Source organism: Gasterosteus aculeatus, chromosome 2 (genome assembly GCF_964276395.1).
Source record: "Gasterosteus aculeatus chromosome 2, fGasAcu3.hap1.1, whole genome shotgun sequence".
Taxonomy (NCBI): domain Eukaryota; kingdom Metazoa; phylum Chordata; class Actinopteri; order Perciformes; family Gasterosteidae; genus Gasterosteus; species Gasterosteus aculeatus.
The window spans coordinates 1915049-1986150 of NC_135689.1; the positions used below are offsets into that span (position 1 = coordinate 1915049).

Sequence of the window (71102 nt, forward strand, 5' to 3'; positions counted from 1 at the left end):
CTTCTTCTTCTTCTTCTTCTTCTTTTTCTTCTTCTGTTGCAGACAGCTGGGAGCGAGTCACGGTTTGACAATATTGAACAGCTGTTTTGCGCCTGTAGACCCGACACAATGGCCCGGCTTTGTTTTGCCCCAGAACAATGTCTGCGTTAGCTGGAGCTCCAGAGTCGGCCTCCACGCACTCTAGTTTGGCTTTTTGCTTGTTGACATTTTGTTTTTGTTTGTTTGTTTTTTCAACCAGAAGTGACACGAGAGGTCGGCGCGAACGCCGAATAAGGCTTTTTTTCTTTTACTAAATAGCTCGGTATTGATACTACAGTGTAAGAATGACTGTCGGGGCTTTCACAAAATATCTACATGAAAAACAATAGCCGTAATGTGGAGATAACGACACATAATATAATATGCATTACAGTTTATGTAAGCCGGACCTGTCAATCAGTGTGTAGCCCCGCCTTAAAGCATTATGATGTGTTTGACTGCTGAATAGACCATCATGCTTAATAGAGAGAGTGAGTCCATGAACTCGTGTTCACAATGTTTACTGAGGGAATAAATCGACAGAGAAGTAGTCATTTCCTCATAGACGTCTATGGGAGCAGAGGAGTCGCCCCCTGCTGGTCACTGCAGAGAAGTAGAGTCATTTCCTCATAGACGTCTATGGGAGCAGAGGAGTCGCCCCCTGCTGGTCACTACAGAGAAGTAGAGTCATTTCCTCATAGACGTCTATGGGAGCAGAGGAGTCGCCCCCTGCTGGTCACTGCAGAGAATGCAGCTTTAACACACTTCCCTGTTCAGGCCAGGAAGTTGCCGTCTGCGACACTCAAGCAATCAGAGCAAAGTGAAACACGCTGAGCCCTTTTACTGTGTTTGCATACTTCACCCCTGGACTCCACTGCTCTACGTAACGGTTACATTTGCACCTGTGCTTCCTTGGCTTGTGTGTGTGTGTGTGTGTGTGTTTGTGCGTACGTGCCCATTGGCATTGTAGCCCTGTGCAGATCTTCCTGCTTGAAAGAGGCATCTGATAACGGTAACCAAGACAAGTTGGTCTTATTCCCATAGCAACAAGAACAACGTCTTTCTCAAGAGCAGAATTCATTAATTACGCCTTTCTTTTGCGAGACCTTTATTTTCTAAGACAGGAATTAAAACGCACGCTGAAGAGAGCTGCATCACCTCCCCAGCTGCTGCCCGGACAGCCAATAGAGAAATCCTCTGCCGCCCGGAGAATATTAATGCACTCGTGTCCACGCGCACACAAACTGCCGACGGTTGCGTGCACTTGTTTGTGTGCGTGGGTTGCGTCGCTGCGAGCCCTCACCTCTCGTCTCTCAATCACGCCTCTTATTTTCCTTCTACGCCGTGACGCCGGAGGAAAAAGACTCGAGTGCCGGCGGATTGCACGCGTCTGTGTCTGCGCTCCGGTGAGCAGCGAAGAAGCAGACAATCGAGGGGAAAGTTGATGCCGCGTGGAGTGAAACCGAGGGTGGGGGGGGGGGTCGTGGCCTGGATTGCGTATTTTCATACACTTTAACGTCCCTGACAGAGAGAGAGAGGGAGAGATCCCCTTTCTAAGTTCGTTTATTCAATGGAAAATCCCTCCCACCGTTTTTTGATAATCCTTAAAGGCACGCCGAGTTCTCTGATCCGCCAAAAATGAGCTGCAGCGGCTTTGCGTGCATCCTGTCGCTGCTCGTCAGTGGGAGGGAAAGAGTCGGGGGACTCGACCATCGTTCACTAAATGAGCATCATTGAGAAAAGATTTGAAACTAGAGATCGAGACCGTAAACTCATGTTTCCTGGGGGAATAAATCAAGAGTCATTTTCTAATAGACTTCTATGGGACCAGAGGAGTCGCCCCCTGCTGGTCACTACGGAGAACACAACACAGGGTGATCAGGTCATGCGTCAGAGGACCGCCCGACCGCCACGACTACTTCAACGAGCTTCCCCCGTCGACGTTTTCCACATTTGATATGACTGACGCGCCGCCTCTCGTTCCGCTGCTATTCGGCGCCGCCGTAATCGACGCGGCCGCGTGGAGGTATTCGCCACAGCGCGGTGCGCGGGGCGGCCTCCCGACCCGCAGCGCCGCCATTCACCATTCTGCTTGGTCAGAGGAAGAAGTCCTCTGCCCCTGCAATCCTCTCCTCTCTTCCTCAGCATCCTCTCCTGCCCTCCCCTCCTCTTCCTCCGCATGCACACTCGTCCTCACCCACCCCCGCCCCCCCCCCCCCCCCCCCGCCTCCCCTCGCTCAAGCAGGAAATAGAGCGCAGGGCGGATAGCGCAGAGGTTCTGATTGTAGCAGAAAAGAGAGAAGTGACAAGAGTTTGCAGGCAGAAGCGTCGGGGAGGGGGGGAGGCAGAGAGAGAAAGCGAGACATGAGGTGAGGAAAGAGGGAGGGAGCAGAGAGAGAGAGGGAGGGAGGGAGCTGAGGCAGTCGGTCTGCTGAGTGCTGTGTCAGACGTTCACACAGAAAACCGCCGCTTATAGCTGATCTATTGCGCTCAGCAGAAGGCCTTTGCCCACACTGCACCTCTCCATCACCATCACTGTAAATGGTTGTTTCTCTGTGTGTGTGTGTGTGTGTGTGTGTGTGTGTGTGACTGCTCGACATAAGTCGATTTTAGAGTTTTTTGAATGGGTATTTTACAGGTGTTGGACGTGTTTTTGTAGCTCCCGAAAACGTCAAGACAGACTTCTAGAAAGTGTTAATGCCAAGTTAGAACATGTTAATATTATACGATATAAAGCATCAAATGGTCTTCTCTCTCTCTCTCTCCACATAGCAGGTCCGATGTGTGATCAGGCAGCAGAGGGGAAGAGGAAAGGTCGCCCTAAAGCAGAAGTGCAGGAACTGAGAAGCATCCCTGTGAGTATCTCTCTTTGAACTGAGCGGATGTCTTGAAGTGGCCCTTCGTTTTTCTATTTCCTGGCAGCTCCCCAGGAATATACACGATATATATATATATATTTCTATACTGTATATATGGTACAGTTATAGCGATAATCCGTAGATGCATTGAAGTCTCTCCTCCTCACCCCGAGCAGGCCCATATGATAGTACAATGGAAGGAGGAGTTTAAGCGCCGCTCCAGAGTTAAGTGTCCGCGTTCGGGCTGCTGGTTAGAGTTCCCCAGCATCTATGGCGTCAAGTACCACTATCAACGCTGCCAGGGGGTGAGTCACCAACCTTCTGTTCTTTTCCTGTATGTGCGGCTGTTTCCGTCCTTGTGCTTCAGAGTAGTCTTGATCACTGAAGAACAAGCATCGTATTGCCAGTGAGGTTAGTTTAGATCAGGGTTTAAACCTCCAGATAATTGGAAAAAACAGCTGACTACATTCCCATGCACCAAATAAAAAGGCTCAGTTTTTCGGCTGGTCGATGTCACACAGCACGTCAAAATATGGAAAAGGAGGTGCAGGAGCTGCTTGTCCCATTTTGTTGTTTGTGCGCGTCAGAATGTTTTTTACCCTGCTGGGCGGCTCGTTGGACCGTAACATAGCAATGTAAGCGTGTTTGTACTTCCTACTAGAACTGTGGGCTTTGTCTTCTGAGCATGCATCACTTCTGCAGCTTTGCAAACTATTGGCTAGTTAGTTTCTGTTCAACGCAACAGCGCCGGTCGTAAACAGGAAGGAGGCCGTGTGTTGCAAAGAGCCATAAAAGCCTTTATCAATACTCCACGTGCTGCACAAATATCCAAAGAATGCTCCTGAAACCTAATATTGGCTTGTCCACCTTAAACCAGGCGATTCCATTCAATAATGAGGCCTAATTCAGAATATCCAAACAAAATAATGTTGATGAGATCCACATCAAATACATATAACAGTGGATTATGAGTGTGCAGGTAGACGTACACACACAGCTGTTTAAGCGCCTCCCAGTAGCAGCGTCCCCTGTGGTTTTGTGCTTTACGTAAGTGAGTGAGCTCACTTTAAATCGCCTCTCCTCTCGTCTCCGTTTGTGTCAGGCCACCGTAGCCGAGAAGCTGAGTCATGGCTGTCCCTACTGCGAGGCGGTGTTTGCCACGAAGGTGCGCCTGCAGAAGCACAAGCTGTGGAACCACCCAGAGAGGCCGAACGTGGAGCCCAAAGACGCGCAGCCCAAGCTCCAAAAGGCCCACATCAAGTCCAACGCCAAGAAAAGGTGACTGAGACTTACAGCTCACATTCCCCGCCCACGTAATGGTGCCGGTGACGTGGTAATGCTCAAATGCCCAAATCTGTCCCTCTCCCGGTGCGTGGTTTCAGGCCCATGGAGAACGGACCCCCCTCTCCCTTGTTCTTCAAAGTGAAAAAGATCCACGAGGGGTCGGCGCCCTCCCTCAATGGAGAGCTGGCCCACCAGAAGAGCGAGAGGAAACTGCACAGCCACGGCCCGCCTCCGCAGCAGATTCACCAGTCCCAGCCGGTCCAGCCTCAGTCCCACCAGTCCCAGCAGCCCCACCATCTCCATCAGCCTCACCAGCCCCACCAGTCCCACCAGCCCCACCATCCCCATCAGCCCCACCATCCCCACCAGCCTCGCCAGCCCCACCAGTCCCAGCAGCCCCACCAGTCCCAAAGCACGTCGTCCGACGGCGAGGGCACCGACAGCGATGGGGACAGCCTCCCCGCCTCCTTCCCCGACGAGGACCCGGAGCGAATGAGGCACAGTAAGATGGCGGCGTGTCTTTGGGTTTTGGACTCGTGGGTTGTCATGGTTTTTGCTGGTGTTTCTTTGCGGGTGTTTTGACCGTTCCTCGTCTCTCGAGCCAGGACGGAAGCAGAAAACGCCGAAGAAGTTCACCGGAGAGCAGCCTTCCATATCTGGGACGTTTGGATTGAAAGGTAGACGTAAAGACATTTCTGTTGTAATGTAATCGTGTGACTTTTGATTAAATGTATGTTGTGTGTGATCTACTGGAATATGGTCTGATGGCATATTTCATACCATTGCGCGGAGCATTTATGGAAGCAAATTAATTCTCTGAGCAGATTAGTCAAAGCTAGCTAGCACGTTTTGTTGACTTGTCTATTACAATACAAGTTATATTAACTTATTAGCCGGCCCTGTGTCGCCAGGAGGAGAGCAGACCTCCCAGCACGGCTAGCCAGTTAGCTAGCCAGCTAGCTAGCTTGTCCATCTCTGGAGCTGGCTAATTAGCTAGCTGTTGTCCAGACCCTGCCGGAGAAGTAATCTCCAATCGGCCTTTGGATAGGCTCACTTTCTTTTACCAGTGTAACACAAAAACATGGTGGAACTAGCGAGCTAGCGAGCTAACTAGCCAACAATTACTAAAATTAACAAACGAAGCACATTGCTATCTCCAGTGGAAAACGCACAAAAGCATAGTGGAATTAGCAAGCTAGCTAAGTAGCATGGTAACTCCCTCCATATCATTGACAGCATTAAGTTGTCCCAATTGGTCTCATTTAGCTGCTGGCCATTTAACTTGCTACCACGCTGTCACGCGTTATAATAAAAAAGGCCGTTGGAGACCTGACTGTAATCTAATCCTAACCATTAGCATTAGCTTCATATCTCCATATGGAGACGTGTGAGGATTTAGAAACACATTGTGTAATCCTGTCTGACTGATCACGAGTGTTTCCCGCTTCTGCCGATCAATACTGCCGGTCTTTGAGCGCAGCTCCCCGAGCACCTCACTTTCTCCCCCTCGTCTCATTCACACGCTGAACCCGTCTGATGAGTCATGAAGCGCGGCTGTAAGCCACTTATCGTCACTTATCAAACAATCCATCCACAGATTGCGGGACCCCGCCGCTCTCTCTTGCTCTCTTTCAGTCCATCTGTCACTACAATTTCCTTCTTTTGTGTGCGTCTTGTGGGACCCTGTCCTCCCTCCGCTTGTGTCACTCACTTTACTTCGTGCAGCGCCACCATCACTACAGCGCGTCTGTGTGTTGCAGGTATGACCAAGGTGGAGGAGAAGCTGAAGGCGGGCCGCGTGAAGCGATCAGAAGGGAGCGGGTTCAGTGAGGACCCTCAGAGAAGACCTGCTGCAAGTCAGACCTCCAAGAAAGATCCAGCTGCAACCAGCTCTGGTAAACACCTGGACCTTTTTTCCTTTTTTATGAATAAATCAATTCGGAAAAGGGGTGCATTTTCTCAATCTCTCATTTAGTATGAGGGACGTCAGAAAATAGGTAAACCTCCCAATAATTCAATTGCCAAATAATAAAATGTTTGGCAAATGTTTAAAACACTTACATTTTATCATCAATATTGTTGTTAAATGGCGATCGGCTAATGGATTAATGGACTAATCATTACAGCACTATAATATTTGACCAATATTTAACTAAGCCCAGACTTTCCGTGGAAAATGGAAGAAGTTTGTGCTGCGACCAACAGTGATATGTAATTACGAAAGTCATAAATAGTGTTGTCTGATTTCATGGTTGAAATGCCAAACAGAAATGGCAATTAATGACGAGAAAAATAAATACATTTTCATAATATAAAAATGTTAAACCAAATGATAAACCACTATGTGTAAAAATAAGCCGGTTCCAGACTACCTAGAGCCTCTTTTCAGGCGTATTAACAGCACATTATCACGTGTGACTTTAAAAGAATTAAACTGTCAAATAAACATGAATACTAAGCGCGCATTTGGAAATACTACGCCCCTAAGGGGCACCTTACTTTGCACCTTGTTTCAGGTGCCGACACCCACTGGCAGCGAGCCATCCACGAGCGGGGCGAGGTGGTGTGTCCCACCTGCTCCATCGTCACCAGGAAAACAGTCCAGGGCCTGAAGAAGCACATGGAGATCTGCCAGAAGGTCAGTGGGGGCCGTCGTGCATCACACACATAAATGAAGCTCTGTGAACCCACGGCTGTACTTCCCCACATTGGATCGTAAACCAGGAGCCTTTACATTGATTGGACCGGCTGCAAAAACAACGCCTGGTTGCGGTGGGAGGCGAGGTAATAAACGAGGGAATTGGGGGCGACCGTTATATCGGCCCGGGAAGGTCTCGTTGGGCCCCCAGAGAGAACGCCGTTTCCTACGCTTCCTACCGCAGCGTTAATGGCTCCATGTCCCGTTGACCCGCGGGACTCTATTAAAGCGACAATCACCGCTGAGGTCACTCGCCTCCGGAGCACCTCCGTCCCCCGATCAATACTGAGGCGAGGAGGGTCATCTACAAAAAGGTGTTACATCGGTGTTAAATTGGCTTTTCTGCTTCCCACAAGTTGCCTGATGTGGCCTTTGTACTTCGTTCCCACATAAAAGCACTAATGTCAAACTCCAGCGGTTTACAGCAGCGGCGCGCTGCATCGCCGTCTCCAATGAGGAGCCCCGTTCGCAGTAGCGGCTCAATAATTGAAATGTCACGTGAGCCCGTCTTTGGCCTTTAACCCCTGCAGCTCCAGGATGCCCTGAAGTGCCAGCAGTGCCACAAACAGTTCAGGTCCAAGGCCGGCCTCAACTACCACAGCATGGCCGAACACACCGCCAAGGTACGTCAACTCTCCACACGTGTCGTCCCCTCAAAAGAACACGCGGACCTCCGAGTGAACAAACACTTCACTGCTAACGCGATAAAGGTTAACGCAGCGGGGACGTGACCGAGGACGCTCTCTTTCAAGGTGCCAGAACGCGCCATGCCGACGCGTTCCAATTATTTTTGGCTCGCGCAAAAGCGGAACCAACCAACCGGCCGGCCTGTGCCCCCCCGTAAAGTGTCCCTCGGAGGACGCCATTGACTGTTTCACCACTGTCACACTGACCCACTGAACAGAGGCAGTTAGTTATTAATAGACACCGAAGCCCTGCACCCATTCAGACTCGCACTCCGCGGTGTCGGCTTTCTCTGTGTTTGGTGACCGGCGCGCCGCGTGCACAAGGACACGCCTCTTCCACCCGCGAGAGCCGCATCCCGTTTCACGCGTTATCGTCGGCTGTTTGTTTGTCTTTGTCCTCGCGCCGCTCACTCTCCGCCTCGGCTGCGGTCGACCCCGTGACGGCAGCGAGCGCCGCGGTGGCGGTTTCGTGGCCGTGACCGTCTGATCAATAATTCATTGGTGGTGTTTTTGTGTGAGCGCACTACAGTTTGTGGTATTTATAGCGGTGAGGTTTAATGTAGTGCGTGTGTGTCTTGTGTGTGTCAGAGATGCTCATTGGTTCCGCTATTTTTCAATCCAATATATTTTATTTCGTCTAGCCCAAAATCGCAAATTACAAATTTGAGGGCTTTACAGTCTGTACACATGCGACATCCTCCGTCCCACATCAGCACAGAAAAACACCCCAAAAAATGAAAAAAAAAAACCTTCCATGGGGAGAAAAGGGAAGAAACCTTATAGAGAACGCCAGAGGAGGGATCCCTCCCCCGGGTGCACGGCAGGACCACCATCAGATGATCAGAGCACATAATTAAAACCTGTGATTGTGCTGCAGACTCGAGGAGCTGCTGATTGAAGAAAAATGTTCTTCATGTGCAGGTTTGACTCGTGTCATTCTACTTTTCCTTTTTATTATGAAATACTGTGTGTGTGTGTGTGTGTGTGTGTGTGCGCACGGTCGCGTGGCCCCCCGGGGGGATACCGGAGGGTCAGAGGTCGCCCACGGAGTTTGACCTCGGTGTGGTCGCGACAGCCCCCCTCTTCCCTCCCGTCCCGGAGCTCTCATGCGACTGGTTTGTTTTCCTCAGCCCTCGGGAAGCGAAGGCCAGACGGGCGACAAGCACGAGGAGCGGGAGCGGCTGCGGCGGGTCCTCAAGCAGATGGGACGGATCAAGTGTCCCAGCGAGGTCTGTGGTCCCCGCTTTGTCTGCCCGAGTCGGTTCGCACACTCTGACTCTACTGAGACCAGTCTCATCCATCATCGGTTCTTATGGATTATTCTGTGGGGGAAGAGGAATTAATTAAGAAAATAATCACATTTTCTTTATTATTCTTGTGTCTCACTCTGGAGCTTCTGAAGAACCGCTAAACAAATAATGTATTAATCCTGTTCTCGCCATAATACTGTTTTTTATTTATTTCTAATGAGGTTTCGGGGAGGTGAGGGACACATTCTCACGTCATCTGTCAGTTTTATTTTTTTTAATTTTGTATTTCTTTTCTTTCTTCTCTCAACGCCTCATTATGACAAGTTGCTCCTAGGGGAGAAGGGGGGGGGGAGAAGCGAGAGACTGGAGACTAAAATGTCTTCCTGCTTCCACTTTTAACAGCATCACTTTGACCGATTCCTGTAATTCTGTTCCGCCACACTGACCCAGTTTCCTGCTTCCGGTCTGTTCTTCATTCATGTCTCGTTTCTGTCACTGACGTCACTCGATCACACACACACACACACACACACTCGTATGCAGGGTTGCTCGGCCCACTTTTCCAGCCTGATGGGCTACCAGTACCACCAGAACCGCTGTGGCTCTGACGACGAGAAGCCTGTGTTTCTGTGCCAGCACTGTGGGAAAACCTACCACTCCAAAGCCGGCAGAGACTACCACGTACGCACCGAGCACCCCCCGGCCATCGCAGCCACCGCCGCCGCCACGACCCCCACCCCCGCCAACAACAGGGACCTCCTCGCCGACACCAACAACAACACGGGCAAAGACGGGGTGAGGTCGCTGTCATTGCGGGAGGCGACGCTCCACTGACGTAAACTCTGACGTCACTGTGCTGAATTGTCACTGCTTGAAAGTAATTGTCTCAGCCTCAACTGGTTCCTCAGCCCTTTCCACTCAGAGGTGTGCTGCTCCCCCCCAGGTGGCCTCTGGGGAGTCTCCGCCTCCAGGGAGGAAGGAGCAGAGCCAGCCTGAGAAGAAGGACTGGACCCCGGTGGGCCCGCCCAAGGAGAAGGAACGAGAGGCCGGGGACAAGGAGCGGGACAAGGAGAGGGACAAGGAGAGGGAGCGGGTCAAGGAGAGGGAGTGGGTCATGGAGAGGGCGCCGCAGGCCGCCAGCCAGGGCGACGACTTTGAGCGCACGCCGAGCGGCAGGGTGAGGCGCCGGTCGGCTCAGGTGGCCGTGTTCCACCTGCAGGAGATCGCGGAGGACGAGCTGGCCAAGGACTGGGGCACCAAGCGCCGCATCAAGGACGACCTGGTGCCGGACAGCAAGAGGGTGAGGACAGAGACGCCTGCAGATCTGACCTGGCTTCCAGATGATGATATGCGTCCCGTGTGAATGTCTCCTTTGTCAATCATAAGGCACAATTTTGGATGCTAATTGCTGCCAATTCTGGTTACATCTCTGCGTTTCTAAACCTGTCCTGTGATAATCCTCCTCACCTCTGCATGTATACATGGTTTCTTCTCTGTGTAGTTAAACTACACCCGTCCGGGCCTCCCCAACTTCAGCCAAGAGCTCCTAGAGACCTGGAAGAACCAGGTGAAGGAGAAGGGCTTCATCTGCTGCACCAACGAAGTGAGAACGTGGGCTTAAGAGTACAGATTCAGAGGCGCGTCCCGTTGTTGAGTTCACAGGAATGTGTCTTTGCTCTCTGTTTATCTCGTTTTGTCTCAGAACTGTGAAGCCGTGTACTCCAGCGTGTCGGGACTGAAAGCCCACCTCGCCAACTGCAGCCAGGTACAAACCCCCGAGCGACGCCAAATAAGAACACACACAAACACACAAACCTTTAGCCCACGTTCCGCTGTTGGTCGGCAGACGTAAAGATGAAACGTGGTTGTGAAATGGAAATAAAATTTTCTATATATCTAATTATTATTAGTTATTTAGAGGAGGCAGTCTTTGCTCAGCTGAAACAGCTTCTGTAGACGTCGTTCTGAACTGAATCCTTAGTGTGTGTCTGTGTGTGTGTGTGTGTGTGTGTGTGTGTTTGTGTTGCAGGGTGGTGGAGAACTGGGAAAGTACACTTGTCTGATCTGTCAGAAGGACTTTAGCTCGGAGAGCGGTGTGAAGTACCACATCAGCAAGACACACTCACAGGTGGGTTCAACTTCACAAACCGCTGTATTATTTATAGTTACTTATTATATTATTATTATTATTATAGTTAGGTTTTCACTCACGGGCAGCATTTCCTTGTTTGCTGTTAACATTCAGTCAAACCCGACTGAGAAGCGGTCGTCCACGGATGTTACGCCTGTGTGTGTTTTGCAAAGTGCTTAAGTCGTGGGGACAAATATATGTGAAACACACAATCATTTGTTTAGTTGATTAATACACAACATAAGAGCCTGGTGCCCCACATGTTTAACATCTGTAACCATTAACTTCTTATGGGTCTTCAAGGGCTTCATATAAACTGTGTTGACGGACCCTCTGCTATGTCCCGCCCCCTGGATTCAAACTGGCCAATCACAGCTTAGCCTCAGCCGGCTCCGCCAAAGTAAAACCCTGTGGCGCTAACATTAGCGGTTAGCACTTCATTAACCTGTCGCTGCTATGCTACGCTAGCGTTTGAAAGTCGCTAGACAGCTTGCAGGAGCAGCAGTGAGCAACGATACTTTACAACATCCTCTCGTCGCGTTCTGCTGTCAAAACGAGCGTCCGTCTTCGGGTACAAAGGAGGTGGATCACTAACATGCGATAAGATGAGATTCTGGTGTCTCCTCAGAACTGGTTCCGCACGGCCGCCAGCCAAGCGGCCGCCGGCGCCAAGGCCAAGGCGCCGGAGAACAACGGCGTCAAGGGCGAGCCGAGGAACGGCGCCACCGGCAAGAAGAGGGGCCGCAAGCCCAAAGAGCGCCCCCCCGTGGCCGCAACCGAAGCCTCGCCCGGCACTCCGGGCTCGACCCCCCCGCATTCCCCCGCGCGGAGCCCCGCCCCGACAGACGCCGGCGGGCGGAGCAGACCCTAGAGGCGTGGGGGGGGGCGTGGCATGCCGTGGCGTGGGGCCCCTCGAAGGAGCTCGCTGGACTCTTGAGGGGACAGGAAGTGGGACGTTCAGCGCGGACCTTTTTCGGTGTCGGCGCGTCTACCGCTGCGAGCGGCGCTCTCGGGACGGTAGCGTTTTATTCCTTCATTCCGCCTTTGTCTCCTTTGAAAACATTTTCTGTTTGAGTAAATCAACGGCGCGAGCGTTTTCTAAAGCGTGGCGGTGTAGAGAGCGGGTTAAAAGGATATTCTATTAGCATGGCGATGTAGTTAACGATAGTGTTCTCACTCTTTCTTTCCTCCCTCCCACAGATATACTGTACTGTGTACATAAACAATATCTATATCTATATATCTATATACTCAAAGCAATGATGCGTCGGATCATGGGCAGCGTGTAGTGCAATGAGCATCCTTTCTCCGTGGTCTTCATTCGTCTTGGTTTCTCATTTTGAGTTTTAGTTTTTCATGTTTTGAAGTGAGCAAATGTCACATAAGCTAAAATGTTCTTAATCACTTATTTCATCCTCCAGCTACGACGTGTAGTTTCCTTCCTGCACCGCGTGAGGATGGAAGATATCTGTTGCTCTTACACTTAAGTTAATAAGCAGAACCTTACCCCCCCCCCCACCCCCGACCCCCCGGACCCCCCGACCACCCCGAGAAGTGATTGTTGTCCAGCGGTGAGGGATCAGTCCACACGTAATGAGGCATTCTTTCGTTCATTCAGAACCCTTGAAGAGGGGCAGGACGTTTGGCGCGGAGCTCGTTGCAGCACAATCAAAGGAGGCTGCGGCTTCGGCTTCAATCAGAGAACTTGTTTTTATAGGGAGGCCGAGGGAAATACTCTTTTATCAAAGCAGAGGAGAAGAAAATAATCTCAAGTGAAGATTCTCTCATGTTGATGTATATGAATTAACTCAAAGTTGTCGCCTTGCACTTTAACCCGTAACCCCTCCCGCTCCCCTCCTGTATTTTTGCACTGTGGGAGAAATATTTTACTGTAGAGATTAAAAAAAAAAAAAACTAAATTTGTCCTGACACGGATAACGCTTGAGTCTGTGGATGGAATCTGTAATCCAACGTGACTCGACACACAAAGCCATAACGGGTCTCACAGTTAGTTCAGCTTAGATTCTAAGGAGGATGATAGCGATCCAATATTATTTAAGACATTTACAAATCTAAAACGTGTGCAATCACAGAATATTTTGACTTTAACATGTTTAAAGTAGATACTTGAAACCACAGTTATACTAATATTTGATTTATATTTGGAGTCTGCATCCATGAAAACAATGACTTGAATAAAAACAGATCATAAATCTATTTTATATTCTCCCCACATGGGAATCTGACAGCTTTTGGACAAAGTTGTGATGTGGGGATAATAAAGGGTAATAAATGAATAAATGATAATAGATAAAGGGTGCTTTATTCGCCACTCTACCTTAATCCATCCCGACGTTTCCTCCTCACCGGCAAGTCGTCTGAGCTTTTTGTCAACGTCATCATTCGACAAAGACGAATAATAATCTCGCACTGATGTCAGCAGAACATTTTCAAGAAAATTTAAAAGATAATAACAATAATGTGTCCCAGGTGGTGTCGTCCCTACGCCGTGACCCTTTTTTTATATCGCAGATGCGGAGATGGGAGCTGAATTTCTCCGTCGTTAATCAGCTGGCGGAGCTTCGTTCAGGTGGGGATGATTATGCACGCGTTCCGTCTCTTCTATCCAGGTTCAAACCGACGGACAAGACGAGTTAGACAAGCACTGATCGGTCCTCGGACCCCGTTTTCTTTCTTTTTGTTCGATATGAAGTCTGTCCAGACCTTGTGTGTGTGTGTGTCTGTGTGCGTGTGTGCGTGCGGGTGAAACAGTTAGCACCTTTGTAAAAGGCCGGATTGTGAGGGACGGTCACACAGTTTTCCTGTGGAGCGTCGGCACAGAATCGGCCCATCGGCTGCTTGTTGCGCGCTTGGTCGACGACGCCACGTGAGCGCGTTCACCTGGCGAGCGTCGGTGTTGCAATACGACAGCTAGGCACTGCTTTTCGACAGTGGGTATTTTATATATTTTATCACGCGCCCTTTACTATCCGTCTTCCTACCATGTGGAGAACACGCTTGCACCCCGCGGTGCGTGTTAGAGAGTACAGCAATACACCGTGTTTAGCTGGATATCTTGTTGGCTTGCTGATATTTTGATATTGACGTGTTTTTCTCAAAATTGTATGGCTTTTCCTTTGCCCCCCGCCCGCCCCGCCCCCATTTGTTTGCTTTGAAAGATTACACATTATGAAATTTAAACAAAAAATAGGTTGATTAAAACCTGGGCTTGTTTCCGCTGTACGAGATGACAAACACATGGAGAGGGTCCTTTATTATTATCTACTCGATATGGGACAACAAGGCATATGTGCGTGTGTTTGTGTGTGTGTTTAGTGCACTTACTATACCATGAGCTAGGCTTGACATAGGAGTGTTGTTGGAGCTTTCTAGTTACCCTGACTGTGTGTGCTGTGACTTTTGTACCCGGGGAAAGCAGCAGGCTCAAGCGTCTTCCCTTTTGTCAGCAATGTTATTTCCAAAAAAAAAACAAGGTCGAACCTTAGAAATTTCCCCCGAGACCGGCTGAGAATTTAAAAGGTGACGTTTAGCTCATTACCGGTTATTATATTTAGGTACCAGGTGAAATGAGACTAATGGTGTGTTTCCATATCTGAAATGAAGCTGTGTAGAACATAACGTAAGAGGCATCAGTGCCTCCGTTGAGTCTGAGATGTTACATTTTTCCCCAAAACTTGTTGTATTACCTGTGCATTAGTATCCCTCAGCTAATTAATAAAGGTTTGTTGACTAAAACTGTGTCAACCTCATTTCAGTCAACCGCTCGAGACAAATGTTTCGCTCCAATTTGAATAGTGCCATGAATTACACACACGTTTGTCTATTCAAACCATCATTTTGCATTTCGTCGGATCACAAGAGTGTCTTTGTCTCGATATGAAGAAGGGAGGGACTGTATGAAGGACGTATTTCTTTGTGCCAGCTTTAGGGACCACGTCTTTCTCTGTGACTCACTCCCACTCAACAAACAGAATGGAGCCATCATCAGAGACTGAACGATTAAAAACACATTGCATGTATAATTTGACTTGCACTGTTCCACAAAGGAGTCTCTCTCTGGTGTTGAGTGTGTATCATCCTAAAGTATGTAAAGTGAGAAGCACTATATGCATCATACATAATATCCTTATTAGTAATATTTATATTTATATATATTTTTTTATAGATTTAGACCAACGTATAAACTTGACAGATAGTAATTGAATATACATTTATTTGTATATATCATTGTCAGCATTAAATACCTCAGGTCTTAAATATAATAGTGTATATATATAGCCCGAGTGCATTCTGGGACTTGCAGTTTGTCCGAGTTGAGTGTGTATCATCCTTAAGTATGTAAAGTGAGAAGCACTATATGCATCATACATAATATTATCCTTATTAGTAATATTTATATTTATATATTTTTTTATAGATTTAGACCAACGTATAAACTTGACAGATAGTAATTGAATATAAATTTATTTGTATATATCATTGTCAGCATTAAATACCTCAGGTCTTAAATATAATTGTGTATATATATAGCCCGAGTGCATTCTGTGACTTGTAGTTCGTCCGAGTTGAAGGGGAGGGGGCCTTGCCGGTTATGCCTACAAGTCCCATGATGCCTCACGCCTGAACGCTGGCTCTACTCTGAACACCTGATTGTCAACAGAGTGGAAATGTCGGCGGTTCGCAGGGAAGAAGCGCTCCCACAGATGGAGACCGAAGGGAGAACTTCCCCTGTGTCGACCAGGTAAACCGGTTAACGTTGAGTTTCTCTTCACCGGAAATCACGGACCTCATACAACGGTTATTTATTTCTTTGGGGGGCTTTTCTAAACATCAACGGGGGGTTTAGCCGAGCATCTTCACGGACACGCGAGCTGTCACCGGTGAACCCTCACGGTTACGCGTCGTGGCGTTAACGAGGTTAACGTGTCGCCGTTACGGCAGCCGGGACAGTTAATAACGGCGTGACGACGCGAACCGTTAAATACAGCTGTCACGTTAACGTGGCGGAATCAATCCGCCGTTCCAACCCTCTCACGTTGGTCCCATGTTCCACACGAGGTCCCCCCCCCACCCCGACGGACGGACGGACCTCCGTCGTCATCCTCCTCAAACCAGAACGAGAAATAAACGAAAACAGGCACATGCGAGGTCTCCTAAAGCAGCATGCTAACTAGTTAGCAAGTGGGACGCCCACACATACGTGTCGAATAACACGGCCGAATAAAGCAGGAACACCGCTATCGTGGAGCAGGTCGCTTTATTCAAATGTTCAGGTCAAAACAATGTGTCGCAATTGTGCCCTGGTCACAATACACGCGGCGTCACCGTGTGTAGTGACCCAGTTATTCGGCGTGCAGGAACCGGCCCCGATGAGCCACGAGAGGGTGTCGCTGCACCGCTTCATCCGCACAGGGTCACTTCCGGTTTCCGGTGGACTCCTCCCCCCCCCCCCGCCCCGCCCCCGCAGGGGTTAAAGTGGTTCTCGTTACATTTAACAAGCCACAGCGTTCATGTGGCCGCAGAGACTCTTCAGGGTGGAGCCCGGATGCATCAGTTAAGGAAGTGATATTGAAAAGTGATGAATATTATTTAATGCAGGTCACAAGTAGCAGAAAACCCTCACAAATCAACCCCCCCTCCCCCAGAAACATGTATTTCATTCGGCTGCATGGAAATAGTCTGTTATTTCGTAGACGAGGTGTGTGTAGAATCTGCTTACGTAACTCTGTCCCCGTTTCTTAAATAGATGAGCATGTGGGATTTGGACGCGTTGGGCGGTCCGCCTCGGTGGAACGCTTTACTGAGCAGCTCCACTCCGCCTGGAGGCCGCTGAATGTTTGGCATAGCAACCGCGTCAGGCCTCTCGTTACCACGGGGCTTCCTTCGCCCGCGCAGCTGTCTTCGGACCGCAGCTTTAAAGCGACAGCGAACAAAAGCACTGCCCCCCCCCCCCCCCCACCACCACCACCACCATTACCCCATCGGTGGTTTTGTTAACGAGGAAGTAAAACCCAAATGATGTCCGGTCTCGAAATATGAAACGGTTGGTTTGACTTCCCTTAAGCGGCGTGGGGCGGAGGAGCCCCGCGGGGCCTCTGGGCTTCTGTCCGTCTCCTCTGATCTCTTGACAATAATGATTTGTTTGTCTGCTGCGAGTTGTTGCCCGGCAGGAGTGCACACCTGTGTGTGTGTGTGTGTGTGTGTTTGTGTCCCGGGTGGCTCCTCCGTCAGCTGATCGTAGTGGCAGTGTTGGGTTTCATCATGCTGTTTATTCCTCCACCCTGAAGTCGAGGGGTGGGGGCGGCATGTGTGTGCTTGCGTGTGCTTGCTGTCGTGTTGACGTCTCCGGGCTCTGTTGAACAGAGACATTGCGTGTCCCCGAGCCTCACCCGTCCCTCCCCTTTCTGTCACCTTCACTTCTTCTTCTTGTTCTTTAACAACCCGAGGAGGAGGAGGAGGATGGGGAGGAGTTTGATTCCAGCCCCCCCCCTCCTCCCCCGGTTTGTTTATCTGTGCGCCGGTCGTCTCTCTCTCAGCTTATTGCGACACTTACTGTCACAAACGGATGACCCCAGCTGGGCATGTGTGTGTTTATATTTGAGTGTGTGTGTGTGTGTCAGGAGGGGGGGGAGGGCTCTACCCCGCGAGGCTATTAATACCACCTAATGAACATAATCTGGAGGGTAGGTGATCCTCTTTCATTCGTCTGCCCCAAGGCCGAGGGGAGGAGTGCAGCGCGGGAGGAAGAGGAGGGAAAAGGCTGCTCTGCTGTTACTGCGCCGCCTCCCCGCTGCTCCACTCAATGCAAGAAACAGAAAGCTAAACAGATGTCCAACGTTTCGTTTCTCCTCTAATCTGCCCCCCCCCAGCCCCCCCCCCCCCTTTTTTATTTTGCCCACACCTCTAGTTGTGTGTTGTGCCGGAGGACACGGTTGTTAACTTTTAAGTGTGTGTGTGTGTGTGTGTGTGTGTGCACACTGACAGTAGCAGTAATTTTGGATTAAAACAATAACGGAGTAAAAAACCGAGCGTTTTCCTCCAGTCATGAACTCTCCACCGTCTTACTCAGGAGCTAGAATATCTGGCTGTTGGACTCTAAGATCTGATGGAAGGTAAGTGCATTTTATTTATTTATTAATTGTATTTGTTTTCCAGGTTTAGCGGAGGATTCTTTTTGCTCAAGTCTCCAGGGGTTGTGTCGTTGTTGGAAAGTGGATGAGCATCCGGTTGTTGTAATGGAGCCGCTGCTGCGGTTGTCTCGTGGTTTTGGGGGAAAATGCTGACGATTAAAGTTCATGTCGCGTCGTCGCTTCTGTGGCTCAAATTAATGAATCGACTCAACGAGCGATGAAAGGAGTAAAGAGTCGGTTCTGTTGTAGGTGTGTGAGGAGTTTTGTCAGATACAAGCTGTAGGATACAGTTGGACCAACACATTTAATCATTTAATTTGTAGCCGTTCCCAAACACGTCTTCAGCTGCAGCAACATTCCTACTTTTATTAAATCGTTTTTGTCGTAACTCGAACTGAAGGTTGAAGTCGTTGTCATGCTGAGTGGATTCAGGGTTGTTTTTAAAGAATGACGCTTGTTGCCTTTAATCCACAAGAGCCTCGGCCAAGTGTGTGTTTATGGCGGGAACCAGAGCCGATGTGCAGTTTAACCCCTGACCCCCTCGGCCTCTTTTACGGCGGACTTCGACCTCCACAGGTGCGTCTTATTGCAGATTGCGTCTGTGCTGATAAAACGCCACGGGTGGAATTTAACCTGCGTGCGCGCTTAAATTCCACCCGTGGAACAACATGCGCAAAATGTTCTTTCGGCCCAACATTGTTGAAAGCGAGCAGCGAATGTTAGCGAGAGCTACGCGTTAGCAGACTGTGTTTAAACTGCTCCCTCGCCGTGTTTAAGCTCCGCCCCCAACAAACCGCAGCGGATCGGAGGAGAGGAACGAGCGCCAAAGACCTTGCAGAGGTTCCCGCGGGTCCTTAAAATGTCTTAAATTAAAATTTGGGTAATTAAGGTCTTAAATTGTCTTAAATTTCACGTCAGTTATTATACTGTCGCCTAATTTGAAAAAAAAGTTTTGATTTCCATTGTAGGAGACAATAAATTTCGTTTTCCAAAGAAATTGTGACATTTTTGGGTCTGAAATTGTATTTGTTGAGGTCTTAAAAAGCATTACATTTTACTTTTGAAATGGTGATTTGAGCTGATTTAAAGTCTCTACTGACTGTGTGTGTGTGTGTGTGTGTGTGTGTGTGTGTGTGTGTGTGTGTGCGTGTGGGGAGGGGGGGCTAAGAAGGTCCCTGTGACCCCTAGACATCCTTTACTTTTCACACAGTGGCGTTCAGGGGGGGTGAGCGAGCACCGTCCCCCCCGGTGTGGCCTCATGCGATGACCCGGCTCGTCCCGACTCCACCCAAGCTAATCGTACTCTCCCTCTCCGTCCCGCCTGTTTGCTTCATATCCGAGGGGTCTTGTGAGGTCTGTGGACGCCGAGAGGCTACTGAATAACAGAGGAACGGACCAAAGGGCGCCTCGGGCAGCACAGCGCGCCGTGGTTACGCCATCCTTCCTTTTACGATCCTCACTCGGGGAGCTGCGGATTACTGCAGTAAGCGTTCGGTCTTATCGCTCAAAGAAACGGTATTTGTTTTGGTTATCGATCATCTATGATATCGGTGGGCAGACGTTCCGTCCCTGAAGGCTTTTTCTCCAGACTATAATACCTTGGGCAGCACTTCATGCAGGGCGGAGCAGGTTGCTTCTCTCACAAACACGCCGGACCGGTCTGCACTAATCCTAATTCCACCCGATTAACTAGATCAATGCCAGCGCTCCTCCTTCTCTTTCTCCTTGACGTTTCCAAGAAAACCCAAAATGAAGCTCAAACAAACAGTTTGTGTCCGGACCTCTGTGTTGAAATCCTGCGTGTCTTTGTTTTCGGTGGGGAGTGTGCGGGCGTTGTTACGCGTTGGGTAGAATTTCTGGTCGAGCGCCGTGGTTTTGCTTTGAATATTCATTCGAATTCTCCGTGCACCTGCTTTGAATGACTCGTCATTTGTTTACCTGTCAAAACTCGTTGTCACAAAGGTCCCAGTGCGACACCCTCAGTGCACAACGTTACACAACGGAGGCAGGTAACGCAAAGTGCCCTTTGGTACCTGCGGCGGTTTTACTGTACACGATGAACAGAGCCTGCGTAACTAAACATTAATCCACCGCACGACTTTACTGTCACGGTTAAAGCCCCCGTCTCCCACACACACAGCTGACTTGTCCTCGTCTACCCAGACTAATGCCCCAAAACCAACAGTGTTGCGTTGCGTTTCAGCGGAGGCGGCGACGGGTCGCTGGACCGGCTCCTCCCCGCGGTCAGCACCGGCCTCTCCCCCAGGAAGAGGACCACCAGCCAGTGCAAGTCGGAGCCCCCTCTGCTGCGCACCTCCAAGCGCACCATCTACACGGCGGGCCGGCCGCCCTGGTACAACGAGCACGGAGCGCAGTCCAAGGAGGCGTTCGTCATCGGTAGGACCGCGCGCCCAGTTTCCTCCGGAGACACTGTTTCAACCTGCTCCCCCCCCCCCCTACAAGCCAACGATAGCCTCGAGTGCCGTTAACAGGCCGCCACGGCGAGCGGCGGTGTTTGTGATCCTCATCCTGCCAACGGGCGGCGTCACTGACGGTGTCTCCCCCACAGGGCTGTGCGGCGGCAGCGCTTCGGGGAAGACGACGGTAGCGAGGAAGATCATCGAGGCGCTGGACGTGCCGTGGGTCGTGTTGCTCTCCATGGACTCGTTCTACAAGGTGTGTGTGTGTGCGTGTGTGTGTGTGTGTGTGTGTGTGGGGGGGAAGCGTTAATCGCATTACAGTGTTACACACATGAGCAGGTAATAGTAATGTATTTAATTCATAACGCGCTCTTCATCAGTAGATCTCTCACACAGCCAGCAAAAGTTACCACTCAGCGTGGTTACATGGATTCAAATAACTGGCTCAGTCGGACTGAAATCCAATGATCCGTTTCATGTAAACACCTTTTGTCCGACTACGATGCGACTAACACGCCTGGATAACTCCATCCGATCCGGTTGGTAGTTCGACTATCGCGGCCTGTGACGGTGAATCGGATGAGGAACTGGACTTTGCGTCTTTGCGCGTGCTCGAGATCCCGATGGCGTCTTCTCTCCGTTATCAAATCAGCCGATAGCGTCATTCGCATTCGCTGTGCTCCTGTTAGCATCACGCACAGACAGTAGAGGGACGTAGCTTCACCTCGCTCTCCGCTCGCCATCTTTCTCCTAATGTTGATGTTGTTGTTGTTGGTAGTGGTGAAGCGGAAATGGCTGCATCACAACTAGTTGTAATGAAAACAGCGCCACCTATCGTACCGGATATGACGATATGCTTTCTGCCAATGATTCAATTCATTCACTGCCGTGTATATTGGGATAATAGCACCTCCCCCCGAAAGAGAGCATAGTCCCACTAAGCAAAGATTACAATTATACCATCATGTAAACACTCTGAGTGACACCTGTAGTGTCTTCACATGTCCGTCATGTGACTAAACGTCTCTTAAAAGGAGTTTGTTCTCTCTGAGCTCTTCACCAAACTTCACGGCTTCATTTCTCTCTTTCACTCGGTCTCATTTATACTACATTTATTAAGAAAAACATGGTGAAAATGGGTTTCTGATTTGAGGCGGAGTACAAAGAGACGCAAACCTCCCTCAATAAAACGCGTCAGTGAGACAAGCGTGTACTTAAATAAATAAATAAATAACCCCGGCACAATCTGAAGTTCAGATATTCGAAACTCCGGTTTCGGTTTCCTCTTGTTGCCGTTCCACTGGTTCCTCCGGAGATCAGGCGTGTTTTAATGCTCTGCTACACACACACACACACACACACCACCTGGTACAGACGTCACACGGGCGCATGATGTTCTCCTAAATTTAGGTGCCCTCACCACGACATGTTTTTTTTTGCCCCCACGCCTGTGTTCACAATTTGCGAGCATGTGTGCGTGTTTTTAATTACAATGCATTTGTGCAAAAATGTTTAGTCGCCTTTTTATTTAACTCTTGATACACAAACTTTAATGTGAGAGAAACCCGGGAGGCGGATGAAGGGAAATCCCTGTTGTCGCGTCTGAACACGTGCGTTGTCGCTGTGACGTAACGCCGGCCGCGCCGCCCTCCCAGGTCCTGACCCCGGATCAGCAGACGCTGGCCGCCAGCAACGACTACAACTTCGACCACCCCGACGCCTTCGACTTCGACCTGCTGACGCACACCGTGCGCAAACTCAAGCAGGGCAAGAGCGTGAAGATCCCCGTGTACGACTTCACCACCCACGGCCGCCAGAAGGAGTGGGTGAGGACGCACACGCACGCACACACACACACACACACACACACACACACACACACGGCGCTGCAACCGTTCTCCCTCCCACCAGAGGTTCGGTGTCACGTTGCAGATCCGCTCCTCCGCTGACATTTCTTCTTCTTGCTCTTCCCACGGGTCAGACTTCCTCTTAGCGGCGGTCTAACTGCTGATTGATCATAGCGGTCACATGATCGGTGTGTGTGTGTGTGTGTGTGTGTGTGTGTGTGTGTGTGTGCATCACAGAAAACCGTGTACGGAGCCAGCGTCATCATCTTCGAGGGAATCATGGCCTTTGCAGACAAGAAGCTCCTGCAGGTTCGTCTTCAGGTCCGACCGCTCCGCATGTGTCCATGATGACCGTCAAAGATCTCCACCGTGATTGGATGTTCCCCCGACAGCTGCTGGACATGAAGATCTTCGTGGACACGGACTCCGACATCCGGCTGGTGCGTCGGCTGAGGCGTGACATCACGGACCGGGGGCGGGACATCGAGGGCGTCATCAAGCAGTACAACAAGTTTGTGAAGCCGGCCTTCGAGCAGTACATCGAGCCCACCATGCGCCTGGCCGACATCGTGGTGCCACGGGGTGCGTGCACACACACACACACACACACACACACACACACACACAGAGGCCACAGATTCCAAGTTAACGTTGTTTTCCTGTTTGTCGTCAGGTGGATGCAACATGGTGGCCATTGATCTGATCGTGCAGCACGTGCACAGTCAGCTGGAGGAGGTACTGCAGACCCACGAGCGCGCACACACACACACACACACACACACACACACACACACACAGGGAATGTTTACAAGAACTTGCAGTGGAGTGTTATGGTTCCTTTATCCTTACTTGGGTTTATTGTCTGCATGGTTAAAGCATTTTTAGAACGTTGTTAGAAGCTCCACTCCGCCCTCTAGTGGAGAGAAGACGCACTGCACACAATGAACTTGAACAATGAATAATTGGCCTTAATTGCACGGCCTTAATAATAACCCCACCAGTACAGGTAACACCGATTGTTTCCTCAGAGGCCCACACACACACACACACACACTTAAGCTTGGTTTATACTCCGTAGCAGTTTAAACAGGATTCTTATAACGAGGCATTTGAGTAAATATAGGTTTTCTTTTTCTTTATATTGCTTTAAATGTTAGTTACGGTTCCTCCTCATCAGTGAGGGGGCTTATCGCAAAAGTATAAACAAAGCTACAAACACACACGCCACTGATGGACTGCTTTCTCACCCTCTCCCCCTCCCCACTCCCCCCCTACACCCTCAAATCCCTCCACGGCTCCAGCGCGAGCTCAGCGTCAGGTAGAGTGGCCTTTATGCTGTCTGTCGTTCTCTCCTCTCGCAATCTGTCCAGCAACCCCCCCCCCCCCCACCTCCGCCCCGCACACCCCTTGCTGCTGCAGCTTCTTACAGGGGGACAGAGGGAGGGAGGGGGGGGGGGGGGGGGGTGACGCCAACCTCTACCTCCCACTGATCTGCTGGCTGCCGCGGCACATCACCAGGCGGCACTGTTGCAATGCGGCTAATTGGGGCGATCGGCCAGTCAAAGGTCCAAAAGCGACTTTGTCCACACCAGCGTGGAGCAGAAAAGGAAAGAAACAACGAAGACGTAAACGCGTTGAAGTGGTGCGGGGCAGCCGGCACTTTGTTCCACAGACGTTCCTGAAGGAGGGAGAACGTTGCTTCTTATTGAACGTTGGCCACAGAGAGACAGGAAGTGAGCTCAGTGCCTTTAGACACAGGATGTGCTGAGGCCTGCGAGCTGAAATGCCGTCCTCCACCCGGCGACAGCTGCAGCGCCCACGCGGCGCTCTGTAGATCCTCCTTCACTCTGCCCCCCCCCCTCCCCAATCACACACTCGCAGTCGTGGTTCTACTGTAGAGTTGTCGAGCTGTCGCTCTCTCCCCCCCCCCCCCGTGTGTGTGATCATCCTTTCATCCACCTGATGTTGTTTTTCTCCTCCTCTTATCTGTTGTTTGTCTTTTTCTGCGTCCTCTCTGTCGTGGTTGAAAAATACGAACCACCCCCCTCAACCCCCCCCCCCCCCCTATAGAGGAAACTTCGCTGGGATATGTGAGCCGATTTGCTATGATTTCTCTTGTTTTTGCATCTGGCTAACGTTGACTTGGTGGTGTCAACGCGACCGCTAACCGAGGCTAAGCTAACTCAAAGCTAACGTTGGCGTGTGGAGTTGTTACAAGCAGTACAGACCTATCATAGAAAATAACCGCCATGCACATTGCTGCGCATTTATGTAACGCAGTTGCATTTGATTTAATTCTATAATCCACATATAGATAATGTGATCTGTTTAAATGTATTTTCCATCATGGGGTTCTTGCTGCTGTAGTTTTTCCTCCTAAATACTCCACACTGGCACTGCAGCACACAGCTGGGATCGACCTCCTTTAACCTCTACTGAAGGCTTATTCGTGGTGGATTCATTTTCGTGCACCTACTTACACGTCTGTGCGTGTGTGTATGTGTGTGTCTGCACGCTTTTGGGTAAAACCTGCACATATGGGCTGGTGATGTTCATTCTACCCGTACTGGAAGTAGAGCAAAGCACAGTAATGTCTTTCATACTGTCAATTCACTTTTACTGCAAAAGTGGTTAAATTGACAGAAATTGTGACACAAAAATAACGCTCATAAAGTAGAAGATGACGCACTTGAGCAGATTTTAGTTTCATTATTAAAAGATAATTTTATAATGAAACAAACTTCTCTTGTCCCAAAACTTATTTTTTACAAGACGACAGTGTTCTAATTTACCTAACAGAGCCTGAAGGCATCACATTGTAACCCAATGGAGCCTCCGGATGTTTAGCCGTTAGCTCAGGCGGCGCTAACGTGACTAGCTACAAGGACCAACAACAAAACTGTGATTAATACACGGTAAAGAATGTATTTATTTATTTTGGGTGACTTCAATCAGGGTTTGCTGCAATGGTGTGTGTGTGCATGTGTGTGTGTGCAGCGTGTGTGTGTGTGTGTGTGTGCGTGTGTGTGTGTGTGTGTGTGTGTGCATGCGTGTGTGTGTGTGTGCGCGTGACTCGCTGTGCTTTGTTCTGCCTCTTAACGGATCTCATCGGACTCATGAACCCTTTTCGTGTGTTGTATTCACGCGCCTGCCCCTCTGCCCTCTTTCCGCAAACCGCCCCCGCTCTGCTATTCGTTGCCGTGGTTACAGGGCAGCCCTGGCTTCTGCACACCAGGCCCAGCCCCTCCCCCAGACCCTCAGCGTTCTGGAGAGCACCCCCCAGGTCCGGGGCATGCACACCATCATCAGGTACGATTTTTCCAGGCAAAAGAAGATCGCGCCGAACGACTGCGACCTCAGTCATTTAACGTGTTAACCCCCCCCCTCTGCCCCCCTCCTTCACCCCACCACATGTAGAAACAAGGAAACGAGCCGCGACGAGTTCATCTTCTACTCCAAGAGGTTGATGCGCCTCCTGATCGAGCGGGCGCTCTCCTTCCTCCCCTCCCAGGTGACCCCCCCCCCCTCCTGCTCAGTAACCCTTTGTTTTAAGAGTCAGAAGGTAGTCAGACCCACCGCGGTGGAAAGTTTCTATTCCTGAAGCGTCAGACACACACACGGGACTGAAGGTGGGATTGACTGCAGCGTCATTAGCCTCATGGTTGTGGTTTTTAATATCATCTCAGGTCCACGCCGTGCAGACCCCCCAGGGGGAGGATTATGAAGGCAGGACTTTCCACGGGAAGAGGGTGAGCGAACTCCATTTGCTCCCCGCCGGCTTCCTCCCTGCAAACAGATGCAATTAACCTCCGCTCAGTAATTTTGTTGATGATGATAATGTTGTTGTTGTTTTTGTTTTTCCTTCTCTTCAGATCACAGGCGTGTCCATCCTGCGAGCCGGCGAGACCATGGAGCCGGCTCTGAGGGCCGTGTGCAAAGACGTCCGCATCGGCAAGATCCTCATCCAGACCAACCAGGACACGGGAGAGCCGGAGGTTAGTTTACCACACGCAGTCCTTCGGGTCACTTCACACGCCTGAGACGTAGCTACGCAATGCTAGCGGTCATGTACGTAGCATGCTGCCGTTGAACCGCTTGCTGTCTCTGAACGTTTCCAGCTTCACTACCTGCGTCTCCCCAAAGACATCGGCGAAGACCACGTGATCCTGATGGACTGCACCGTGTCCACGGGAGCCGCCGCCATGATGGCCGTGCGAGTGCTGCTGGTGGGTGTGTTTGTCCACGAGCAGACCAAGGCCCGTAGCGGTTCCCTGCTCATGTGCGTGTCTTGTTTCGTCATATCCAGGACCATGACGTTCAGGAGGACAAGATCCTGCTGGTGTCCCTGCTGATGGCGGAGATGGGGGTGCACTCGGTGGCCTACGCGTTCCCACAGGTCAAAATCATCACCACAGCTGTGGACAAGAAGGTCAACGACCTGTTCCACATCATACCCGGCATCGGTGAGTAATCCGGGAGCTACTCGTTAGCAGCTAATACATACGATGTTGCTAACGAGAAGACGAGTAGATGCCTGTTTAAAATGAAATGGGTTGCAGCCATTGGGTCAGGTGGTCCAACCGCAGGTGAAGAGGTTGCAACCATGAGGAGGAAGAGGAAGAACCAATGGAAATGCTAGGATTTTTTTTCCAAACTAGAGTAAATGACGAAACGTGACATATATATTTTTTGAGCATGACTTTTTGCATATCAGATGTAGAGAAGCTGCAGTTTGTGTCCTCAGTGGGCGGCGTCCCCGCCGAGTCTCCTCCCCCAGCGGCACATCGGGACTCTCATTGTTTAACTTGGTCTTGACTGACGCCCGTCTACTTTTGGCTCCCGTAGGAAACTTCGGGGATCGATACTTCGGGACCGACGCGCCGCCCGACTGGAGCGACGAGGAGATGGACGAGCCCAGTTACTGATGGAAGCGGCGCCATCGGCCTCAGGGCTCCGCCCCCCTCGGAGGAGGACACCAGGACGCGCTGCGCTCCGAGAAACGAGGAGTCCGCCGGAAACAAAGACACCGCTAACGCAAAGTTCACTATTTAATCTCAAGGAAAGAACAGCCTGGAGAAAGTTTTATGAAGTATGAAATGGTTTTATATGTACAGTATGTTGTTAAGTCCAATTTCACGTTATCGTTTGAAGTGAGGCCATCTGACATTTGACCTCGTGTTGCTCGGAGAAGACGAAGCCGACACGAATGAATGTGAGTCTGAGCGCAGCAGAAGACGTCAAGCTTTAAAGTTTTTTTTGTTTTTTTCTTTTTCTTTTCTTTTTTTCACCACATACACCTTCTTCACAAACTTCACTAAAGTAAAAATCAGAACGTGAACTTGCGTTGCTCAACTTCCATCGCCACGAGCGCTTTCTGAAGGGCCGCTCGATCGGAAAACGTGTGGGTGTATCCGTCTTTGTTTCGCTCTCTGGTTTAGCCTCTTCCTTTTGGTGGATGCTGACCTAACCGGTTCAAACCGGTGCTGAAAACCGTCTCTTCATTATGCAGCTCAAAGTATGCACTTACATTCATGCAGCCTGCGCTTCATTTACATGTATTCTTCACTGTGGACGGACCAGACAGCCAAACGGGTCCTCTGCATTCACTCATAACGTTCATTTGCCTCCTTCTTCATGCATCAGATGGTGTTTATTTTTGAACGTCTACGTGTCAGAAAGTGCCCTTCTGGTTCCTGGTATTCATAAACGGTATCGCTACTGAAACGACTGAGATCTGTCAAAGTTATTTATTATCTACTTTTTTTTTAATCGCATGTTGCCAGTTTGGTCGCACTCGAGTTATCTGAGCTGCTGCGATGAAACATCAGAGCTGTTGAATATTCCTTTAGATATTGTTATGCAGTTTCATAAAATAAGTTAAAAATAAAACGCAACACACACACAGTGTGTGTGTGTATACATACCTACACATGTATAGAGTAAGTTATTTTTTATATGTTGGACGGAGTGTAAAATATCGAACATTTGGAGAACCAAATCCAGTTGTGTTGATGCTGTTTTGTGTTTATCGCTGCTGCTGTATATTGAAATATATATATATACATATATATATATTGTGAAATAAAAGCGCATTCAAGCTTTTAAAAGTCTCACATGGTGTTATTTTATTCAACGGATGTCAAATCTTTACTGGCTGTTATTAAAACGTTAAGCGTTACCTGTGATCGTTGTTCCTTTGTAACAGGAAGACGTCATCAACGTGTTCTTATAAAGTGAACAGGAAGGATACCGTGGTTGTCCTCTTCTCATGAAAAAAAAAAAAAACTTTTTCCATCACTTTCCATAATTACCTCGCTGACAGCTGTCAAGTCAGCCGCGGTAAAGTTTGATCGACCCGCATTCGATGAGGCCGACTGACAATTACAAACTAGCAGCTAATCAGGCCGACGTTGACCCACGAGAGGCGTCTTTCTTTAGAGGGACGGTCAAAAGACGTGCAAGGGCTAAGAATACCACGTACCACAGCGCCTTCATAGAAAATCTAAACCTGTTAAATTGACTTAAAGTCAGACAGCGTTACCTGCTCGTGCATGACAACATTTACACTAAATAGAATTCACATTTTACTGCAGATGCCTTTTTGTTTCATCTTCTTATTGTCAAAATGCACAGAAACTGGTCCTTTGAATGGAGGTGTGAGTGGAAAGTTTACCACCAGCAGTGACAAACAGGAAGGTAGTGTGTGTGCGTGCGCGTGTGTGTGTGTGTGTCTGTCGCAGCAGGAGTGGCCTTGTTTCTTTCCTTCTGTAACTTCTCTGCAGGTCACCCAGCCGTCGTCTCTTCTTGCGTCTCGACTTCGCGGTGATGAAGATCTTTTTCCCCCTCGTCTGCATCGACGGCACCGAGGAGTCTGCCGTGTGGGTAAGAAGTACACGTGTGTGTGTGGGAGGTGTTAACAGCTCCTAAGAGAGAAATGCGACTACAACAAAGAGGAAAGTGTGTATTTATCTGTTTGGTTTGTGTGTCTGTCTGTGGTAGATGAAGAGGTGGAGAGAGACAGACGGCTGATGGATGAATGATCCACACGGTGAAGGATCTCTGGATCACCACATGCTTTTGGATCGGCCTGGTGAAGGTTTCAGCGTCTCCATCCGTGTACTTTATCCGGAGAGGACGGCCCCTCGGAGACGGGATTCACACGATGCCGTGTGAGCGGGTTTACCTTCAGAAAATGAGCTTGGAGGTTAATTTAGTTTAAATGAAACGGGATTATTCATTTTTGTATCTTGTATCTTCCTACAAACAGACACCTAGAGGCAAACCTTTTTTTTAAATGGAGGAAATTAAATTGTATAGCAAACAAAAATCCATTTTGTTACTTTTCTAAAAGGATCAATTTGGTTTCGCGCCCAAATCCCAATCGTCCATTGAAAATATTTGATATTATCGATGCTACATCATTTTAGACAGAAGTAATATTTCTTTAACTCATTCAAACACATTAGGGTTTTTTAAAATGTCACCTTTGTGCATCTGAACATTTGATTGAAAGCGTTTAACGGAGTGTTCTTTGTCTCGTCAGAGGAGGTCCGTCATCCACGAGCAGCCACAAGGTGATTCACCTGCTTTTGAGCGCTTGTTTTTCGAGGACTGTCCGACCTGAGAATTGTGATCTCGGGCTCAATCTCAGGTTCGTCAGCCCACGGAAAGCCGACTCGCCTCAGCAGACGGGAAAAAGTTCATTTGGAAGATGTTTTTTTGGTATTATAAAAATCAAGGTTTATATTGTTCACTCAACAGACAATTATCACAATTGATCTATTTGGACTTGGCCAACTTCAGCAAGAGCAAGATGGATGGAAGATAACTGATTGCACGAAGCAAGATTTTAATAGCAATACTAGGACAAAGATAAGTAGTGATGGTAATACGAGGACAAAGCTAAATAGTGATACGAGCATAAGGATAGGTAGTAATTGCCAAACTGCTTGTTCCTTCTCACTGAGAGCAAAACACTGGACCAGATCAGGTCTCTTTGCTGTCCTGCTCCAGAATGGTGGAACGAGCTCTCTGAAGACATCGGGGCCGCATAGAACCTTCATTGTAGCACCGAAATTGTACTTAATGGCAAGTTGTAAATCGGCTTATTTAATGAAATTGCACTTTCTTGTTTCTTGCTCTTTTGAGTTTGTATCTTTATGTGATGGTAGGACTAGCTTAAAGCTAATCGTGATGGTAATAATAGCTTAAAGCTAAATAGTGATGGTAATACTAGCTTAAAGCTAATCGTGATGGTAATAATAGCTTAAAGCTAAATAGTGATGGTAATACTAGCTTAAAGCTAAATAGTGATGGTAGGACTAGCTTAAAGCTAAATAGTGATGGTAGGACTAGCTTAAAGCTAAATAGTGATGGTAGGACTATCTTAAAAGCTAAATAGTGACAGTAATACTAGCTTAAAGCTAAATCGTGATGGTAATAATAGCTTAAAGCTAAATAGTGATGGTAGGACTAGCTTAAAGCTAAATAGTGATGGTAGGACTAGCTTAAAGCTAAATAGTGATGGTAGGACTAGCTTAAAGCTAAATAGTGATGGTAGGACTAGCTTAAAGCTAAATAGTGACAGTAATACTAGCTTAAAGCTAAATCGTGATGGCAATAATAGCTTAAAGCTAAATAGTGACAGTAATACTAGCTTAAAGCTAAATCGTGATGGTAATAATAGCTTAAAGCTAAATAGTGATGGTAGGACTAGCTTAAAGCTAAATAGTGATGGTAATACTAGCTTAAAGCTAGATAGTAATTGTAATACTAGCATAAAGCTAAATAGTGATATAAATACTATCTTATAGCGGGATAGTAAATATATTACTATCACAAAGATAGATAATAACACTATTTAGTGTTAGGGTTATCAGCTTTAGTTTAAGCTAAATATGCATAATGTAGTACTAGTACTAGCAGTAGTAAAACAGAGGGGTAATGCACAAGGAGTATTTTGGGATGGGTAAATGTTCCTAGTTTAAAACCAGAGAGAAACTTATTTATTTACGGTTATTTTTGCCGGCTTCAGCCGCAAACTAAGGGGTTTGAATACAGAAGGTGACACAAACACACGCGTGGCTTATTCGGCCCTAAGTAGCTGCGGCCTTGTTTTTATCGCACTTCATCAACTGCTGAACGGTTGAATTTCCCCCGACTTTACTGCCTAAGTATAAATGTCCAGCTCCTTTGTAATGACTGAATCAAGGTGAATACTGCACATCAGCACAATGGAGCAACGGAAACACACTCTTATTAACTCAAGTGGCAATAAAAGCCAGTGAATGTTTGTACCCAGTTTGCTGCGATGAGCTGTTCCTCACGGCCAGTAGAGGGAGCGGTGTTCACACCGAACACACGAGTCCACCCATCATTCATCACTTATGATCATCAAGCTCAATGTGGACATATATACATGAAGTATACTCATACTGGTTTACTGTATCGGACAATTTAACACAAAAGGTGCAATGCTGTGTTGTACTCATTTTTATGGGAAACGTTTACTTGGTATTTTGATGTTCATACGCTGTAGCTTTATATTTTATTTGGTTTATTTTTATTTATTATTTTATTAATCACTTAATTGTTGACTATTCTGTGAGCAACAGGAATCATATACGTACACAGAATGAACTGTCATTTAACAACAATATTTAAGATCAATGTAATTCAAATTGACTGAATCATCTTGGATTAAACCGAATCTCAAGATAGAATCTAAAACATATAAAACACATTTAAAAAGTAAAATAATGAATTCATTTAGATTTAGCTTTTAAGTGGCCAAATACAATTAGGTTTTTTACTTTAGTTCTATTTAAAAGGTAATCAAATAATCTGAAGATAAAATGTCGGATGCATCTCAAACTTTGAAAAAACCTTTTTTGGACAAAGACAATTTTTAGATTTTCCATTCATCAAAAGAAATCCAGAGAAAATAACAAAGTGGCATTCAACCCCAGGAAGGAGGAAACCAACCCTGATGTTAACCCTAGAAATATATATGAATATTTACATCTGTTATGTTTACACACATGCAAAATAATACAGATTTGTCACATTAAGACACTAGTGAGATCTAACGCCACTGGAGTTTCTCCAGAATCCAGCATTATTATCTATTCCGATCATCAGACACATTTTAGTCAAAATCTGTTTGTTTTTTAAATGATCATTTTTGACGTTCCGCAATTTCTCTATCCATGAATCGCTACGTGATTCTGTTGAAAGACAATAAATGAAAGTAGAGAACGATCACCTGGTCCCGTAGCTGTTTTAAATTCCCTTCCACTATCACCAACTATCCAACAACGTGTTGTTATTTTTGTTTCCATAGCAACCACTAAATCGCCGTATCTTTACGCTGGTTTTCAGGGTAATTTTGTTACAATCACACATATTGTCGCACGCTTCCTGTTGTCTGTGAAAAAAGAGGAAAATGACCAGAGGAGTGTGCGACCCCCGGTGACCTTTCTTTCACCGGGGTCAAGGGCCAGATTGGGATCCAGCTCTCTGTGGAGGGATTAAAACACTGTCGCCGCGGCAACCAGAATGGCCGGGGTCCCGTGGGCGAACTGACTCTTAGATGATATCACACACAGTATTTTATCTGATGGGTGAGTGGCAACAGGTTTTTTTTTACTCTGTTTGTCTCAAATCATATTTTAAATGTTTAATTCAGCAGTCGAGGTCAGATTACGTCCTGGAAGAAAAAGGAAAGGTGCTTAAGATAAAATACATGAATCTGTATTAATGTCTCAATGACTGGTTCATTTGAGCTTAAATTTTTACGTAAAGGTGAATTTTGCCATTTCTGCATCACTTCATATCATCTTGAATATATAAACCACACATTTAGAAGAGTTACTTATGAATCATTTCATTCAGGAGGAGATTTATTTTTCCCCTCAACAATCTAGCTGCTGGGAAAAAAATAGAAAAATTATAGCAGTAAAGCGGAAAAAATAATAGAAGTAAGACTAGTAATAATAATCACACCCATGGCGAATGTAATTAAATGGTAATGGTAGAAGTAGCGATAGTAGTAATAGAAATGTGATTGATAATGATGATAGCAGCCGCGGGGGGTCGAGCGAGGCCGGGGCAGGTGGCTCGCTCTCCATCCAGGTGTAACCAAGGTCCATGGAAACCCGCCAGGAAACAAAGCGCAGGACACACAAAGAGGCCAAGTGGAGCTTTGTTCATACTCGCTTAAATATCCACAGAAAAGCCAGAGGGCCCACAAATATAGCGTGAAGAATCAAAAAGACAATGAGTGTGGCCCAGAGATATGCAAAAACACCATAAAACACCCTCCATAATGACCAAGAGGGATTGTAATTATCGATTAGCTCATATCTTATATTCATGCGCAACTTATTATTTGTCTTTGTACAATAACTCAAATGAAAGATGTGAATGCTTTATAAAGACCCAATGGTTGAATATCTTGTCAACAGTTTGATTTAGCTCCAAATATCCATTGAATACGACCATTAAGACCTCCTGTGTATAAAGTGTTAAAAAAGAGAATGGGCCTTTTTTGTACAATGTCTAGACAAAGAAATAGTGCTTTGAGCATTTAGCTATTCGGGGGAGTCACATGATCGTGTGAAAGTCATAAATCCATTAATCTGCAGTGGAGGACAGAGAGGAGCTCAGGGACCCTAAAGCAGCATGACTAAGGGCTGGTTTGAGCCCAGCCTGAGCCAGCCTGAGCCAGCCCTCCCCATGCACGTCTTCAGCCTCCTCTCGTATGCGAATTAGGGTAACATATATACACACAACGTATTTTGCATCGATTTTAGACAGGATGTCCCTGATTTTTCTAATTTTATGTGAGTGAATAACCTTTTCTCTTTGTGGGTGTTAGAGGTCACATCCACAGGCTTCGTGTGGTTAAGGAGTTTATGAATACAACAATTCCTAAAACTGTTTCCTAATTCCTAAAAAAACGAAAAATGGACCTGGGTGTTATAACAGCTACTTCTGTTGTTATTGGTTGTCGTGTAACTTCATGATTACTAAGATTAAGGAACGTCAGAGGCAAAATTCCTTCCTTGTTAATGGAAAAATCCAAGAGCTAATTGTGGTGACCAAAGTAAGTAAGTTGGTGTCAAGTTATCGGGAATGATCAGTGTGATGATGTGTGAAAATATATGCTCAAGCCAATATTGCCTCGTGTAAATTCCTTTCATGTGTACAGATTAAAATAGCAAGCCAGCTCCCACTTGTCGTGCTGTGAGTGTAACGATATGAAGAACCCCAACGCGGCATTCAATGGTGCGTTCAGAATCTCGCTCAATGCCGCCAACAAATGGACGTCATGTTTGACAGCCGAAATTTTCACACCTTCAGTGCTGTGTACGCATTTTAGTTTTTAATTCTTTGATTCAAAAGGTCATAACGGCCTTGATGAACAAACAAGGTCTTCTTCTGGTTCCTGAAAGAAGCTTTGAACAGTACATAGAATTCAATTCACTCACAAGATCTGCAGTCCTTAAGTAATCGTTACTTTCACACAGCTATGCGTCTGAGATAAAGGTCTTAATAATAAATAACTTTGCTGCGTGTGTGTGTGTTATAGGTTAAAAGGTTTGGTACTGTGAGCTGAGGTCAGTCGGCTCCAGTCCCTAGGAGAACTCTGCCGCCGCCCCGGCCTTGGAACAGTGTGGGGGTGGGTTCACTTCCCTTTTCCCTGCCTCACTGTTTCCTGTGAGCGCTCTAACCGTTAACCACCCCCCCGTCCCACCCGCCCACCCATGGCCTACAACAACATCACACCACCACTGCACGCCAAGCCCAAGTATACTCTCTTCTCACACCGGCTCTCCCCTTGTTCTCCTTTGTTCCCTCGGCCAATCGACACAAAGCACACCGACCTACAGTAGTCGGCGCAGCGTCCCCCCGCCGCCCTCGGCCTCGACCAGCCGTCTCCTCAACCTGCCCAAGAGAATCACACGAAAATCCACCTTTCCGGGCTCCAAGTAGCGCGCTAGTGTCCGGAAAGCCACAAAACGAACCGATCGGCGTCTTGGGAGGAGCTCCTGCCACCTGTGGGCTTAGCGGGTCGCCTAGTTGGCCTTTATCCAAGCAGACAAGGGTTTAGGGTTCTCCCCTTTTCCCCACTGTTTCTGATGGCAGCTCAAGAAACCGTGCGGCGGGTCAGGGGTCACCTCGGTACAAAGATAAGCTAACACACGTGTGTGCAGGCACGTTTTCACTTGAGTCTTTGTGGATCCACAACTAGTTTTGCACTTGTGATAAAGAATAGAAAGAAGTTCCTTCCGATGGAGCATCAGTTTGATAACAGGTAAGATGACGTTCCATTTCCTCCGTGGAACATAGCTGAGTGTGCTAGCTAGCTTAAGTGAGGCGCGTGTTGGTGAGGCCTGAGATCCTTGTTGTTTTTCCGGTGTGCTGTGACCACCAGAGCTCTGACTCGAGGGAAGGACTCAGAACGAGGACTGTCATGACGGTTCTACACGGCGGTGCTTCTTGTGCGCCGACCACGGACCGCGACGACTATTTTACGCTTCGGCGAGTTTTAATGTGCGCTTTATTAGTTTAGCGCCGCGGTCTCAGTTTAGCTGCCTGTTAGCGGGCTGAAGCCGCGCTGCTTCACAGAAACATGAAGACCCGTTTAAAGACCGTCGGACCTTTCTGCTCTGTTCTCTGGTGACGGCAGGCAGCGTTTCCTCGCTGGATGAGACGCTCCGTTGTTTTAAATCCAAATCCTTTCATGTAATAATTTTTCACATGTCATTCATATCAGCTCACACAAACACTTCAACCACTTGTTCTTGGCCCGGCTCCTTCGTCACATTTTACAACCCACTGTGGCCAAAAAGTCAAAACGTTTGCCGACCTGCTATAGACCTGTCCTATGAGGGACATCTATAGACCTGTCCTAGGAGGGACATCTATAGACCTGTCCTATAGGAAAGACATCTGATAGACAACCAAGTACTGCAAGCTAGACTGTTATGCAGTTATAGACACAACACAGGGGTCCCTGGGCCTGAAAGGGAAGAAAAGGAGTTTAATATGGCTGTTAAATGTGACTAAAACTAGACTAAAACTAAGAAGGATTAAAATGACTAAATGTGACTAAAACTAATATGCATTTTTCCTCTAAAGACTAAGACTAAATCAAAAATAGCTGCCACAGAGTCTTTGTTTGGAGCCACCGGCTCGCTGTGAGACGACACCTGATTGGTTAAGTTGAAGTTCTGCAACGCGGCTGTGACTCCCAGCGGACGCTGGTACCTGGCTTCTGATTCTCGTCTGACACTAATGGTGCGTGTCGTCCCAATAGAGATCACCGGTCTGCTGAACCAGACCCAGATCTGAACAGAAGACGCCTGGTCCGTGGACGTCAGGGGAGACGGTTGTAAAAACACTACCTGAGCAACCTAGCGGGGATGACAGGGGAAAAAATGCAGGTGATTGGACAAAGGAGGAAACAATGAAGGAGAAAACACATCGGGGCAGGAAGTGAATTTGAGCGAGGTGGAACCGGGAATATACAAAATAAGACAGGAATTAAACCCAAACCGGGACAAGTGGGGACACCTGAGGGGGCGTGACTTCTCATTGTGTCCATCCCATTGAAAGACACTCACCATCCCGCCTCTGCTTAGCAACAGCTGAGTCCACGCGAGCATTAAACCGAGCGGTCTGTGTGTCTCTGTGTGTGCATCACATCTTTGTGTGTGTGTGTGTGTGTGTGCGATTGAAGGACGAGCATCAAAAAACAAAAGCACATTAACCGTGTGTATGAATGGCGGCGTCTCACTCTGCCACGAATCACACCCACAGCGTCCTCCTCGTCAGGGCTGCAGAGGGAGGTGGACGGAGATGTTCTGCGTCAGCGCGTGGGTGGGAGTACTCCCGGGGGGGGAGTGTATGCTAGGTAGGGGGATTTGGGGGGGCGGTGGGTGAGGTCCACTCCTCTAAAGGGAGTGCTGTTCCCGTAGGGGAGGGGAGGGGGGTGGGGGACGAGGAGTGGGTTGGAGTGCAACGGAGTGAGTGTGCGCGTGGGGGGGGGGAGTGAGCGTGGGGGCAGCTAGGCCATCTGGACTGCGAGGAGGCTGAAGAAAGGGAGAGAGAGAGAGAGAGTGTTTGCGGGCGAGAGAGAAGGAGGGGGAGGGGGGGGGGGGGGGGCGGAAAGGGGGGAGACTGAGGGTGTGGGAGGTGGAGGACGGAGGCATACGGGAAGAAGCAACGCAGGGAGGAACGCTGCCGGCGATTGTTTTACGCGAAACCTTCCCGCAGAAATACTCGACGTCCGCGCGACTCGCATCGATCTCCGCGAGAGACGCGAGGAGCGCGTGAACGTGCGCCTGAGCCCCCGGACGAGGGAGAGACGTTTCAGAGCCTCCACACTCCGCTGATTCATATTCTCTCAGCGGCACATGAGTAATCCGCCGCTGAAGAACGCTCACCGCGGTGCTGCCGCGTTGTATATTGCGAGCACGATGCCCTTGTGCTGCCGGCCGGAACGTTACCACGTTTCTGTGTCCGTTTCGTTCATGACTGCACAGAGCGCCGTCGCACATGGAACCATTTATGGGCCGCGTGGTTTTATTCGATGGCCGCGGTTTATAACATGCTAATTATCCATATATAATGCGAATGTGCGTCCTGCACGAGACGCCAAAGGCCTCGGCTTGAGGGAGGAGAGGAGCAGGTTCGATTCCCCTCTGCTCCTCCACCTGCTCTCAGTGCGGTGGTGGAGGGAGAAAGACACCGTTACTGTCCGTGGGAGGTCGGCTGGAGCTCGACCCCCCCCCCCTTTGACCCTTTGACCCCCCCTTTTCTCTCTTTGCCACATCAATATCATCTCCAAACCTCCCCCAAGACCGTCCCCCCTACTCAACTCCTCGGATGCCCCCTGGCCGAGGGGGTCAGCAGAGGTCGGGAGCCTATGACTCCCTCCCTCTCTCTCTCTCTCTCTCTCTCCGTCTCACTGCCTCCCCGTCTCCTCTCGTCCTTTTCCTCTCATTATTAGACCCACTTTTCGTCTCTCTCCGTCTCCACTCTTTTCAGTTTCTCGGGCCCCTTCGTCCGGCTCAAGCTGTTCTTGGACGGCGTATCGATTGGGGTTTCTATTCGCCTTCACTCACATGCTCTCTTTATCTGTCTCCCTCTCTCGGCCTCGGTTCCCCGGTGTACCGTAACACTCAAACCTCTCTGATGTGTGTGTTTGTGTCTGTCTCTCTGCTGCTTTTATAAACGTCTCCATTTACTGTAAGCTCCACCAACACACTGCGCTTAATTTCCGTCTCCCCTACAGCGCACACGCACACACACACACACACACACACACACGCACGCACAGATTGATGTTTAAAAAAAATCAGTCGACCTAAGATGTACAACAAAACAGGACTGCAGTCTGACTTGCGGCTCTGATTTAACACATTTGTTAGATCCGTTTTTGTGTGCGTGTGCGTGTGTGTGTGTGTGTGTGTGTGTGTTTGTGTGTATAATTGTGACATTAGCCCACATGTTGGCCGTGAGTCGGATGTGGGGCTTGTTTTCCCAAAGGCCACTGGTGTTAAATCAGCGCTTTTGAAGAAGCTACAAACCTTCGAGTACTTTTGGAGATTTACATACACGTCGAACATACACACACACACGCACACACGCACACTCTCGCAGAGCAAATACAAACACAGCCGAGGGAGAGGAGGAGGAGGAGGAGGAGGAGGAGGAGGAGGAAGAGGAGGAGGGCAGCGACAACAAAAAAAGAAAAAGAAAAATTAAAAAGCAAATTAGAGGAGCTGGTCAGGCGAGGAGGAGAGGCAGAGGAGTTGGGGGGGGCAAACAGAGCCAGTGACCTGAGGAGGGTCTGAGAACTTACCCAGCATGCATCAACAACAAAGAGGCTGCTGAGAGGACAGAAACAGCGGGTGGAAAGTGGGAGAGAGGCGATGTCGAACGTTGACCTGTGGGAGTCTCCTCAGTCATCCGCGCTGATGTCCCTCAGGTTTTAGGAGGATCCTTCGGACAATACAGCTCGTTCAAAATAAGCGTTTTTGTTTGCGTTGAGCACAAAGCAAAGCAGCCTCCAGTTTGCAGCACTGGAGGGGAGCTACGCTCAACGGAACAACCCACATGTCTATTCTAAGGAGAAACAAACACAACTTTTAAACCATAAAAGGACTTGGATATCAACAGTTGGGTTAATAAATATCTCAATGCCACCCAGGCAGAGAACGGCTTCAATGTGTGGTCCTCCGGCCCCCAAATATTCATTCTAATTACCCGTGTAAACCGATTATTGTGAACATTGTGTTTTATCAGAATAAAGGCAACAAAACCCCCGAGGATTCGCTTCATGAAAACGTAGTCATGGTAACACCGAGCGATCCCAACATATCTTTTCTCGCGTCCGCTCTTATCGCTCCACCCCCCCCTCCTCCCCCACTCCTCCCCCCCCACAGGCCTGAACACACCGTGACCCCCCCCCGTGAGGGAGACATGTCCATAAGTCACACAGAGGCAGCTGGGTGTGGCCCGGAGGAAGACGCCCATCGCCGCTCCGTCCCGAGCATGACCGACGTGAGAGATGAATGCCCCCTCCCCCCCTTCCTCCCCCCCTCTGCCCCCCCGCCATCACCTCCCCCCCACACACACACAAAAAAAACACCCTTACTTGGCGCGAAGACAAAGTGGGATAGTTGTGCTTTACAACCCTCCTACAACTGTGACCTCCGCCCCCCCAAACCTCGTCTAACTCCAGGCCTCTCTCTCTCCCTCTCCCTCCCTCCCTCCCTCTCTCTCTCTCTCCCTGTCTCCTTCTCCCTGCCTGTTGCCTCATCTCCTTCTCTTGTTGTGGTTGCGAGTAAGCAGCTTAAAACACCTACAGGGTGTGACATCGGGGCCCCACGCGCCTTCCAGAGAAATGCGCTGGGATCGCGGGCGGGGAGGAGGCAGCGCTGAGCGGGAGAGCGTTTCATCCGTCTATTCTCTCCCTCGCCCTCTCCGCCTGGCATGAGCGGCGCGAGTGTGGCGAAGGCGAAGCCAAGGCCGTCCCCTCGCATTAGCCGGAGCTGAGCCAGACAAGCCGTCGTGCCCCCCCCCCCCCCCCCCCGCGCCTGTCCTCCGCTGCTCATCTCCCCCCCCACCTCATCCCCTACCACGAAAAAAAAAAGTCTCTCTCTCTCATCCTCTCTCCTCCGCTCAAGCTCAGCTCTGCCATGGGCACCGGTCCCCCAATCTCCAAGGTGATTATGACAAAAAAAAGAAAAGAAAAAGAAAAACGAACGACCCCCGAGAGACGGGGCCAGCAGAGATAAGAGGGAACGAGGAGGAGGAGTAGGGGGGGAGAGGAGGAGGGGGAGGAAGAAGGGATTGGAGATGGATGATGTAAGAGGGAATTTTGGCTGCCTGTGTGTTAGGATTTGGGTTGACAGTCTCGGAACCAGCAGAACATATCAGCCGTAACTATCTACATCTCCATCTTCAACATCCTCTCTGCGGAGCGGGAAGACACTTCATGGGAGGTGGTATTTCATTTCATGCTTTATACGTATGTTCTCTATACTCCTACTACTCCTCCTATCACGGGCTCCGTATACAAAAAGGGAGAGTTTGCGATTTCCTGAGTACTTTTACTTTCTAGATAAAGATGATAGATAGATAGATAGATAGATAGATAGATAGATGGATGGATGGATGGATGGATGGATGGATGGATGGATGGATGGATGGATGGATGGATGGATGGATGGATGGATAGATAGATAGATAGATAGATAGATGGATGGGGATGGATGGATGGATGGATGGATGGATGGATAGATAGATATATAGATGAATGGATGGATAGATCGATAGATAGATAGATGGATGGGGATGGATGGATGAATAGATAGATAGATGGATAGATGGATGGATGGATAGATGGATGGATGGATGAATAGATAGATAGATGGATAGATGGATGGATGGATAGATGGGGATGGATGGATGGATAGATAGATGGGGATGGATGGATGGATGGATGGATAGATAGATAGATAGATAGATGAATGGATGGATGGATAGATAGATAGATGGATGGATGGATAGATAGATAGATGGATGGATGGATAGATAGATGGATGGATGGATAGATGAATGGATGGATAGATAGATAGATAGATAGATAGATGGATGGATGGATAGATGAATGGATGGATAGATAGATAGATAGATAGATGGATGGATGATAGATGGATGGATGGATGGATAGATAGATAGATAGATAGATGGATGGATGATAGATGGATGGATGGATGGATGGATAGATAGATAGATAGATAGATGGATGGGGATGGATGGATGGATGGATGGATGGATGGATAGATAGATATATAGATGAATGGATGGATAGATCGATAGATAGATAGATGGATGGGGATGGATGGATGAATAGATAGATAGATGGATAGATGGATGGATGGATAGATGGATGGATGGATGAATAGATAGATAGATGGATAGATGGATGGATGGATAGATGGGGATGGATGGATGGATAGATAGATGGGGATGGATGGATGGATGGATGGATAGATAGATAGATAGATAGATGAATGGATGGATGGATAGATAGATAGATGGATGGATGGATAGATAGATAGATGGATGGATGGATAGATAGATGGATGGATGGATAGATGAATGGATGGATAGATAGATAGATAGATAGATAGATGGATGGATGGATAGATGAATGGATGGATAGATAGATAGATGGATGGATGATAGATGGATGGATGGATGGATAGATAGATAGATAGATAGATAGATGGATGGATGATAGATGGATGGATGGATGGATGGATAGATAGATGGATGGATGATAGATGGATGGATGGAGATGGATGGATAAGTAGGTAGGTGCTGTTTACAGTACATAATCATATAGACCGATGGTGACGAGCTTTAACCCATATGAGGGTCAAAGATGATTTGTTGCGGTGTGGAGAATGGGGTCGTGACCCCACTCGGTCAGCGGGGTCACATCAAACAGCGGCACTGAGTCCAACAAGGTCATTAAAAAGACGGAGAGGCCTGATGTTGAAGGGGGGACGGGGGGGACGGGGGGTACTGTTAACCCTTTTCCCCTGCTGCCTCCATGCTGAAACGAGAGGAAGCGATGGGAGCGGATACGCAGTGGAGGAGAAGAGACGAGAGGTTATAATATTGTAGCGTAGCAACCCAGGTTTCAGTGTGGGTTGAGGCAAGAAATAATATATAATATTGCTGAGAGGTTAGACAGCTTAGAAGAACCTTTCAAGATGGATGTGGAAAGAGAGGTGCACTTTCTGCACCGGAGAGGGGGAGGCGAGGTGGGAGAGGGGAGGGGGGGGGGGGGGTAGGGGTAGGTCAGAGTTGGCAGAAAAAAAGAAAATATAGCCTAATCCTCCCATTTCCATCCACTCCCCCTTCTTCTACACTCTCTCTCTCTCTCTCTTCTTATTCTCTCCCTGCGCTCGGTGCATCATTAAAACAAGCAGAGTAGTGTTCGCCTGCACTGAGACGGTGACCTCCACAATGAGAAGATGTTCTTGCTTCGGGGAAGAGAAGGTCGTTTTGTCTCTCTCTCTCTCTCTCTCTTATTCTCCCACTACTTCCAAATGGAGTAAATGAGATTTGGAGGGGTGGGAGGGGGGTCGGATAGCGGAGGAAGAGATCGAGAGGGTAGACATGCAGAAAGGGAGACGGAGAGACGCATGTGGGAGAGAGGGCAGTTTAACGTAGGAGGGGTACCACATGATAAACAGGGAGAGAGATCTCCATCCCCCCCCCCCCTCCCCCGAAAAAAACAGCGAAGCGTCTGGCGGGTCGGAGCGAGGTTCCCAAACCTCAGGAATCCAGGGCATGAAAAGGAAAAAATGAGTCGGACTATTTCTCATTTGGGAGGAGGATTACTCCCCCCCTCAACCCCCTGAACCGATGGGGGAGGAGGGGGGTGGGCGCACACACGCACACGCAGCGAGGTCAGCCAGGAGTCGTCCTTATCAGGGAACAGCGAGACTTGAGGGAGGACGAGGCGCGCTATCCGCATCCTCGCCGCCACATGCAGCACAATGGACTCAGGGAGGACGGGGGGGTCCTATGGGTGACACGCAGTGGTGTGAACCCCCCCCAGGCCTACCCCTGCATGTCGCCTTCACAATAAAATGCGTGGGCAGCGGGTAGGAACACATTCCTTGTATCCTGTAGATGATTATACACCCTTAAATCCAATAACCTGGATGCAACCGTCCGGCTCATTTCCACTTTCTCTGAGAAATCGGCTCCTTCTTCTTCTTTTTTTATTAACGCCTTTCGTCCTTCCTTCCTTTCCACCTTGCCCCCTCCATCCTCTCCGCCTTCCTTCTCCTAACTCCCCCCCCGTCCCCCTCCGTGGGAGGACTCTTTCTATACAAGCCTTGTCGTTTCCCAATACCGATTTGAGTATCACTGGGCTGCACCTTCACACACGTATTGTTGCCGCGCACCTTGTGCCAAATATGCCTTTGTAAAGCCGTCCCCCGTCCGCGGCCTGCACCTGGTAGAGATAGTGTTCCTTCAGCTGCAGGGCTCCGCTCTCCATACAAGCCGGGCCGGGATGGCACAAGCAGCGCACAGCTGTTCCCCTCCGTAAATTGATAGCGAAGCGAAGTGGATGAGGCCTCTGAAAGCGCCTCGTGCTATATTTGTGACAGGGTCTTTTTTTTCTTCTTTCTAGCGCTTTGATTCGATGTGACGAATCACGACGATCTGCTCCTGGTGGAAGGGGAGAAAAGTTCCTCCTGAACCTCAAACCTTGTGCTCCTGCATTCTCTCCACTGACCAGCAGGGGGCGACTCCTCTGCTCCCATAGACGTCTATGAGAAAGCGACGCCACTTCTCTCCTGATTTATTCCCTCAGTGAACGTTGTAAACGCGAGTTTATGGTCTCAGTCTGTGGTGTCTGTAGTGTGACAAACGTTAAAAAGCAGAATACAGGGAGAGTGATGTCCCTCTGGGACTCTTTGTTAACACACACACACACACACACACACACACACACACACACACACACACACACACACACGTAGAGACACAAAACCAGAGCTGAGTGCCTGAGTGTTGCTCATACTGAATACATACATACTGTATGTACTACTAATACACGTGTAAGTGGCCTAATGATGCCTGAGCGGGCAGAAGGGGGGAGAGAGGTGGGAGGGGAGGGGGGGTGGGGGAGGTTGTAAAGGATGTGGCGTGGTGGTGGGGGGGGGGGGGGGGAGGCCTGGGTCATGTTTGTCGATTGGAAAGCCGCGTTGGCGTGAGGAAGACCAGCTTTGAGTAAAGCAGCTTGAGTGAGAGAGAGAGAGGGGGGAGAGAGGGGGAGAGAGGGGGAGATCTGTGCCTGGGCATTACAGACCTACATCCTTAATCCACATGGCCTGACATCCTCTCTTATCCTGCCCCGGGCAGCCAGCCGCTCATGGAGGCACGGCGCTACTCCCCCCCCTCCCCCCCCCCCCCCCCCCCCCCTCCCCCCTCCACCCCGCTTTGCTGTGTCATTACACGCATCCATTCCCCCACGCACACATGCACACACACATGCACGCGCGCGCACAATAGGTGTTTTGGGTCATCTTCCTCATGACCTTTTCCCACTTCCTCAAACGTACAAACGAGTCCTGGTCACGGCACATATTCTTATTTCCTAAGAACCCCCCCCCCCCCCCCTCACCCCCCACCACCCCCCCCATTCCCAGTTCCTCCTTACTGCAGACAGGCACACATCTACACGCACACAAACACACACACACACTTACATTTACATTACTACTAGAATTCAGTCATCACGTAGATAAAAATAGGCGCGTTTCAGGTTGTAAGCTGTTTGTTTGTACTTTGCACAGAAGTAACAAAGTACATCGACCCGAGTACTAAAGTACATCGGCTGTGCTGTCAGTATACTTGAGTGCTATTTTGAAGTACGTGTGCTTTACTACTTTCACTATTTTCTATTTATTTTCCCATTTAGGAGGAGACGGTTGTTCTTTTTACTATTTATCAAAAAACTGTAGTTGCAGATTACTTTTAAAAAGTTTGACTTGTGAAATACAAAACACTGACTACATGAAAAAGTATTACGAGTATTTTGCAATTAATGGTACAGTGTGCTTTCCTTGCATCTCTGCACAGGGCTGCTCCTTGGTCTGCTTGTCTGCACATCCACATGTCTAATGGAAATGTGTCATTTCTAATATACAAAAGGAATATGAAGTTTACATGCTGACGAATATTGCAGTATTCTGAATAAGAACCGAACATTTGCATCAATGCAGAGTATATCTAACACATATTTGATATACATGTGTGTGCGTTACGGAGTACTTTTCTAAGGAGTAAAGTACTATCTATGGTGTCATACAGCAGGTATGACACCAGGAAGTACCGGCCTTCCCCCCCCCCCCCGTTTCCCCCTAACCTGAGTGCAACAAGCAGAAAGCCCCGGATGTGGCGGAATTACCCCAGAAAGCGCGTCACGTGTCCCCGCGGGGTGTTTCCACACAAACGGAGTCAAACCGCCGATGTCACACTTCTTCTCTCCTCCTGGACTCCACGCGGCCCGCCGGCGAGTTCCTGGTTGTGCCACAAGAGGGGGTAAGATACAGCCCCCCCCTGCCCCCCCCCACTGAGCCCTATGGCAACAGAGACGCACGAGCCTCACATTGGACCCATGACGACCCCGAATATTACAACGACAATAACACGTGTTATTACTAATAATAATGTATTGAATGGCAGGATTCGCCCCGGGGGGGCGGGCGGGGGGGGGGGGGGTTGTGATAACTCGCCTTAGATCGAATGGACACGCGCGCACGGTGCGTTCACGTTGTCTCATTTCCTGGCTCTGCCCAGAGAGAGAGAGAGAGAGAGAGAGGGGGGGGGAGAGAGGGGGGAGGAGGAGGAGGAGGAGGAGGAGGAGGAGGCTCCAGATACCAAGACACGGAAAAGCAGGGAGGGCAGCGCGCGAGAGGAAAAGGGGGCTGGTGGAGGAAGAGGAGCGGGGCGCACAGGGGGAATAACACTTAGAGAGCATCCAGAGGAGAGGAAGGACAGCAGAGAGAGAGAGAGAGAGAGCTTTGGACCCCCCCCCCCTCTCTCTCCTCCTCCTCCTCCTCCCTTCCTTTCTTTCTCTCAGGCTGTCACACCGGGTTGGACCTCCGAAGGACCGACAGCGCGTCCGCAGCCCAGAGCCCCCCCATGGGGTAACAGGTATGTCTGACTTCCTCGTATCACTCGCGCCCCCCCCCCCCCCCCCCCCCCGCCGCTCTCCATGCCGTAACGCGGTCCGGGGGGGGGGGGGGGGGTTACTTCGTGCTTTCAGTGCATCATGTCAACAATTAGTTGTTCTCTGCCTCGCGGAGGCTCCGCTGGCAGGTCGGCGGGCGCGCGACGCCCGATGCGATGGTGTGTTACAGTGTGTGTTACAGTGTGTTACAGTGTGTTACAGTGTGTGTTACAGTGTGTGTTACAGTGTGTTACAGTGTGTTACAGTGTGTGTTACAGTGTGTTACAGTGTGTTACAGTCGGGGGGGGGGGGGGGTACGGAAGGGCCTGTCTGTTGCCACTTGTCTTCTCTTTGACTCCATGGGCATCATGTCAGCGTTGATTCTGACAGCTGAGGGGTCCGCCTACCTGTTCGTGACAGCCAGCGGTCTGTTGACACTGCTTGTTTTTGTTGTTTGTTGTTGTTTGTGTTTTTTGGAGGGGGGATGGGGGGGGGGGGGGTGTTGCACGTTGTGCATTTCATACATTACGGAGCCGAATTAAAGCGACAGTTTTTTAGGAGAAAACATCTACTCTCTATTAAGTCCAGACGGGTTTTATTCGAAGTTAAATGAGACCGGAAGCGGATCCACCTGCAGACTGATTCACGTCGTGTGTCCGCGTGTTGGAACAGCTGATCCGAGTTGGACGAAACCAGCGGGGAGATTTGCAAAGTTTTTGTCTCATGTCAACGGCATCAGTGCGCGTGTGCGTGTGCGTGCGTGTGCGTGGGGGGTCGATCGTGCGCAGATATCGCGCCGCACACAGCGGACTGTGAAGCTCCGCGAAGCCGCTTGGAGGGGATTCAAAATGAAAGCGCTCGGAGCTGCCGGGGAGAGACGAGAGGGTTTAACCCCCCCCCCTCCCCTCCCCCTCCCTCCCCCCCTCCCCCGATTAACCTGGGGGGGGGGGATTCTCCAGCTGGAATTTTTTTGCTGCGTCAAGACCCAACATTATGGTCCTGAGGGGGGGGGGGGGGGCTCAGGTATTTAATTGTTCAGTTCATCATCTGATCTGGATTGAGGGTTAAAAAGTGTGTATTGTCTTCAAGTGTGTTTTTTGAAGCGGAGAGCGTCTCTCTCTCTCTCTCTCCCCCCTCTCCCCCATTGTCTCCCTCCTCTGCCCCTCCATTTTCTACCGCGTGTGACAGAGAGAGAGACCTGTGACACAGATCTCATGTATCATCATCATCACCATCATCATCAGTGTCATCGCAGGCAAACTTTAGTGGTAGAAGGTACCGGAGGCCTGAGGGACGGGATCTCCTCCCTGACAGCGGCTAACTGGATCTCTGGGATTAACAGACCGTCTAGTGATTTTTCCAAATTGTCTTAGGCCCTCGCTGGATTTGTCTGCTTGTTTTGTCCTTCCCTCTACTGCTAAGATCTGGCGCTTGATATGATAAACCCCTCCAACGTCTCTTTAATTCAATTACTCGTGTGTGTGTGTGTGTTTGCGTGCACGTCCATCTGTGCACATTTTGTACCTCACCAGCAGCAGACATCTTTCCTTTTTATTTTTTTTTCTTCTTCTTTCTAAATGCCGACAATCCTCAAACTATAAAGGCGTAGCCCCACCTCACCCCACATCCTGGCCTGGACCATCTCCCAGAATGCTTTGTGTACGTGTGTGGGCAGAGCTGTGTCGAAACACAAGAGCGGTGGACGTCGGGTGTGTGCCTACACACGTGTGTGTGTGTGTGTGTGTGTGTGTGTGTGTGTGTGTGCACCGTCTCCATCTGCGTGTTCCACGGGGGGAAAATGTTACACAGACCAAGACAGCAGCTACGAGGAGGCGAGGAGGAGGTGTGTAGGCAAGGAGAAAAAATATTAGCGTCTTGGAGGATTCGGAGGAACTCTCGTGTCGTTCGCCAGCGCCGCTTTTCACTTTTCAGCCGATTAAAGACGAGCGACTCGAGCGGTTTGCATGTGTGACATTTTGTCCCGAGTGCGGGACTCGATGCTTCCTGGGGGGGGTCACGCTCCGGGGTCGGACGGCCCACCTGAGATGTCTCCGCGAGGTGTTCAGAGAGGGGGGGAGGGGAGGGGGGGGCAGAGGTGGCTCCGTTCTCTATGAGCTGTGTGGTATAGGCGGGATTGGATAGGCAAACACCTGAAGATGCAACCCCCCCCCCCGTCCCCCGTCCCCCCCCCCGTCCTCCCCTCCCTCAGAGACAAAATGTGTCTTTGTTAACCGTGAGCTGTAGGTTTGTCTCCTGGCGCGTGCGTTCCCTCTGTAAAGACTCAGCAGCCTTGTATACTGCGTTTATCCCCGTGTCTCCACCCCCCCTCCCCCCCTCCCCCCCGGCCCCCCGCCCCCCTCACACCGGGACTCACTCGTTAATGTGCGCACCTGTTCGGCGAACACACCGAAGTGACGCGTTGACACGGCCTCCCACACGGCCTCAGTTCACCAACAACTCCGTCTTCCCTTCGTCCACGCCGGGAATATCATCATTCGCTAAACAGGTTCTGGTACACATGACCCCCCCCTCCCCTCCCTCCCTCCCTCCCTCCCTCCCTCCCCCCTCCAGCCTAACCAGCTCCATCCCCCATCCCCTAATAACTCCCAAGGCTTTTTAGCTTAACTGCCTCTATAGCTCATTGTGCAGCGCTGAATACAGGTGTTCCTAATCCCTGTGGGGTTACACGGATGCTGTGGGGGATGTGTGTGTGTGTGTGTGTGTGTGTGTGTGTGTGTAACAGCTGTCCTCCCTATCCACCTATCTGACATGCCCCCCCCCCCCACACACACACACACACACAGCAGACATAACAGGTGAGTTTAAGACATGCTCTAAACGACACACACACACTGTCTCCCACCACTTGTCTTTTCACGTAGGTGTTAATATTTCATAGCTGTGCGTGTGTGTGTGTGTGTGTGTGTGTGTGTGTGTGTGTGCGTGTGCGTGTGCGTGCACACCTGCGCGCTGGGTAGGATGTCAATGAACGCAACGAGCTTTCTTGTTCTTTCCTTTTGTTCTTTTGTCCCTGGGTTTTAAAATTGGAAAGTAATTTGCTGCTTTGGCTCCTCGGTTGAAAACATTTTTTTTTTCCAGAATCTACGAGTGAGAATCGGAAAGCAATTTATAATTTGTTTGTTTCTAAAAATAAATGCAGGAGGGGTCTTGTGCAGCGATGGTGGCGAGATGTCAGAATGTTTTCCTGAGGAAGTTGTTGATGTCGTCAGAACACCTTTTTCTTGGATCACACACTCTGAGGGTTTTGTGTGTTTTCTCTTTCGTTTCGGATATTCCAAGTAGATCGACGCCAGCGAACGGCGTTCGTTTCGCGTCGGGTCTATTAAACGCTCATAGCGACGGCGTCCAATTCCCAGTTTTGTCCAAAATCAAAAGGATATTCTGTTTGGTCCCAGAGTGGATTCAGGAAAAGAGGAATGTTCACATTTAAGAACCTGTAACCAAAGAATTATGACCCTTTTTTGAAGAAGATTTTTTCTTTTTCTGATCAATCGATTGGTCGTTTGCTTTGTAAAATGCTCACAAGTGGTAAAAAACTAAACCGGTGTTTCCCAAAACCTGAAACGACGTCCACAAAAGTCACTTTACAAACACAGGAAGCAAGAAAAAACCTTTTCACAAATCCAGAATCTGAACCCAAAACAGGGTTTTACGCCCCATGATTGTTTTTTCATCAGTCTTTGGTCCATAAAACCTTTGACAAAATATCTCATATAATATGTAAGTTTCCCAAAGTCCAGAAAAGTCCCTTTTTTGCCTGTGAAGGAACCTGATAGTCACAGAAACTGATTGATCGATTGACTAACCTGCTGATTGATCAGCCTGATGACCTTTTTTCATTTGACTTCCAGCAGAAAGCGAATAAATAAACACACTTTCTTCCCCAAGTCGTCTCTTCGTCCCGAACCGCCGAGTCTCCGCTGAAGCATCGCAGCGTTTTCACCAAATCCACATCAAACATTAAGAACTCGAAGGTTTGGAGGAGAGCGCGAGGAGCGTCTTTGTTGGAGCCTGAAAGCCGCGTGCGAGCGCGTACGGCCGCAAGTTGTTATTTGCCCGGCGAACGTCTTTCATACACAGCGTGAGCGTTTGATGAGGAATTTGAGCGCCTTTGAGCAAATACGCCTTTAGAAACAGTCGACTGGCCTCGGGGCTGAGGAGAGATTTCCATATCAAAGCTCAGGTGAGCGAGGGGGAGACAAGAGAGGAAGGGGAGAGGAGGGAGAACGGGGAGAAGAAGGTGGGAGGAGGAGGAGGAGGAGGTGATGAAACAGACATCCACTCCAAAAGCGTCCCAGCCTCCGTTATTCATCTCCCTCTTTTCTGTCTGCCGGAGATCGTCTCCATGAAGCAGGAAGTTGGTCCTCACACTTTCCTCCCGGGTCACGCTGGACTCTTGTCCCACAATGCAATGCGGTAACGTCGGGTCTCACCGGCGATTCGGCGTAAGATCCCTGTACACACTTCCTGTTTATTCCCACACGCTGTGAAAGCACGCGTGTGTTCTCCGTGTTCCCAACAACCCTCTCAATGAACAATACAAAAAAAAAAGAGTTATTACCGAAGCATAAAAGCATAATTTAGCCTGAAAATATTTCTCTTCTTTAGCTACAAGTATCAGACCCGACCCCCGTGGAATTGATGGCGCCTCTCTAATTAATGGAAACAGTTTGTCGCTTTCAAACGTGGGAGTGTGTGTGTGTGTGTGTGTGTGTGTGTGAACATCACCCCGCTTTGTGGAGTTTTGTAATCCAGCCGTGGACTCCGGCTAGAGTGCTAAAGTGCTGCTAACAAGGCCTATTTAACATTCTCTCCCCTGCTCAACATACAATTATTCCACTCCGCTGCCATTAACATGTACAGTAGGACCGGGCTTTTAATTGGGCCGATATGACTAATGCCAGATCAACTTGGATTCGCTAATTAGTTTTTTGCTTTAAAAGTGCCATCAGGACATGAAATATTCATTGATGTGAGGTGGAGCGAGGACTGTGGGTGGTATTAGTGGGACGTTAGTGGTGCGGCGGCGTGCCGGGAGAAGAGACTGAACCTACGGCGGCCCGCCGCCGCCGCGTATTCATACTTTGAATGAGGTGTTAGCGGCTTTTTTTTTTTTTGGTCATAATTTAAGACACCCACACGCATTCATCCCTCACACACACACACACACACACACACACACACACCTCCACTCTCAGCCTCACAAGGCCACCTCCTCTTCTTCTTCTTCTTCTTCAGACCCCACTTCCTCCTCCTCCTCCTCCTCCTCCCCCCCCCCCCTTCATTCATTCTGTTGTTTCTCTTTTCTTTCCTCCTCATCCTCATGTCCCTTTTTTTTTTACTCCTCACTTTTTCCGGTTCCCTTATTTCACTGCTCCCTCGCCTCTTTTCTCCTCCTCCTCCTCCTCCTCCTCCTCATTTGCCTGCGTTTCCTCCTCGTCCACGTTCTCCTCCTTTCCTTTTCCTTTTCCCTCCCACTCGTTAATCTCCCACCTCTCCTCCTCCTCCTCCTCCGCTGTAAGTGGGCCAGGTGCCTCCTGTGGCCTCCCCTACTCCATTTCTCATTTTCACCCTTCCTCTACTCCCTTTCTCATTTTTATCCTTCCCCCTGACCCTCGCTCATATTTATAAATCCCCTTCATGGGGCAAAGTCACAGATTTTCATTTAAACAAATGTAAAATGTCACGTAGGAGGCAGCACGGCGGCGCCTGAGCCGCGACCCACTGGTGAGAGTTCATATGTTGCATTACAAACACGTACTTGTACCTAGATGGACATAGACTATAGTATGTGTACGTACGTGTACGTGTACACGCCACCTCGTCCTCATCAAACGGGGACGTTTCACTCTGCTTCTGTTAACAGCACTTTAACAGAACATTTAAAAGTTTCGACCCAAGACGCCGATCGATTATCCAGCAAAGATGGAGGTTTATCCTGGAAGGAAAAGAAGGCCTTTTGTAGTCCAACGCACAAAAAGAACGAAAAGTGTTGTTGGCCATCGCAAGAACCGCGGTACAGGCACACCTTGTCACATGACACGGCGTCACATGACACTCGGTGACGTCGTGCAGAGTCTGACTTATGAAATCTCGATGCTCGTCCACCAACGAAGACACTGCAGTTTCTTTGTTTTCACTCCTGGTGCTCCTGATGCTCCTCTGTGTCGACTCCTCCTACTCCTCCTACTCCTGAAGGTCCTTTCCAGAACCTCCGGGCTGAACTTACCGCTCGCGCTCTCTGAAAGCGATCCGGGAAAAGCTCCTCGGTTCAGTTCCCTTTATGAAGGACAGCGGAGGATCCCGTCCAAAAGGGAACAGAAGTGAGTAGCTTCACATCCCCTTTCAGTGGCGAGGGGCAAACTCCCCCCAACGGCGCCCGTCCCATGTGGCATCCACACGCACAGACACACACCACTCACGCACAGACACACACGACTCATGCACAGACACACACCACTCATGCACAGACACACACCACTCATGCACAGACACACACCACTCACGCACAGACACACACCACTCATGCACAGACACACAGGACTCATGCACAGACACACAGGACTCATGCACAGACACACACCACTCATGCACAGACACACACCTCTCATGCACAGACACACACAACTCATGCACTGACACACACCACTCACGCACAGACACACAGGACTCATGCACAGACACACACCACTCACGCACAGACACACATCGCTCATGCACAGACACACACAACTCATGCAGAGACACACAGGACTCATGCACAGACACACAGGACTCACGCACAGACACACACCACTCATGCACAGACACACAGGACTCATGCACAGACACACACCACGCAAGCACAGACACACACGACTCATGCACAGACACACACGACTCATGCACAGACACACACGACTCACGCACAGACACACACCATTCATGCACAGACACACACCACTCATGCACAGACACACACCACGCAAGCACAGACACACACGACTCATGCACAGACACACACCACCCATGCACAGACACACAGGACTCATGCACAGACACACAGGACTCATGCACAGACACACACCACTCATGCACAGACACACAGGACTCATGCACAGACACACACGACTCATGCACAGACACACACCACTCATGCACAGACACACAGGACTCATGCACAGACACACACGACTCATGCACAGACACACACCACTCACGCACAGACACACACCACTCATGCACAGACACACACGACTCATGCACAGACACACACCACTCATGCACGGACACACACCACTCATGCACAGACACACACCACTCATGCACAGACACACACGACTCATGCACAGACACACACCACTCATGCACGGACACACACCACTCATGCACGGACACACACAACGCATGCACAGACACACACCACTCATGCACAGACACACACCACTCATGCACAGACACACACCACTCATGCACAGACACACAGGACTCATGCACAGACACACACCACTCATGCACAGACACACACGACTCATGCACAGACACACACCACTCATGCACAGACACACACCACTCATGCACAGACACACACCACTCATGCACGGACACACACAACGCATGCACAGACACACACCACTCATGCACAGACACACACGACTTATGCACAGACACACGCCACTCATACACGGACACACACAACTCATGTACGGACACACACCACTCATGCACGGACACACACAACTCAAGTACGGACACACACGACTCATGCAGAGACACACACGACTCACACACGGACACACACCACTCATGCACATACACACACGACTCACGCACAGACACACACCACTCATGCACAGACACACACCACTCATGTACGGACACACACCACTCCTGCACAGACACACACCACTCCTGCACAGACACACACCACTCATGCACAGACACACAGGACTCATGCACAGACACACACCACTCATGCACGGACACACACAACGCATGCACAGACACACACCACTCATGCACAGACACACACCACTCATGCACAGACACACACCACTCATGCACAGACACACAGGACTCATGCACAGACACACACCACTCATGCACAGACACACACGACTCATGCACAGACACACACCACTCATGCACAGACACACACCACTCATGCACAGACACACACCACTCATGCACGGACACACACAACGCATGCACAGACACACACCACTCATGCACAGACACACACGACTTATGCACAGACACACGCCACTCATACACGGACACACACAACTCATGTACGGACACACACCACTCATGCACGGACACACACAACTCAAGTACGGACACACACGACTCATGCAGAGACACACACGACTCACACACGGACACACACCACTCATGCACATACACACACGACTCACGCACAGACACACACCACTCATGCACAGACACACACCACTCATGTACGGACACACACCACTCCTGCACAGACACACACCACTCCTGCACAGACACACACCACTCATGCACAGACACACAGGACTCATGCACAGACACACACCACTCATGCACAGACACACAGGACTCATGCACAGACACACACCACGCACGCACAGACACACACCACTCATGCACAGACACACAGGACTCATGCACAGACACACACCACGCATGCACAGACACACACCACGCATGCACAGACACACACCACTCATGCACGGACACACACCACTCATGCACAGACACACACGACTCATGCACAGACACACACCACTCATGCACGGACACACACCACTCATGCACAGACACACACCACTCATGCACAGACACACACGACTCACGCACAGACACACACCACTCATGCACAGACACACACCACTCATGCACAGACACACAGGACTCATGCACAGACACACACCACGCATGCACAGACACACACCACGCACGCACGGACACACACCACTCATGCACAGACACACACCACTCATGCACAGACACACACCACTCATGCACAGACACACACCACTCATGTACGGACACACACCACTCCTGCACAGACACACACCACTCCTGCACAGACACACACCACGCATGCACAGACACACAGAACTCATGCACAGACACACACCACTCATGCACAGACACACACCACTCATGCACAGACACACACCACTCATGCACAGACACACACGACTTATGCACAGACACACACCACTCATACACGGACACACACCACTCATGCACAGACACACACGACTCATGCACGGACACACACCACTCATGCACGGACACACACAACTCAAGTACGGACACACACGACTCATGCAGAGACACACACGACTCACGCACGGACACACACCACTCATGCACATACACACACGACTCACGCACGGACACACACCACTCATGCACAGACACACACCACTCATGCACAGACACACACCACTCATGCACAGACACACACCACTCACACACGCCGATGTTGTTGTTGCGTTTTGGTTCTCGTCTTTGCTGTTGGAGTACGAGGCCCCTCCCCTCTCGCCGCTTCCTCTTTTCACCTCACTATCATTGTCTCCGCCTTTGTCTCCCCTTGGCTCTCTCTCTCACCCCCCCCCCCCCCCGCTGTGTTTTTTATCTCACCCCCCAACCTGCGGGTTGTTTTGGTGTGTGCGCTGGTGGGGGGCTGATTGTAGGTGGTGTGGACGGACACATGATACACGTCTCACACACATGAGGGAATGTGCGACTTCATCAGAAAGAAGAGGTTTCCGAGGTGAGCGAGTTTGCACAGAGCGTCCATTGTCTCCCGCTGTGTCTCGTGCTGTTTGTCCGCGGCGCTTCTTCTCCGCCAGAATCTGAAGTTCTTTCCGTTTGAAGACGCAAAAGCCCCAAAAAGCCCCAAAAAGCCCCCGCGAGCCATGAGATCTGTTCATGTGAGCCAACAGGTGTCAGTCAAACGTCACAGCGCATCGGAGCGAACGCGCTCCGGGAGAAGGGACGCGCGGAGGGGGAGGTTGACAGGCGTGGACACGAGCGGACAGGTGAGGCATTTTGTCCGGTCGCTCCTCGTCAATCACGCGGGCGCGGCGGCGGGTCCTCGGGCCCTCCGGCTACCAAGCGAGTCGCTTGTTTCAAACGAAAAAAACTTCCCTCAAACCCAAACTATCATTATTCTAAACGTGTTTTACAGTCCGGCTTTGAACAGCAGAGACCCCGGCGACAAAGAACGTCAGTGACTCTGAATCAGAAAGAAGTGTCTCCGTGTGTCCTCCCGTGTCCTCCCTCAGTCCACGAGAAGAGAAGCCCGCGAGGTTCTGCAGGCCTTCAATCTCCAGCCACACTGACGCCCATTTCTTCTTCTTGTTGATGCCTCAACACTTCTTTTCCTACATGGCTTTGTTTGCCCCCCTCCGCCTCCCCGCACCCATCTTCTCCTTCTTGCACCCCCCCCCCCCCTCTCTTTCTTACCCTTCACTGTCTCTTTCCTGACTCCAAAAGCACGTCTCTCTCTATATTTAGATGCTCCTCTCCTCTCCCCCTTCATTCCTCTCCCTTTATCTCACCTCCTCTTTCTGCTTTCTGTTGAAGGACAGATTCGCCGCTCCGAGTTTCATCCGCCGTGTATTTTAGCTGCTTTTTTTTTTTTTTTGATCAGCTTGATGAGTGACAACGCAGCCGTCGGCTATTATACACAAATGTGTTCTTTCCACGAGCACTTCTCTATCTATATGTAAATCGCTCGCACGCCGGTTCGCCGCTAAGTTGTGAGTGGGGCAAAGTTAACACGGGTAAATTATGTGTTTTTCCTCGTTTGTGCGCGCTCTGGAGTGTTTGTCAATTTGATTAGCTGGGAGTGAAGTCTCATTTAATATTTGCTCGGCGGGGGGGGGTTGTGTGTGTGTGTGTGTGTGCGCGCTTGTGTTGTCCTTGCGCGTACACACTTGAGCCGCGGCCCTTTTGCTCCCCTCCTCGCAAGGAGCTCGCTGTAAGCCGCGGCCGCCGCGCGCGGCGGATTCCAGAGAGATGCCTCTGTTTGCCGTCTGACAGGGGCGACGCACGCACGCACAGACGCACGCACAGACGCACTCTCCGGACACCCGCCTCGGCACCAGATAGCGACTGGCCACCGGCGGCGGTGAGTCACCCACCGTCGAGAAACCACACGTTTGAACAAACAACGATTAGCTGTTTTTGCAGGCGTCTCAGACGCCGATTCCTGCAGATTCATCGCGTGACTTTATGGTTTCTTCGTCATGGCAACCCCTTTGTGCCGCCCCCCCCCCCCCCCCCTCTCGCGCTGTTCACTCTCGGGGTGTGTGGTCGGAGGTCGTGACAGGCGTGACGCGTTGCTCTATTCTTTACATCGCATCCGCATCCGGCGGTTTAACCACAGACTGCATTTAGGAAGCGGGAGCAGACGTTGCGACGTCAGCCGTCCCCTTGCGGCCCCGCGGAGCTTTACTGTGATTGACGGGTGTCCAACAGAGACGTGTGCCGCGTCCTTACGTCCCCGCAGGTGCTTCTGTTCGCTGTTTGCACGAAAACAACAACACGCCGACGGCAGAAAGGGGTGGACACTACTGCGACGACTACGTCCACGTCTTAAAGACGGTCGGCGGCTATAACAATGAAAAGTAAGAGGCCGAAGGAATGTGGACGTCGCCGTCTACATGCAGGCCGCCTGCGCAGCTCAGATCCGACGCGGCTCCATCTTCGGCCCACTTTGACACGTGGAAGCTTCCGGACTGCTTTCAGAAAGGCCCGTTCCTGTCCCAACATGTGTATTTGCCTCTTCTTCTCTTTACTCCACCGGCCCTCACACTCGAGCCCTCAATCCGACACCTCCGAGATGAAGTGGAACACCGGCTGCGAGCCTGCGCAGCCGAGTTCCAACATTTAGCTGGGAAACCTCTCCCAGAAAGCTGGAGGCCGACGCGGCGGCGATTTCAGAGATGTGGATTAATTAGGAACGGGTGTAATGTGCTCGTGTGAAACTGAAGTCAGTCGGCAAATCGCAGTCCCGTTTCACGGCTGACAAAGCGGAGCGCGGTTCTGCTTTAACGCTTCGCTTCCCGAACAGAACTCTTATTTCCTTTGCGGTCTCTGCAGCGCGTCCGATTGCTTGTTTTCATTGCCTCGCAGTTCTCTGCGTGTCTGTGTGAGATGCATTTTTAATTTGGCAGCGTGAGGTCGCAGTGACATTTGACCACCAACATTCTAAACGGCCCTTTCTTCGCCGCGAGTGGACCTTTGTGCTGAATTAAAAAACAAATTGGCTCGAGGTGTTTCCGGTGTATCGCGTTGACGAGAACCGGCGTCCTCCCGACCCCACAGATGAAAGCGCAGAAACGTAACAAAAAGAAAGAAATGACAGAACAATAAAGGAACGCACTCATGCGCTCATCTTGCTATTAGACAATGTCACACCTTAGAAACGCCACCTCACCATGAATTCCCCCCGTGACATCAGCAGATGAGCCCCCTGGAGATTCACAGCAATCTCCCCCCACCTGCACAACCAGATACAGACACTTCCTGTAGGTGACATCACCCGCTGACCCTCTGCTGTCTGACAACTCTAATTTACAGGAAAGTACAGTTATGCGATTTCTTTGAAACTGGTTTGGTTCCCGAGGTGATTAATGAGGGTGTGAAGATGAAGAAGTGAAAACGTGACTAAATGGACCGATGAGCGCACACACACTCACCACTTTTGGGCTCGTGCGGTACTTGTGATCGCACCCCAGCCGTCTCATCACCAAACTCCCGTCCGGAGTGGATGAGCCGGAGGTAGGTCTTGACATTTGAGTGACACCTCCCGTAACTCACAGCCTCCCCAGCGCTCCGCCCCTGTTTGCGTAGGTGGCCCATCCCGGCCTTCAAACGGCAACGCATGGCAAACAAAAGCCTCTCTGTCTGGCTCGCTGTTCCTTCGCCCCCTCCCCTCCCCTCCCCTCCCCTTCTCTCCCTCTCCTCCCATCCTTTCGCCCTCTTGTTCCACTCCTTTATTTCCGGCTCTCCCTCCCGCCTGTGCATCGCCTCTTCCTGCTCCCCTCGGCGCTCCCCCCTCTCTTCATGGTGGGTTCTCCGACGGTGGTAATGAGATGTTTCGTTATTTGCATTTCACAGCTTTTAATAGAGAGAATTTAGGCTAAGCCCCGGGTCGTCAGTCAGGGAGTTACCAGGGGAGACATGGCAGGCCGAGGGGCCTAGAGAGACAGGTAGCCCAGAAACCTCACGGAAAGGAAGGAAAGTGAAGGAGGAAGACACGGGGAAAGACAAACGGAGACACAGGTGGATGTAATGATACCAAATGTCAAATAAAAAATAAATAAAACGCACATTACTCACATGGCAGTTTATATGGCATCTTGTTTTCTCCCCTTATTAGGGCCCGATCAGGGCTAAAGACTAAAGACCACCGATTAGGGCACAAGGTCTTGTTTTCTCCACTAAAGACCACCGATCAGGGCACAGGTCTTGTTTTCTCCACTAAAGACCACCGATTAGGGCACAGGTCTTGTTTTCTCCACTAAAGACCACCGATTAGGGCACAGGGTCTTGTTTTCGCCACTAAAGACCACCGATTAGGGCACAGGGTCTTGTTTTCTCCACTAAAGACCACCGATCAGGGCACAGGTCTTGTTTTCTCCACTAAAGACCACCGATTAGGGCACAGGTCTTGTTTTCTCCACTAAAGACCACCGATTAGGGCACAGGTCTTGTTTTCGCCACTAAAGACCACCGACCACTAAAGCCCACCGATTAGGGCACAGGTCTTGTTTTCTCCACTAAAGACCACAGATTAGGGCACAGGTCTTGTTTTCTCGACTAAAGACCACCGATCAGGGCACAGGTCTTGTTTTCGCCACTAAAGACCACCGATTAGGCCACAAGTCTTGTTTTCTCCACTAAAGACCACCGATTAGGGCACAGGTCTTGTTTTCTCCACTTAAGACAACTGATTAGGGCACAGGTCTTGTTTTCTCCACTAAAGACCACCGATTAGGGCACAGGTCTTGTTTTCTCCACTAAAGACCACCGATCAGGGCACAGGTCTTGTTTTCTCCACTAAAGACCACCGATCAGGGCACAGGGTCTTGTTTTCTCTACTTAAGACAACTGATCATGGCACAGGTCTTGTTTTCTCCACTAAAGACCACCGATTAGGGCACAAGTCTTGTTTTCTCCACTAAAGACCACCGATTAGGGCACAGGTCTTGTTTTCTCCACTTAAGACAACCGATTAGGGCACAGTATCTTGTTTTCTCCAATAAAGACCACCGATCAGGGCACAGGGTCTTGTTTTCTCAAGGCTTGGAAGGGTACCCCGCAAGGCACTTCATCAGGTTTCCACCAAATGTCTTGGCTGGAGATATCCAAGAGATGAGTTGTCATGATTGACCCCTGGACAGGTACCTAAACTTATCATGTGTTTGCTGCTGTTAAGGCCTCCCAGAAGGCGATTGATCACCGGCATCGTCTTAGATTGTCACTCAGGGATGATCCTCGTCCATCCTCGCTATGCCTGGATTTCCATTAGATCACCATAGGCTCAACACCTGTGCGGTCGAAGGTGAGAGGACCAGGTGTCAGGAGGCTCGGAGCTGAAGAATTCCACAAATTAAGTGTCATAAGCCGGACGGGAGGCTTACACCGGACGACCTTTTAGCCAGTACGCTGGACGCCAACACGTGCAGAAAGCAGGATGAGCGGCGTGCGGGTTCTTCAGGTGTACCCTGTGGACGCAGAGGGCCCAGGTGTTGTTTTTGGGGCGGTGCGTGGAGGGTGAAAGGGTGAAGCAAGGGATGACGGGAGTAGTACTAAGTCTCCCTAAGCCTTCAGCATCCTCTTTGGTCCCACTCCACATGACGTGGCCATACTTGTCTGAGTCAATCTCTTCCTCCACCTTCACAACTTGGATGCCGTCCAAGGAGACGGAGAGTGGACGGAGAAAGGGACAGCGGCGAGGTGGCGGCGCGAAGACGTGGCGTGATCAGAGCTGCTGGGCGAGAGGGAGAAGATGAAGGTGGACAGATGGACACGCTGAAGACAGGAACACGTGCGGCGAGGCACGTAGAAGAGGGACAGACAAACATGAGCTCATTTTTGAAATAAAATAAAGAGCGAGACATTCACAGGTAACAGCTTTGACGCGTTGCTTTTTCTAATTGCATGCCTGCCTCTGCCTAGCGGCGTGTGCACGTGTGCATAAGTGTGTGTGCTGGTGTTATTTTTGTCCGTGACCGCCTTGTTGATGGGCTGCCACCCCGGCTTGTCCCGGAAGGGCTGCCAGCTCCGTCGGATTGGGGATTAACCCCGGGATAATGGCCTTGATGCCCAGTTGAGTGGAAGCAAAGCTGTTTAAAAAATATTGGCTGCCTGAGTCACTCTCCCTTCCTGTCCCCCCCCCCCCCCCCCCTTTTTTTCAGCCTTTATCTTAGTAGCTTTGCCATCTCTGCCTTTTCTGTTCCCTTTCTTTTTTAATCTGTTATCCAATTTTTGGAGTCGTCCTCTGGCGTTTTCTCCCTTTTTCCCCCCCATTGTTTTTCTGGCATGTTTGCTTTTCATGCCAGTCACATTCATCACACATTCGAGATTATACAAAATAAAAGCAGCAAACTTTTTAAGCCCACTGCAACTTTCTTCATTTCTTTAAGTAGAACTAATAGATCTCATTCTGGCAAATACACTAATGGCTGCGCTCTGTCATGTTGTTGAAGAAAAGTGCCTCCACGTCCAGCGGAATATCATCTGAATTCAACTTATGCTTGCCGTCATTTTCCCCCACGTATTTCTCTCTAATTATGTGGGAAAATGCCTCAGAGATATTAGCATAAAACCAGGGAGATTCTCTTATTCTCTTTCTCGAGGCTCGCATCGTTTATTTTACTATGGCTCAAGCTTTAAATAATACATGATTCATTTAGTGTTTGGCTTTTCCACACCAGCTGCCTGCTGCGATACGGCAGCGTTACGTTGCTTTTTTACTTAAGCTGATGCAACGTTGTAGCTGAGGCCGAGGTGGTTGACAATATAAATGGCAACTCTTGGTCACCAAATCCTGACTTTACACCCCCCCTTCCTCCCTCTTCACATTCGTTCACTTCTTCAATCTCCGGACAGTTTGCACTGAATCCGTTGTGCTGATTTTAAACAACGACGCCAAGATAGTGAAAGTCAAGATGTGAAAAGAAGGGAATTCGGTGCCAGTAGACGATCCTTTTAAAGTGGAGGTGATACTAAGCGATAACGCGTCGGGATGTATGAAGATTGGAGATGGAGTCAGCTGACAAACTCTCCTGATATGTATCATTTGATTTGAACGGAATAGAACTTTTAGAACGTTTAGAGACGAAGACACGGAGGACTCGTTCAGAGGACGGCGGCGCGGTGGAGACCTTCCAATGACAAAGAGGCCCCGCCCTAAAGCGTACCTGGCTTTATAGTCGATTTAACTCCAGTAAATGCCAGTGCAGAAATGCAAAATAAAAACAATTACGTTTGGTATTTCCTGCGTTAGCAGAAACCAGTTTACACATCAAGCGTCTCTTTTTAAATGTCAGTTTCCCCCCCTTTATTTATTGATGGGATTTATTTAATTATTTCAATCCAGCACGAGGGTCCCTGCGAACCGCCCGTCCAACCAAAGTCCCTTTTATCAAATAATGAGCAGAACTGTTAAATTCGTCGAGCAGAAGGCCACAATTTGAATGTAGAGTGATTAACTTGGGTGGCAATTTTGCGAGCAGCGCGCCGGCCACTCGATTATAATTCGCTCTGACAGCCAACTGCAATCCCTTAGTTTAAAATAAATACAACTGAATGCGTGTGAAAGCGGTTGCTAAAAACCCACCCAAGGAACCTGGTGCCCTCCCTCCCTCTCCCCTCCCTCCCCCACTGGCGGAGAAGTGGCTTCGAGGGACAAGCCGCCTTACCGGAGGACACAAGGAGGAGGACGCCCGTCCGCTCACTCCATCACACGTCCCGCCTCCTCAGTCTCTGCTCTCTGATGTGATCGGCTCCGCTAAGCGTGTGAACGTGTGCGTTTTAGGGGGTCCTGCGTGTGCGTTGAGGGGCTGTGTGTGTGTTTGTGGGTGAGCGAGGGGGGGGTTAAGGAGGGCCGTCACTTCTGATAAGGCCTCAGAAGGGTGACGGGGGACTGGGAGCCCTGGCGGCACGCCGGACTGAGACAAATAAGACCACAAGTAAGCGCTCACACACCGTCAGTCCTGATGAGTTTTTCCTGCTCTCTTTATTTCATGGTGGATTTTCATAGAGGGATGAAAAGCGTCTTTCTGCGCTGGGTGAGGCCCTGAAAGCAGCTTTAGCTCTGCAGCCTTGGTGAGGCTGCTGCAGATACGCTTCAGATGAGACAAAGACAACGCTCTCTTTCTACCTTTGTGTTGGACAAGTTCATTTTTTATCTTTCTTTCCCATCTTTTGTCATGTGTATGTGTGGAGAGAAAAAAGAGCTTGTGTTGCATCAAGGCCGTAGTCACGTGATGTAGTTGTGGTCCTGGAGGTGGTCTAAGCTCTCTGGAGAAATGGATCAGAATCAGAAAGTATTTACAAAAGACTTACAAAAAAATGTGTACATACATGTACACACACACACACGCCTAAATACGCATATCAGTGTTTCAGGCAGTAAAAACACACACTTTCTTCCCTTTTTTAAATTTGAACTTTATATATTTACCTGTATTCATTCTGATATATATATATATATTATATATGAAGCGGTTGCTAAGGAATCGAGCATAAAAAAATAGCGTGTTTGCTTTAATTCATCGTGGTTCTCGTGGTGAAAATGTTATTTTTCATGTTTACGTTTAAAAAAGGAATGTGATGAACCCTTTGGTGGATTTCTCTCAATAGATGACTTTGAAAGCACTACGGGAGTGTTTTTTTGTGGGCGTGTACGTAGCTGAGACCGGGTCCCGCCGGATGGGGGTCTCTGACTGGAGGGAATGGGACTTAAACAAGCCAATTAGCCAAGCAGAGAGTTCGGAGGTCAAGGGTCATCCCATTAAAGTTTCTCTTTGTGCCTCACTACTAACTCAGTATGTCCTCTTAGTCTGTCGAAGCCATAAATCTGATTAGAGCCCCCCGACACCCCCCCCCCCCTCTCTCTGCTGTCGTTTCACCCTCCACTGATCATTGTTTTTGTTAAATTTGAGGCACCATTTAACACGTCTTTGGTTTGGAATCGCGCCACACACACACACACACACACACACACACACACACACACACACACACACACACACAAGCAAACAAACGCGCTTCGGCGAAGAAATCCCAGTGCTCCCCTTTGTAACCACTGAGCAGCTTCTTTATCGTTGGACACACAGAACGAGAAACCGCACTAACGAACTTTAATCCCAGTTGCTGAGACTTACTCTCACGTACGCTACTCTGATGCCATCGCACTAGTTTGCGTTCAGGTCTTGAGGAACGTTGCACTGTCGCCGGAAAAAGATTCCGAGTGAAGTGAGCACCGCCCAGTTAGACTCCACCTTCGTATCGAGGCGCATATCTTGATTTTAGTTGTTTTCTTCTCCTTGAATTTGAGCAAATGGAGCCTTTAAGTTCCCGGTCATTAGCACGTTGCTGTTGCCCGCCGATCGTCGGGCCCGTGGCGGACGGGGACGGAGGTGGGAGCCGACGGAGGAGGAAGCGGGGCGCCTTGAAGGACCCTCGCCCTCGTTCAAAAAGGCGTGGGGCCAATGGCGGCCTCATTCCAGCTGCAGCTGGCTTCCTTTCACTGCTTCCTCTGAGCTACTGTATTATTTTTCTACAAATGAGCCCCGCTGACCGCGGTGGACCCCCCCCCCCAATTCCCCCGACCCCCCGACCCACCGACCCCCCCGTGTTTCACCCTCCGACACTGGCTGGAAAATATAGAAAACCAGGAAGAGAAAAACCGGTATTGAGGTATTTCTCAGGGAATAAATGACCTCCTCTGTGCTACGGATGTTCTGAGAAGGAGACTATAGAACGTGTAAGTCGATGTTCCAGTGGCCCTGAGAGAAGAATGGCGGGGGGTTCGGGGGTTGCGGGGGGTCGGGAGTTGCGGCAGGGGGGGCTGAAAGTGAAAGGTAAATACTCTCAATGCCTCCATCAGGGCAACGCGGAGAGGAACCTCGAGGTCGGGCCGCCCAATAGAAGTGAGTGAGCCGGAGGATAAAGGCGCTTCCGTCAAAAGGTGCCTTTTGAGGCCCCCCGAGGAACGCCGTTATCCTGCATCTTCATCCGTTCCTCTTCCTCACAGTTCTGCTCTCCGCCCCGGGCTGAAGACAAACGCCGGTCGAAGCGGCGAGCGAGTGAGCTCCGTCCATAGGTGGTGTGTTTGTCCCGGGCGGACGTGGGAGACGGCCGATGGATTTATCTGATCTCACAAGCCATCAGGTTGAGCGGAGCTCGGCTAAACACGACCTGAAGTGTGCCGGCACCCCCCCCCCCCCCCGAGCAAACGCCGCTGTCACCTCGGCCCACCCGGCCTGTCAGCTCTCGCGACGGCCCACGAGAGCCGACAGCTGTGGCGTCCCCAAAACAAATCACCGCCGCGTCCGGTGACACTCCGCGTCCCCGCGATTTAGCCCCCCCCCCCCGCCAAGACGAGAGCGGGAGCGGCGGCCGCTAATGCTCCGGCTAATGCGCTGCCCGCGCGCGCGTGTGTGCGGTTTGCTAACGCGGTTTATCCTCGTTTCTCTGAACGGGTCGACTTAGAGCGATGCTCATGTCTCCCTTTGTCTCCTTGTGATCGCCTCGATGGCCTTCGCCTGTGTGAGCTCGCTACCTGCACACAATGAGGGGGGGGGGGGGACACAGGTGATAATAAAAGCCTGAGGAATATGAGAATAATGATTATAGAGGTGTGATGATAGATCTGAGGTCTCGAGTTTGGCATTTCGTATCTTTATACCCGTCACCATCGGACCGTTGCCGTTTTGATATTGGGCCTTCGCCGTCTTTCTTTCTGGCCGCTGTCTTCTCGTCTTTCGGGTCGTCTCCTTCTTCGTTTACTGCAATCTGTAAGTGACACGAGCGGGTGGAGATCAGATTCTGTGTGATCAATTTTTAAAAAATTAACGACGACACAAAAGAGGCCTAAAGATGCCAGAATCAGATCAACTCCCAGACGGGACAAAGGCCTCAGTGGCCACCTGTCAATCACCGGTCGAGTGAGAGGTTTCTGTCTGTCCGGAGGAGTCGCGCCCCCCCCCCCCCGATGGACGCTGCAGGCTTAAGTCACTTCGGCCGTGGCTTCACTGACGGCCGCGCATTTTCACAAATTGGATTCTTTTCTCTTCTGTAGTTTTCAGGAACAAAAAAAAAACCACATTCGCAACCCAGACGGAAAAACCGCACCAGATCAAAAAAACGCAGAGGTGAAGGTTCAAAAGTGACTCTGCCGTCTTAACTAGACAATTGATTGGATACTCGGTCGCCGAGAGAGATGAAGAAAAGAAAAACAAGGAAGTGCGCCTGTGTTTATTGATACATTTTTAATGGTAAAGTGGTTTGTGCTAAATGAGGTGTTTTTCTCCCTCTCAACCGCTTTGTGAAAGTGTCACGCTTTTTAACTGACATTTTTAATGAGCACACACACTCTCTGTCACACACACACACACACACAAATGAACCTGTCAGACACGGTTTAAACACAAGAGATTTTTGACTATTTGTTACTGGGCTGTTTTTAGACATCAAACTACAGCGGCTGAGATGTGGTTTCTATTGATGTCATTGTTTTTATGCCTCATTCATCACTGAGATACACCGGCTCGTCTTTAAAGGAGTGGCGCGGCTAAATTTGCTCCCCCCCCCCCCAAAAGAACCCTCTGTTTTAAGCTACATCCATTACTTACAGGGTGTGGACTTGGGAGAGAAAAGCCCGGATATGTTTTCTTTAAAACGGGTTTAGATCTCATTTCTCCTTCAGTCTGGATCCAACACTTTGACTCTAAGCGCCGTCTTTCGTCTCTCCCTGCAGACGTTTTGGAGGAGAGGCCATTGCTCAGCTACACAGATGAACAACAGGAAGGAGGACATGGAGATCTCCTCTCACTACCGCCAGCTCCTCCGAGAGCTCAACGAGCAGCGGCAGCACGGCATCCTCTGCGACGCCTGCGTCATCGTGGACGGAAAGATCTTCAAGGCCCATAAGAACGTCCTCCTGGGCTCCTCGCGCTACTTCAAGACCCTTTACTGTCAGGTGAGGGACTGCTACAGGGGGCGGGGGAGTCAGATCTTAGTTGTGTTTTGCCCTTGGAGATGTTTAACAATCTTTCTTGACCCTCCAGGTTAAAAAAGGGGCGGAGCCTCACCACCAGACCACTGTCACTCACCTGGACATCGTCACGGCCACGGGCTTCAAAGCCATACTGGACTTCATGTACTCGGCGCACCTGGCCCTCACCAGCAAGAACGTGATCGAGGTGATGTCGGCCGCCAGCTACCTGCAGATGACGGACATTGTCCAGGCGTGCCACAGCTTCATCAAGGCGGCGCTGGACATCAGCATCCGCTCCGAGATGGCCGACGAGCTGGCCGAGTTCGAGATGGGAGCGGTCGCGGCCGCCGGCGTGAGCGCGGGCGGCGGCGGAGGAGGAGGGGTGGGCGCAGGAGGAGCCGGGGGCGGAGCGGGTTTAGGAGGAGGAGGAGGAGGAACTGGTGGTGGCGGCGGCGGCGGTGTAGGAGGAGGGATCATGGGCATGGCGTCTGAAGCCCTGGCCTCCATCATGTCTGGTCGCAGCACCTCGCCTTGGCTGGCGCGCCGAACCAGCCCGGCCAACTCTTCGGGGGACTCGGCCATCGCCAGCTGCCACGAGGGCGGCAGCACGTACGGCAAGGAGGACCAAGAGCCCCCCAAGAGCCACGAGAGCCAGGAGGAGGCCTGCCACGACTCCCAGCCCGCCTGGCCGCACGACTACAGGCCCGTGAGCGTCAAAGAGGAGCAGGTGTCCCCCGCCTCCTCCTCGCATCCGCGGGACACTCACAGAGGGGCGGCCCAGGGCCAAGGGGGGGAGCAAGGGGCCGGAGGCGCCGGAGCGGGAGGCGGCGAGGGGCCCTGGCAGCCCATGTCGGTGTCAGGGCGGAGGAAGAACAGGAAGAACAAGGACACCGTCAGGCATATTACCCAGCAGGCCGAGAGGAACTGGGACAGGGAGCGGGACAGGGAGAGAGACCGGGACAGTAGGCCCGGATCTCCTCTGCCCACCATGCTGGCCGTGGCGGGATGGAACTACAGCGGACAGGACATCCCAGGTAAGGCGACCAAGCCGCCTCCTGTCTTTGGAAAGTGCTCCTGCATATTTATTGCAAGAGGGTTGGAACAGACGGTGAAGGCTATTTCAGGTCCACGCATTGTTTTTAAATCGGATTTGCTGCTTAGTTTATTAGTTTACAACAGGTGGAATCCTCTTTGATTGACTTTTAAAATAGGAGGGATGGACGAAGGCCATAAGAAAGCACTTCTTTCTAGGAAAAGATTGGGATTGTGATTGAGGACTTTGAGTCTTATGAGCCATGAGTGGCTTGCGGGTTTCAGACGCCTACTTAGTTATCCAAATTGCGTAATTAGTGAACGACTGGTGAAGTAATCGGGTTAGAATAGATATTTAAGTGAGTGTTGCATCAAAACCCAAGTAGGATCTAATTCAAAAAGACACTGTCAGCAGTGGCGGTCAAACTGCCGCGTTGACGTGAGTGCCCGTGACGCCGCAGATTGCACGTGCACTCGCCGCTTCGAACATCTCAACCAATCTGAGGCGTCGCTGGTGTGCAAAACGACCTCTTTTTGCTCCTCCGGGTTTGAGATTAAGGAGCTTCCACCCTAACGTGTCGGGCCTAAGGTGATTATCTCAAATCTCGAGGCGTGAAGGGAAGCCTGCGTGGATGCAGACGGATAACACGATAACCTGCAGTTTATGTAACTCACACTCCCACATAAACAAGCAAACCTGAGCACAAACACACTCGAGCCCACGTGTTTGCTTTTGAGAAAGTGTCTCTTGATCCTCAGCTTTGCAGAATTGTTTTGTGAACTCCATTACTGTAAAAAACTAATGCATGAAAAACACTTAGCTGTGTGTGTGTGTGTGTGTGTGTGTGTGTGTGTGTGTGCGAGCGCCGCGGGGCCCGAGGCGTCGATAGGTAGATCATTAAAAGTAAGAGAAGCTAATCCTGGGCGCATTAAGGGAGTTGGCTGTGAAATGGGCACACGCGTCGCGCAGCGTAAGAAAACAGGATAATTGAATTGACCTGGGTCACCGCGCGGATTACCAGCGCGTCCTCGCCATCTTTGGCTCCTCCCCCCCCCCCCCCCTCTCTCTCTCTCTCTCTCAAGGGTTTCGGGAAGGACCTTCTGGAAAGGGCAAGACGAGGGAAAGGGAGAGAGAGAGAGGGGGGGCATCCGTACGAGCTTATGAGGATTTGTCTTATTTGCTCCTAAGTGTCCTTAGTCCCGGATTTTGTGCCCCGCAGTCAGACATCGTTACGGTGGCCAGGTACATCTCGTCTCGAGCCTCAGAGCCACGCACAGTCGCACAGTCGCACAAACGCACACAAAGCCAATGGCCAGTTTCCCGTGTTCTGCGCCACGGTAGTTTTGGTCCCCGGCTGAAGCGTTGCAGAGAAAGGAGCCGTCGTCTCCCCTAAAGGTCAGAGGAAGTCGCCGGCGTAAACTCAGCCACCAAAAGAAAGTCAACCGGCGCTTTGGGGACGCAGTGTCCCACAATGGAGGAGAGCCTTTTGTATCGTGAGGTTCACCAACCGTGCGTCACTACTCCAAAGGGGCACATCTCCTCCATACATAGGGGTAGCCTATGTGTGTTTAGGTCTGGGGGGGGGGGTCGCTGAACAGGTTTCGTGAGGCCTTTGTTGCATCGGCGTGATATTCTTCGGTTGCGGTTGAGTGCTCCTCTGTCGATGCGATGCCTTTAGGTTGCTGTTGTTGTTTTTCTTTTGACCCAGTCGGGGTGAAAGAAACAAGCAGGATCCCTGAAGGCTTATGAGAGTTTGGAGACTTAAGTCTTAAGTCTCCTTAAGTCCGGATCTTGTCACCTTGAGGAGAAGATCCGAATCAGATGTACGGGCATCTGGCAGAGCCACGGATTTAGAAAGTGATGTACAATTCTATTTAAAGTCCCTAATCACAACAATGACAGCGTTGCAAGGTGGGAGGGGGTCGACAACAAAGAGCTGTCAGGTAGTCTGACAGACTCCTCTCGACAAGAAACCACTGATTGATATGGAAAATAGCATCGACTGGATAATATAGAAAGACAATGAATGATGGATTTATTCCTCCAATACGAATCTGCGTCCTCGCTGACGATCCGCATTCGCTGCTTTTATGGATTTCTGTCGGTTAATTGAGAAATTGACCATCTCGACCGTTACCCCTGGATGTTATTGTGGCACACGGTTTTTTGTTGCGTCACGTCCTATTGTTGGTTCCCAATAAAGTG

At 50.0% G+C, this 71102-nt stretch overlaps 3 protein-coding genes across 21 annotated transcripts in view; all 3 read left to right on the forward strand.

Moving 5' to 3' along the window:
* Positions 1-14681, forward strand: part of znf512b (zinc finger protein 512B) — a 24894-nt gene extending 10213 nt beyond the window's left edge. For 4 of the 15 annotated variants that reach the window (XM_078081995.1, XM_078081984.1, XM_078081992.1 and 1 more), the window contains 15 exons: positions 2791-2873; positions 3053-3181; positions 3979-4154; positions 4259-4662; positions 4766-4837; positions 5921-6055; positions 6677-6798; positions 7389-7481; positions 8675-8773; positions 9338-9589; positions 9738-10094; positions 10296-10397; positions 10497-10559; positions 10824-10922; positions 11554-14681. In XM_078081995.1, coding sequence (XP_077938121.1) covers positions 2791-2873; positions 3053-3181; positions 3979-4154; positions 4259-4662; positions 4766-4837; positions 5921-6055; positions 6677-6798; positions 7389-7481; positions 8675-8773; positions 9338-9589; positions 9738-10094; positions 10296-10397; positions 10497-10559; positions 10824-10922; positions 11554-11796 — 2429 coding nt within the window. In that variant the 3' untranslated portion in view covers positions 11797-14681. The remainder of the gene's footprint in view (positions 1-2790; positions 2874-3052; positions 3182-3978; positions 4155-4258; positions 4663-4765; positions 4838-5920; positions 6056-6676; positions 6799-7388; positions 7482-8674; positions 8774-9337; positions 9590-9737; positions 10095-10295; positions 10398-10496; positions 10560-10823; positions 10923-11553) is intronic. The other 11 variants (XM_078082006.1, XM_078081997.1, XM_078082026.1 and 8 more) reach the window with 6 other exon arrangements.
* An 821-nt stretch (positions 14682-15502) lies between these two features.
* uckl1b (uridine-cytidine kinase 1-like 1b) lies at positions 15503-28450 on the forward strand. Of its 5 annotated transcripts, none has more exons than XM_078082077.1 (15): positions 15503-15687; positions 20280-20473; positions 20646-20752; positions 22152-22322; positions 22581-22652; positions 22736-22925; positions 23017-23078; positions 23645-23661; positions 25554-25652; positions 25761-25854; positions 26030-26092; positions 26216-26338; positions 26462-26569; positions 26650-26806; positions 27189-28450. In XM_078082077.1, the coding sequence occupies exons 1-15, from the start codon at positions 15614-15616 to the stop codon at positions 27266-27268; spliced, it is 1611 nt and encodes a 536-aa protein (XP_077938203.1). In that variant the 5' UTR covers positions 15503-15613; the 3' UTR covers positions 27269-28450. The 5 variants fall into 5 exon arrangements, with proteins under 5 accessions (XP_077938203.1, XP_077938192.1, XP_077938227.1 ...); XM_078082066.1 differs by lacking the exon at positions 23645-23661 and adding an exon at positions 24414-24433; XM_078082101.1 differs by lacking the exon at positions 15503-15687 and adding an exon at positions 16930-19559.
* A 17864-nt stretch (positions 28451-46314) lies between these two features.
* Positions 46315-71102, forward strand: part of zbtb46 (zinc finger and BTB domain containing 46) — a 54318-nt gene continuing 29530 nt past the window's right edge. Inside the window, 3 exon segments of the mRNA XM_078082109.1 lie at positions 46315-46610; positions 67625-67846; positions 67935-68898. Coding sequence (XP_077938235.1) covers positions 67661-67846; positions 67935-68898 — 1150 coding nt within the window. The 5' untranslated portion in view covers positions 46315-46610; positions 67625-67660.

What these genes read in the sequence shown, in the direction of transcription:
- uckl1b (XM_078082066.1), top strand. Translation starts at nt 15,614, where the DNA reads ATGTCGGCGGTTCGCAGGGAAGAAGCGCTCCCACAGATGGAGACCGAA. An exon ending in TCTCCTTCCTCCCCTCCCAG is followed by an intron (nt 25,855 to 26,029) that starts GTGACCCCCCCC and finishes ATATCATCTCAG; the next exon opens with GTCCACGCCGTGCAGACCCC. An exon ending in CCACATCATACCCGGCATCG is followed by an intron (nt 26,807 to 27,188) that starts GTGAGTAATCCG and finishes TGGCTCCCGTAG; the next exon opens with GAAACTTCGGGGATCGATAC.